Below are 72,089 nucleotides of genomic sequence, written 5' to 3'. Positions count from 1 at the left end.
ATGGTGAGGGGGTGAGGGGGTGAGGATGGTGAGGGGGTGAGGATGGTGAGGATGGTGAGGGGGTGAGGGGGTGAGGGGGTGAGGATGGTGAGGGGGGTGAGGATGGTGAGGATGGTGAGGGGGTGAGGGGGGTGAGGATGGTGAGGGGGTGAGGATGGTGAGGATGGTGAGGGGGTGAGGGGGTGAGGGGGGTGAGGGGGTGAGGGGGTGAGGATGGTGAGGATGGTGAGGGGGTGAGGGGAGGATGGTGAGGGGTGAGGATGGTGAGGGGGTGAGGATGGTGAGGATGGTGAGGGGGTGAGGGGGTGAGGATGGTGAGGATGGTGAGGATGGTGAGGGTGAGTGAGGATGGTGAGGGGTGAGGGGTGAGGATGGTGAGGGGGTGAGGATGGTGAGGGGGTGAGGGGGTGAGGATGGTGAGGGGGTGAGGGGGTGAGGGGTGAGGGGTGAGGATGGTGAGGGGGTGAGGGGTGAGGGGGTGAGGATGGTGAGGGGGTGAGGGGTGAGGGGGTGAGGATGGTGAGGATGGTGAGGGGGTGAGGGGGGGTGAGGGGGTGAGGATGGTGAGGATGGTGAGGATGGTGAGGGGGTGAGGATGGTGAGGGGGTGAGGATGGTGAGGATGGTGAGGGGGTGAGGATGGTGAGGGGGTGAGGATGGTGAGGATGGTGAGGATGGTGAGGATGGTGAGGGGGTGAGGGGGTGAGGATGGTGAGGATGTGAGGGGGTGAGGGGGTGAGGATGGTGAGGGGGTGAGGAGGTGAGGATGGTGAGGTGGTGAGGGGGTGAGGGGGTGAGGGGGTGAGGATGGTGAGGATGGTGAGGATGGTGAGGATGGTGAGGATGGTGAGGGGGTGAGGATGGTGAGGGGGTGAGGGGGTGAGGATGGTGAGGGGGTGAGGGTGGTGAGGTGGGTGAGGATGGTGAGGGGGTGAGGATGGTGAGGGGGTGAGGGGTGGGGGTGAGGATGGTGAGGGGGTGAGGATGGTGAGGGGGTGAGGATGGTGAGGATGGTGAGGGGGTGAGGGGGTGAGGATGGTGAGGGGGTGAGGGGGTGAGGATGGTGAGGGGGTGAGGGGGTGAGGGTGGTGAGGAGGGTGAGGATGGTGAGGGGGTGAGGATGGTGAGGGTGGTGAGGATGGTGAGGATGGTGAGGGTGGTGAGGATGGTGAGGGGGTGAGGGGGTGAGGATGGTGAGGGGGTGAGGGGGTGAGGGGGTGAGGATGGTGAGGGGGTGAGGATGGTGAGGATGGTGAGGGGTGAGGATGGTGAGGGGGTGAGGGGGTGAGGGGTGAGGGGGTGAGGGGGTGAGGATGGTGAGGATGGTGAGGGGGTGAGGATGGTGAGGGGGTGAGGGGGTGAGGGGGGTGAGGTGGTGAGGATGGTGAGGGGGTGAGGATGGTGAGGGGGTGAGGATGGTGAGGATGGTGAGGGGGTGAGGGGTGATGGTGAGGATGGTGAGGGGGTGAGGTGGTGAGGGGTGAGGGGGTGAGGATGGTGAGGGGGGGTGAGGGGGTGAGGATGGTGAGGGGGTGAGGGGGTGAGGATGGTGAGGGGGTGAGGATGGTGAGGATGGTGAGGGGGTGAGGATGGTGAGGTGGTGAGGATGGTGAGGGATGGTGAGGGGGTGAGGATGGTGAGGGGGTGAGGGGGTGAGGGGGGTGAGGATGGTGAGGGGGTGAGGATGGTGAGGGGGTGAGGGAGGTGAGGAGGGTGTGAGGAGGTGAGGGGTGAGGATGGTGAGGGGGTGAGGATGGTGAGGATGGTGAGGGGGTGGAGGATGGTGAGGATGGTGAGGATGGTGAGGGGGTGAGGGGGTGAGGATGGTGAGGGGGTGAGGATGGTGAGGGGGTGAGGGGGGTGAGGATGGTGAGGGGATGGTGAGGGGGTGAGGATGGTGAGGGGGTGAGGGGGTGAGGATGGTGAGGGGGTGAGGATGGTGAGGGGGTGAGGATGGTGAGGATGGTGAGGGGGTGAGGATGGTGAGGGGGTGAGGGGGTGAGGGGGTGAGGATGGTGAGGGGGTGAGGATGGTGAGGGGGTGAGGGATGGTGAGGATGGTGAGGATGGTGAGGGGTGAGGGGGTGAGGGGGTGAGGGGGTGAGGATGGTGAGGGGGTGAGGGGGTGAGGGGGTGAGGATGGTGAGGATGGTGAGGATGGTGAGGGGGTGAGGATGGTGAGGATGGTGAGGGGTGAGGATGGTGAGGGGGTGAGGGGGTGAGGGGGTGAGGATGGTGAGGGGTGAGGGGGTGAGGGGGTGAGGATGGTGAGGATGGTGAGGATGGTGAGGGGTGAGGGGGTGAGGGGGTGAGGATGGTGAGGGGGTGAGGATGGTGAGGATGGTGAGGGGGTGAGGATGGTGAGGATGGTGAGGGGGTGAGGATGGTGAGGGGTGAGGGGGTGAGGATGGTGAGGGGGTGAGGGGGTGAGGGGGTGAGGATGGTGAGGATGGTGAGGGGGTGAGGGGGTGAGGATGGTGAGGGGGTGAGGGGGGTGAGGATGGTGAGGGGGTGAGGATGGTGAGGGGGTGAGGATGGTGAGGGGGTGAGGATGGTGAGGGGGTGAGGATGGTGAGGATGGTGAGGATGGTGAGGATGGTGAGGGGGTGAGGATGGTGAGGGGGTGAGGGGGTGAGGGGGTGAGGATGGTGAGGATGGTGAGGGGGTGAGGGGGTGAGGATGGTGAGGGGGTGAGGGGTGAGGATGGTGAGGATGGTGAGGATGGTGAGGGGGTGAGGGGGTGAGGATGGTGAGGGGGTGAGGCTGGTGAGGGGGTGAGGGGGTGAGGATGGGTGAGGGGGTGAGGATGGTGAGGGGGTGAGGATGGTGAGGGGTGAGGATGGTGAGGATGGTGAGGGGGTGAGGATGGTGAGGGGGTGAGGGGGTGAGGATGGTGAGGGGGTGAGGGGGTGAGGGGGTGAGGATGGTGAGGATGGTGAGGGGTGAGGGGGTGAGGATGGTGAGGGGGTGAGGGGGTGAGGATGTGAGGGGGTGAGGATGGTGAGGATGGTGAGGGGGTGAGGGGGTGAGGATGGTGAGGATGGTGAGGATGGTGAGGGGGTGAGGGGGGTGAGGGGGTGAGGGGGTGAGGGGTGAGGATGGTGAGGGGGTGAGGATGGTGAGGATGGTGAGGATGGTGAGGGGTGAGGGGGTGAGGGGGTGAGGGGGTGAGGGGGTGAGGATGGTGAGGGGTGAGGATGGTGAGGATGGTGAGGGGGTGAGGATGGTGAGGGGGTGAGGATGGTGAGGGGTGAGGATGGTGAGGATGGTGAGGATGGTGAGGGGGTGAGGATGGTGAGGGGGTGAGGGGGTGAGGATGGTGAGGGGGTGAGGATGGTGAGGGGGTGAGGGGGTGAGGGGGGTGAGGGGTGAGGATGGTGAGGGGGTGAGGGGGTGAGGGGGTGAGGGGGTGAGGATGGTGAGGATGGTGAGGTGGTGAGGATGGTGAGGGGGTGAGGGGGTGAGGATGGTGAGGATGGTGAGGATGGTGAGGGGGTGAGGATGGTGAGGATGGTGAGGGGGTGAGGGGGTGAGGATGGTGAGGGGGTGAGGGGTGAGGATGGTGAGGGGGTGAGGATGGTGAGGGGGTGAGGGATGGTGAGGGGGTGAGGGATGGTGAGGATGGTGAGGATGGTGAGGGGGTGAGGATGGTGAGGGGGTGAGGGGGTGAGGGGGTGAGGATGGTGAGGATGGTGAGGGGTGAGGGGGAGGATGGTGAGGGGGTGAGGGGGTGAGGGGGTGAGGATGGTGAGGGGTGAGGGGGTGAGGGGTGAGGGGTGAGGGGGTGAGGATGGTGAGGGGAGTGAGGGGGTGAGGGGGTGAGGGGGTGAGGATGGTGAGGGGGTGAGGGGTGAGGGGGTGAGGGGGTGAGGGGGTGAGGGGGTGAGGGGGTGAGGGGGTGAGGATGGTGAGGGGGTGAGGGAGGTGAGGATGGGTGAGGATGGTGAGGGGGTGAGGATGGTGAGGGGGTGAGGGGGTGAGGATGGTGAGGGGGTGAGGGGTGAGGATGGTGAGGGGGGTGAGGGGGTGAGGATGGTGTGAGGGGGTGAGGGGTGAGGATGGTGAGGATGGTGAGGATGGTGAGGGGGTGAGGGGTGTGAGGATGGTGAGGAGGTGAGGGGGTGAGGGGAGTGGTGAGGGGGTGAGGGGGTGAGGATGGTGAGGGGGTGAGGGGGTGAGGATGGTGAGGGGGTGAGGGATGGTCAGGATGGTGAGGGGGTGAGGGGGTGAGGGGTGAGGGGGTGAGGATGGTGAGGATGGTGAGGGGGTGAGGATGGTGAGGGGGTGAGGGGTGGAGGGGGTGAGGGGGTGAGGGGGTGAGGGGGTGAGGGGGTGAGGGGGTGAGGGGGGTGAGGGGGTGAGGATGGTGAGGAAGGTGAGGGGGTGAGGATGGTGAGGATGGTGAGGATGGTGAGGGGGTGAGGATGGTGAGGATGGTGAGGATGGTGAGGGGGTGAGGATGGTGAGGGGGTGAGGGGTGAGGGGGTGAGGGGGTGAGGGGGTGAGGATGGTGAGGGGGTGAGGGGGTGAGGGGGTGAGGGGGTGAGGATGGTGAGGATGGTGAGGGGGTGAGGATGGTGAGGATGGTGAGGATGGTGAGGGGGTGAGGGGGTGAGGGGGTGAGGGGTGAGGGGGTGAGGATGGTGAGGGTGGTGAGGGGGTGAGGGGGGTGAGGGGGTGAGGATGGTGAGGATGGTGAGGGGGTGAGGATGGTGAGGGGGTGAGGATGGTGAGGATGGTGAGGATGGTGAGGGGGTGAGGATGGTGAGGGGGTGAGGATGGTGAGGATGGTGAGGATGGTGAGGGGGTGAGGGGGTGAGGATGGTGAGGGGGTGAGGATGGTGAGGATGGTGAGGATGGTGAGGATGGTGAGGATGGTGAGGGGGTGAGGGGGTGAGGATGGTGAGGGGGTGAGGGGGTGAGGATGGTGAGGGGTGAGGATGGTGAGGGGGTGAGGATGGTGAGGGGGTGAGGATGGTGAGGATGGTGAGGATGGTGAGGGGGTGAGGGGGTGAGGATGGTGAGGGGGTGAGGGGGTGAGGGGGTGAGGATGGTGAGGGGGTGAGGGGGTGAGGGGGTGAGGGGGTGAGGGGGTGAGGATGTTGAGGGGGTGAGGGGTGTGAGGGGGTGAGGGGGTGAGGATGGTGAGGGGGTGAGGGGTGAGGGGTGAGGAAGGTGAGGGTGAGGGGGTGAGAGGGGTGAGGGGGTGAGGGGGTGAGGATGGTGAGGGGGTGAGGGGTGAGGATGTGAGGATGGTGAGGGGGTGAGGATGGTGAGGGGGTGAGGGGGTGAGGGGGTGAGGATGGTGAGGATGGTGAGGATGGTGAGGATGGTGAGGATGGTGAGGGGGTGAGGGGGTGAGGATGGTGAGGATGGTGAGGGGGTGAGGGGTGAGGATGGTGAGGGGGTGAGGATGGTGAGGGGGTGAGGATGGTGAGGGGGTGAGGGGGTGAGGGGGTGAGGATGGTGAGGATGGTGAGGATGGTGAGGATGGTGAGGGGGTGAGGATGGTGAGGGGGTGAGGGGGTGAGGATGGTGAGGGGGTGAGGGGGTGAGGATGGTGAGGGGGTGAGGATGGTGAGGATGGTGAGGATGGTGAGGGGGTGAGGGGGGTGAGGATGGTGAGGGGGTGAGGGGGGTGAGGATGGTGAGGGGGTGAGGGGGTGAGGATGGTGAGGATGGTGAGGATGGTGAGGATGGTGAGGATGGTGAGGGGGTGAGGGGGTGAGGATGGTGAGGATGGTGAGGGGGTTGAGGGGGTGAGGATGGTGAGGGGGTGAGGATGGTGAGGGGGTGAGGATGGTGAGGGGGTGAGGGGGTGAGGGGGTGAGGATGGTGAGGATGGTGAGGATGGTGAGGATGGTGAGGGGGTGAGGATGGTGAGGGGGTGAGGGGGTGAGGATGGTGAGGGGGTGAGGGGGTGAGGATGGTGAGGGGGGTGAGGATGGTGAGGGGGTGAGGGGGTGAGGATGGTGAGGGGGTGAGGGGGTGAGGATGGTGAGGGGGTGATGGGGGTCGAGGATGGTGAGGGGTGAGGATGGTCAGGATGGTGAGGGGGTGAGGGGGTGAGGGGGTGAGGGGGTGAGGATGGTGAGGATGGTGAGGGGGTGAGGATGGTGAGGGGGTGAGGGGGTGAGGGGGTGAGGGGGGTGAGGGGGTGAGGGGGTGAGGGGGTGAGGGGGTGAGGGGGTGAGGCTGGTGAGGATGGTGAGGGGGTGAGGATGGTGAGGATGGTGAGGATGGTGAGGGGGTGAGGATGTGAGGATGGTGAGGATGGTGAGGATGGTGAGTGGGGTGAGGATGGTGAGGGGGTGAGGATGGTGAGGGGGTGAGGGAGGTGAGGATGGTGAGGGGGTGAGGATGGTGAGGATGGTGAGGATGGTGAGGGGCGTGAGGATGGTGAGGATGGTGAGGATGGTGAGGGGGTGAGGATGGTGAGGGTGTGAGGATGGTGAGGGGGTGAGGATGGTGAGGGGGTGAGGATGGTGAGGATGGTGAGGGGGTGAGGATGGTGAGGGGGTGAGGATGGTGAGGATGGTGAGGGGGTGAGGATGGTGAGGGGCGTGAGGATGGTGAGGGGGTGAGGATGGTGAGGGGGAGAGGGGGTGAGGGGGTGAGGATGGTGAGGGGGTGAGGGGGTGAGGGGGTGAGGATGGTGAGGGGGTGAGGGGGTGAGGGGGTGAGGGGGTGAGGATGGTGAGGGGGGTGAGGGGGTGAGGATGGTGAGGATGGTGAGGATGGTGAAGGGGGGGGTGAGGATGGTGAGGATGGTGAGGATGGTGAGGGGGTGAGGATGGTGAGGATGGTGAGGATGGTGAGGATGGTGAGGGGTGAGGATGGTGAGGGGGTGAGGATGGTGAGGGGGTGAGGGGGTGAGGATGGTTGAGGCGGTGAGGATGGTGAGGATGGTGAGGATGGTGAGGGGGTGAGGATGGTGAGGATGGTGAGGATGGTGAGGGGGTGAGGATGGTGAGGGGGTGAGGATGGTGAGGGGGTGAGGATGGTGAGGGGGTGAGGATGGTGAGGATGGTGAGGGGGTGAGGATGGTGAGGGGGTGAGGATGGTGAGGATGGTGAGGGGGTGAGGATGGTGAGGGGGTGAGGATGGTGAGGGGCGTGAGGATGGTGAGGATGGTGAGGGGGTGAGGGGGTGAGGGGGTGAGGATGGTGAGGGGGTGAGGGGGTGAGGGGGTGAGGGGTGTGAGGATGGTGAGGGGGTGAGGGGGTGAGGATGGTGAGGATGGTGAGGATGGTGAGGGGGTGAGGATGGTGAGGATGGTGAGGGGGTGAGGGGGGTGAGGATGGTGAGGGGGTGAGGATGGTGAGGGGGTGAGGGGGTGAGGGGGTGAGGGGGGTGAGGGGGTGAGGAATGGTGAGGGGGTGAGGGGGTGAGGATGGTGAGGATGGTGAGGATGGTGAGGATGTGAGGGGGTGAGGGGGTGAGGGGGTGAGGATGGTGAGGGGGTGAGGGGGGTGAGGGGGTGAGGGGGTGAGGGGGTGAGGATGGTGAGGGGGTGAGCGGGGTGAGGATGGTGAGGGGAGTGAGGATGGTGAGGATGGTGAGGATGGTGAGGGGGTGAGGGGGGTGAGGGGGTGAGGGGGTGAGGGGGTGAGGATGGTGAGGGGGTGAGGGGGTGAGGATGGTGAGGGGGTGAGGATGGTGAGGATGGTGAGGGGGTGAGGGGGTGAGGATGGTGAGGGGGTGAGGGGGTGAGGGGGTGAGGGGGTGAGGATGGTGAGGGGGTGAGGATGGTGAGGATGGTGAGGGGGTGAGGGGGTGAGGATGGTGAGGGGGTGAGGATGGTGAGGGGGTGAGGGGGTGAGGGGGTGAGGATGGTGAGGGGGTGAGGGGGTGAGGATGGTGAGGATGGTGAGGGGGTGAGGATGGTGAGGGGGGTGAGGGGGTGAGGGGGTGAGGATGGTGAGGATGGTGAGGGGCGTGAGGATGGTGAGGGGGTGAGGGGGTGAGGGGGTGAGGATGGTGAGGGGGTGAGGGGGTGAGGATGGTGAGGGGGTGAGGGGGGTGAGGATGGTGAGGATGGTGAGGATGGTGAGGATGGTGAGGATGGTGAGGATGGTGAGGGGTGAGGGGGTGAGGGGGTGAGGGGGTAGAGGATCTGGTGAGGATGGTGAGGATGGTGAGGGGGTGAGGGGGTGAGGGGGTGAGGATGGTGAGGATGGTGAGGATGGTGAGGGGTGAGGGGGTGAGGATTGTAGGATGGTGAGGATGGTGAGGGGTGAGGATGGTGAGGATGGTGAGGGGGTGAGGGGGTGAGGGGGTGAGGATGGTGAGGATGGTGAGGGGAGTGAGGATGGTGAGGGGGTGAGGGGGTGAGGGGGTGAGGGGTGAGGATGGTGAGGGGGTGAGGGGGTGAGGGGGTGAGGGGGGTGAGGGGGTGAGGATGGTGAGGGGGTGAGGGGTGTGAGGATGGTGAGGATGGTGAGGATGGTGAGGATGGTGAGGGGGTGAGGATGGTGAGGATGGTGAGGGGGTGAGGGGGTGAGGGGGTGAGGATGGTGAGGGGGTGAGGGGGTGAGGATGGTGAGGGGGTGAGGGGAGTGAGGATGGTGAGGATGGTGAGGATGGTGAGGGGGTGAGGGGGTGAGGATGGTGAGGGAGGGGGGGTGAGGGGGTGAGGATGGTGAGGGGGTGAGGGGGTGAGGATGGTGAGGATGGTGAGGGGGTGAGGGGTGAGGACTGGTGAGGATGTGAGGGGGTGAGGGGGTGAGGGGGTGAGGGGGTGAGGGAATCTTTGTATTCTTATTTTTAAGTCATGGACTTTATATCCGTCAAAATGTTTTATAACGGCCAGAAAAGTCAAAGAAAAGTCTCTTTCTGGGCGTGACGTCACGGCTTTGTCCGTGCATTCATGGATGTTTTATATTAATATATATTATATAATTATATTATATTAATACATTAATAATATATGTAATAATATACATTAAATTCATATATTATATTAATACATATTATATTAATACATATTATATTAATGCATTAATAATATACATGTAATAATATATTATATTAATATATATTATGTAATTATATTATATTAATACTATTCTGTCCTCGCAGTTCGTTTCAGCTTGTACAACTAGACAGATCGCTAACATTCTGAAGAAAAGGAGAGGCTGAAAGAAATGATTTAGTTTGAGGATTTCTTCTCTTTTGGTCTTCAGTTTTATTTCTTGTATTTCTCTCAGTTCAGTCAGTTAGTTTTGTAAGACTGCAAACAAACAAAGATAAACATTATTACAAATAATGTCTGTTATATCTGGATGCTTTTCACACAAACATTAACATAGTAAAATGGAAACGAACATAAGCAGTAATAACATTAATGTTACTTTTTCTAACGCTATTACTTAAAGGAGCTTGAGGCCGGATTGAGGCAGGATTTATGAAAAAAATCCGTATACGTTTTAAAGCGACACTACGTAACTTTTCCACCTTAATATCATATTTCCAGAGTCATTGTGATGGTACATCAACTTCCAACAATAATAATAATAATAATACATTTTATTTATATAGCGCTTTTCTGGGCACTCAAAGACGCTTTACATTAAAACAAAACACATAATACAAATTACAATTACACAGGACAGTACAAAAGGACACAACATGAGACAGGACATTAATCACACATTAAAAGCAGTTCTGTAAAGGTGAGTTTTGAGGTGGGATTTGAATGCTGGGAGGTCAGTACAGTCACGGATGTTTTTGGGGAGGGAGTTCCAGAGGGTGGCTGCAGCGATGGAGAAGGCCCTGTCGCCCCAGGTCCGGTGCTTGGTTCTGACAGGAAGGGACAGGAGGTTGGCGTCAGAGGAGCGGAGGCTGCGGGAGGGAGTGTAGCGGTGGAGCAGGTCGGTGAGGTAGCAGGGGGCCTGGTTGTGGAGGGCTTTGTGGGTGAGGAGAAGGATTTTGAAGTGGATCCGTTGAGAGATGGGGAGCCAGTGGAGCTTCTGGAGGACTGGGGTGATGTGATCTCTGGAGCGGGTGTGGGTGAGCAGGCGGGCGGCAGAGTTTTGAATGTATTGGAGTTTATTGAGGACCTTGGAAGTTGAACCGTAGAGGATGCTATTGCAGTAGTCGAGTCTTGAGGTGATGAAGGCGTGGATCAAGGTTTCAGCGGTAGAGAAGGAGAGTGATGGACGGAGACGGGCAATATTTTTGAGGTGGAAGAAAGCAGTCCTTGTGATGTGGTTGACATGGTGTTGGAAGGAGAGGTTGTTGTCCAGGAGGACAGGTTTAATGACACCTCTGTCATGATCTGAGGGGGTCTGTATTGCTTTCACTGGCACTATGTAACTTTGAGGAGCATGGTAGGAACCCTGCCACACTAAAAAACTACAAATTTTACGACTTTGACTGCTTTACGGCACATACGTCACTTCCCCCTCCTTCCCGATTCGTAGTCGAGACAAAAATGGGCGGGGCTTGGAGCGCAGAGGCTGAGCTCAGCAGAAGCTGGTGTTGAGCTAAACGAGGAGCTGGTATCATGGCCGAAGCAGCGAAAAAAACGAAGAAAATAAAAGTTTTAACGGAGCGGAGGAGGCGAAAAAAGAAAGCGGGAGAGTAACAAGCTAAATGCCCGGTGGAGAATAAACATTGGCCCGGCGTTCACTCGCTACAAGCCCTTGTAGCGCCGTCGTCTTGGACGAGATGGTTGGAGGATGTAAAGACGTTCATCACCTCCAGGTATGCACTTTTGTCAACACCTATGTCAGTGTGTTTTACAAAAACAATTATCCTGAAACTACTACAGCTGCTGTAAGTGTCGTATCAAATGTCAATATCTATGTAAACCTTTTGACTCTTCAGGTCTGTATATACAGATACTTATACACTGATGGTAAAAGCAACACATTTGTAGATATAGTAAAATATAGCCAGAAAAATGAAATATATAGGCAAAGTATACACTTCCAGATGAAAAAAAATACAATATAAACACCATATAATCATAAAAAATAAATCTACTTTGTTGGAATTATATTAAAATAATAACAAGAGTAGTAAAAGAAACCTTATGGTGTTTATAATGTGTCGTTTTATCTTGTGAGTGTATAAATATATACATTTCTCTAATTTTTCTATAGCTATACATAACTTGCTTTTACTTTCTGCATAATTACAGTGACTTCAACAAAGAAAAAAATTCAAACTTGTGATCAACAAAATATGTTGAATGATTTATAGGTCAGTAATTATCAGAAAGACATAATGCTTTTGTATCTTTATTCTCACACTCTGCAGGACTACATCAGATCTGGAAAACCTCCAGAATCACATCCTCATGCAGGGAAGGTTCTCCTACACTCCAGCAGTGAATCATCAGGGAAGGTTCTCCTACTCCAGCAGTGAATCATCAGGGAAGGTTCTCCTACTCCAGCAGTGAATCGCACGCGGACTCTCCCAGCACGAAACATGGATGGACACAAGATGCTACTGCTACTATAGTCATTGTATTTATTTACAGTAACTTCTTACACTGTTTCATAGTTCAGTTTTTATTATCAGTTCATTATTTTTAGTTTATTTTTCTACTACTCTATTTACACTTGTTTACTTTATTCACAGTAATTTATCCTGTCATACAGTTGTTCATTACTGCTACTGTGATACAGATTACTTATTGTTTATAATAAGTATGTATGGGATAACTGCTGTCACTATGCAAATGACAAAGTTCAAGAATGTTCTATTTTCTGAAAGGTGTGTAAATAAAAGTATGTCTTGTTTTGCACAAATGTCTTTATTTTAAACACACAAAGACAACTGTACAGGAAAAAATGGAACAAAAAAAAAAAAAAACAATATCAAAATATTTGCAGTAATCCTCATAAAGGTTCCATTCTAGAGAAGACAGGGAGCCCTGAAACCAGTGTACTGTCCCATTGGGTCTGGAAAGGTGTCTCTTATTTTCCAAACATGCTGCCAGAGCACAAACTGGCGATATGTATATATATGCATATATATATATGATATGCTGCGTGTCGGTTCTGTCTTTGTGGGGGTTCAAACTCTGATGAGGTAGAGGTAAAGGTGTTCTCACGAACAGCAGATTCCTGATAAAACAAGAGACAGAATTGTTATGATACAAATGTAAATGTAGAATTCTATGATCAATAAGAATCAAAATTAGAATGTTTTCACATACTGGGGATTCGTCTTGGGTTTTGGTAATTCTAAAATTACTGACAATATCAACAACAGACAGAGAAATAATAGTGATCATAAAAATGTGTAATTCGCAATGAGGAAGCTTTATAAAATAATAATACAATTGAATAGAATTACAGCACTAGAGGAAATAATGCAATGCGAAGAAAATGTATAGAAATTTTCTAGTATTTTTCCTGAGAGCTGTAAAATTGTGCAGGGCTGATCTGCAAAATATAAGGAATGGGCATTCAGTTATTCACAGGTTATAAAGTATTTTTTTATTTTGTCAGTAAGTATGTTGGACTACTAATTTATGACGAAGTCCCTCTAAAAACCCTGAAAGGAAAAAGGTGCAGAGCGTATGAGTTTGTAGGGCGCATTATCTCGCTGAAACAACTTAATAAAACCAAGTTGAACTTAGTGTTTTTCAACATCGTCATATTATATTGTTTAGCCAAAAATAGATACATTACCTCTTCATTATCCATCCTGCAAACGACCGCTGAAAACAGAAAAGTATTTTTGAAAGTCCGTCCCGTCTTCTCTCATCAAAACAAATGCAGCGGCGGGGACGGGGGTTTTCCGGCAGTACGCGCTGGTGCTCATGGGAAATGGAGTGTTCTTTCTGGTAAAGCACTACCGATTTTTGTCCAAAGGAGGCGCCAAACTCAACAAAGCTGAAAGTTCCGTTGTGCTGCTTTAAGTTTTCTAGTAATAATGTCAGATGAAGCGTTCCAAACCCAAAAGAATGAGCCCTCTAGTGTATCTCTCCTTTGCCTTGAACAGGCTGTTGCTGCAAAATGTGCTGCAATTCGGTCCCGAATTTCCCACGCTGGGCTGCGGATGTGACGTCACATGACGCTGCATGAACATTCTCCCCGTTCTCCTGTGCCGGCTTCACTGTTGGCTGCAGTACCCCCAACGGCCCAAAGTGGTGAAGGGTGGCGCTAGAGAGTCTCTTTCTTAAAAGGAGCCTCATGCTCCTTTAACAATTAAACTATTACTGATTAAACAGATCAATAAAGCTAAATGGGCTGTTTCAGACTAACTGGCGCCCTCTGGTGGACAAATAAAAACACTGCGCTGTCACGATAAAACAATAAAGGAGACAAACTACGTTAAGAAATAACAACCAAACTTGAACGGTAAGTAAGTGTGTACACTACAAATCACAGTATACTTAACAATAAAACATGTCATTACTTACAGACAAAGATTTACCAAACTCCGTTTGAGAAACTTGTAACTGTTTTCATGCTGCGTTTTCCAGCCCCGTTGCCATGGTAACCGTTAGCATCGCCATGGTAACCGTTAACGTCGCCATGGTAACCGTTAGCGTCGCCATGGTAACTCTTAACATCGCCATGGTAACCGTTAGCGTCACCATGGTAACCGTTAGCGTCGCCATGGTAACCGTTAACGTCGCCATGGTAACCGTTAGCGTCGCCATGGTAACCGTTAGCGTCGCCATGGTAACCGTTAGCGTCGCCATGGTAACCGTTAGCGTCGCCATGGTAACCGTTAGCGTCGCCATGGTAACCGTTAGCGTCGCCATGGTAACCGTTAACGTTGCCATGGTGACTGTTAACGTCTCCGGAGCTGCGGATCTGTCTCAGAAAACGGTCAGACTAGGAACGTTACTAGTTCACCGCAGGAAGGAACAAATACATTAATAATATATGTAATACTATACATGTAATACTATACATTAATTCATATATTATATTAATATATATTATATAATTATATTATATTAATACATTAATAATATATGTAATAATATACATTAATTCATATATTATATTAATACATATTATTCATGGGTTTCAGTCACGTGACATGTTTTGTTGTCAGCGCCATCTCGAGGACCGACCGAGGACCTTTCCGTCGCGCAGCCAATATGACGTCTCACCTAATAACTCACTTAACTCCCGAAGAACAGCAACGGTATCTACAGAAAATTGATACTTTAGGTTTGGATCCGTATCTAATATCTAATCAATTACTGACTCCACTCCAGTCTGCCAAAAACCTGCCAGATTTGTCGTTTGCGGACATATATATCTACCTGGTCCACAATCCTTCTCCATACACCGGCAAAGCTCCAAGCCGTTTCCCAAATCCAACTCAGCCTGGATCATTTCTCCTCTGCTTTTTCCCACATCTCAGTAATGATCTGACATGCTGACATGTTTGCTGCATTTAACACATGGATCTATTATAAAACCACTTTAACACCACACGCCGCTCATTCAAGCTGTTCGCTGTTTGATTGCGTCACCAATGCAGTTATTAATTGTCCCCCCCCCCCCCCCCCCCCCCCTTACAGGACCTTTTCTCTCCCTCCCGTCCGATGTTCTGGGACCTATATAATAATAGGATATTATTTATTTCTGCCACTTTATTGAGGTTTTTGTGGTGAAATGAGGAGGAATCATAGAGATAACTTCTCATGTCAACTAACTGGATCAGCCGTTCCTCATCATGACTGTTTCCTGCAGCGCTTTCAACCGGCTTTCAACACGAGTGACAGGAAGAAAATAAAAGAACATTTAAACATCACAATATCCCACGGCCCACTTAAAGCACTGATAAAAGGTCAATCCCGTTTTTTTAGACTTATTATTGTCGCATCCCACGGCACAACAGATAGACGGCATGCTGAAAGTCGGTCCTCAAGATGGCGCTGCGAGTACTGTGTGACGTCACATGAAATCTGTGAATATGAATACTCGCGTCATTGCCCCGGGGCATGATGGGAGGTGACTCAACTGAGCATGCTCTATGGGCCCGTTAACACGGAAGTAAACCCGGAAGTCAGGAACTTTTTCAGCGTATGCGCTGAGTGAGCAAAATGCATTGAAATGAACGGCGGCCATTTTCCTGTCCGGTATCCAGTTATTTAATACATCCATGGGTAAAACCGACAACAACGAGAGGGACCTGACTGCAGGCAAGATGGCCGACAAGGACGCGGCCATACTTCCATCCATACTGGAAGTTGGTCTTCTTCGTGTATATTATTCAAATATGACGGATGTAGTTTACAAGCGGCCAGACCACTGGCAAGATGGCGGAACAGGTGCAGTCAATGTTTTGAGCTCTGTCTCCCTGTCCCATTTGTACACGAACTTTACTATCCAGCTCTGCTTTTATTCCCCCTTTTAACTGAGCATATATTGGATATTAAGTAAACAACGATATTCCGAGAATTCTGCACCACAATGTCAACGAAAAAGAATAATACTACTTCAGCCCGCGCTAGCACGCCTGCCGACGCCGGACATGACTACGCTGCTAAGATGGAAACTTCCACAGTGAACACCAAAAGAAAAGACCCCTTCTCGCCACTCAAGAACCCACCAGCAACTAAAAAAGCGGATACAGGGGCAGAAAACGGTAATGAAGCTTTGAATGTTGTCTTGGAAGCTATAAAACAGCTAACTGAAAAAGTGGATACACTCGGGTCCCAGATGCAACAAAACTCCGTAATGCTATCTAGCATAGCCACAGCAGTCGAGTTTAATGCGGCAGAGATCAAAGACTGTAAAACTCAGCTTCAAACCACTGGTCGAGTAGTGTCGGCGCTACAGAAAGACAACGCTGAGCTAATGGAGCGAGTCCTGGAGATTGAACGGTACAAGCGCCGCTGGAATCTTCGGATCCGAGGAATAAAAGAAAAGGATGGAGAAAATACACGTGAACTGGTCGCTAATGTTCTGTTGAAAATCTCCCCGTCATGGTCCCCAAACATTAATCATATTGTGGACTCAGTCCACCGACTCGGCAGACGTGAGGAAAACAAAACAAGGCATGTTATCGTCCAGTTTACCCAGAGGATGCATCGTGACGCGCTGTGGAGGATGAGCAAGGACTCGGCGGTCTGCAGGGAGCTGGGGGTCGGCTTCATGGAGGACCTCTGCAAGGCTGACAGAGAATCGAGAGCAGCACTGTGGCCAAGGATTCAGCAAGCAAGAGCAGCTGGAAAACGAGCGTACTACAGAGGTGGTGCAGGTTATATCGACGGACAAAAAATTACTTAAAACTACTCATCTCATAAGGTTTTCAGTGATAATCCATGTGATATTTATGTTAAAAGGCACTTTTAATGTGTTTACAAGCTGGATAGTCAAGTTATGACTGTTGAATTTGAAGGGACGCTGCCTGTTGTGGGGTTTTTTTCACCTCTCTTTAAGTTAAATTTACATTTTTACTAGCGTTTGCTAGTCTTTGTTCAAAATGAATGTTCAGTTTTCATGTATTTCTCTCAATGCTAGGGGCTTAAGAGATAACACTAAAAGAAAATCTATTTTTTTATTTTGTAAGGGCGAAAAGGCTAATTTTATTTTGTTACAAGAAACACACTCTACGTTAGAAGATGAAACATTTTGGAGAAATCAATGGGGCGACAAGATTATCTTTGATCATGGCTCCAAAAAATCAGCGGGGATAGCCATCTTATTCTGTAACTCTCCTGCTAAATTGGTGACATCTAGAAATAGCAATAGCGGTCATTGGTTAATTGGTGTCCTGAATTTAGATGATCAACACATTATCCTGGTTAATATATATGGTTTTAATAACCTTAATCAGAACAAACAATTGATTTCCGATATTTCCACTGCCATTACAAACCTTAAACAGCTCTTCCCAACAGCCAATGTAATTATAGGTGGTGACTTCAATATGGTTAATGATGAATGCCTTGATAGACATCCTCCCAAATCTCAAAACATTTCTGCTAACCTTGTCCTCTCTGACTTCTGCAGCTCCCATAACCTACTGGATGTATGGCGCCTTAAACATCCCGATTCCAAACAGTATTCATGGTTCAAACCAAATAATTTAGCAAAATCAAGAATTGATTTTTGGTTAATTTGGGACTTGTTGTTGGCCTCCGTATCTGATTGCTCTATTTCTGCTGCTCCTCTCACAGATCACTCTACCATCAAGCTGAATTTGGGACCCCCTGGTATCAATCGGAGGAATAAAGGATACTGGAAATTCAATGCAAGTTTATTAAAATGTCAGTCCTTTCATGATGGTATCAAAACCTTAATCTCAGATGTAATGTGTGATGAGTCAATAATATCTTATGTTTCTAAATGGGAATTCTTAAAATTCAAAATTCGTGAATTTGCTATTCGTTTTGGAAAATCACTTAACAGAAGTAACAAATTATCAGAAATTAATATCATTAAAGAAATAAACTCCTACAGTAACAAAACTTCCCAGACTGATGAAGATAAACAGAAATTACAAATTCTGCAAACTAAGCTCGATGAAATCTATATCAGAAGAGCTGAAGGTGCATATATTAGATCAAGAGCAAAATGGATAGAGGAAGGAGAAAAAAGCACAGCATATTTTTGTCGATTAGAAAAAGGACGACAGGAAAGAAATTCAATCAAAACACTGTTGATTAATGATCAAACTGTCACAGATCCAGCTATAATTGCTAAAGAAATTGTTTCCTTCTATACTAAGTTATACTCCTCGTCTTTCTCTAGAGATGAAGCTGACAACCTTTTTAACCATATTAAAGGTCTCACTCCTACTATAGAGAAAGAGTTTGCAGATTTATGTGATTCCGATATCTCCTCTATTGAACTTGACAGCGCAGTAAACATTTATCTTTGAACAAATCCCCAGGGAGTGATGGTCTTACTGCAAATTTTTATAAACATTTCTGGGATTTATTGAAAGAGCGATTCTCTTTTATGTTAAAAGAAGCAACAGACAATATCACATTTCCCTCTAGTATGAAACAAGGAATAATAACTCTGATTCCAAAACCGGGCAAAAACCCAAGAATATTAGAAAATCTTAGACCGATCACCTTATTAAACAACGACTACAAAATTGTTACCCTTATCTATGCCAACAGATTAAAAAAGCACTTGCATAAAATCATAAGTGACTCCCAATCTGGCTTCGTGAAAGGTAGATCCATTCACAACAACATTCGCTTAATCCTTGATCTTCTAGATTATAATAATTTAATAGAAGATGATGGTTTTATTTTGTTTCTTGATTTCTATAAAGCGTTTGATTCGATTGAGCATCCATTCATTTTTCAGTGTTTAAAATTAATTGGTTTTGGTGATAAATTCAGAAACATCTTTGAATCCCTATATGAAAATTCAAATAGCTGTATATCTTTACCAGAAGGCACATCACCTCGATTCACAATTAAACGAGGAGTAAAACAAGGTTGTCCCATTTTTCCATTTTTCTTCATAATAGCTACAGAAATGCTCTCTATCCTCATCAAAAATTCCAATATTGCACCTTTAGAGGTTCTTGGAATACCTGTAATCATTAGCCAGTTAGCAGATGACACTACCATCTTCATGAAACAATTATCTGAAACCCCTAAAATTTTGCATATTATTGATATTTTCTCCAAAGCCTCAGGGCTGAAATTAAATTTAAACAAATGTGAGCTAATGCCAATCCACCATTGTCACTTATCAGAGGCATACAACATCCCTATAAAATCTGCTGTGAAATATCTTGGCATTTTTATCTCTAAAGATTCAGCAGAAAGTGAAAATAAAAATGTCTGGAGGGTAATTAATGAATCCCAAACCAAGCTCAACTCCTGGTTATTAAGAGACATCAGTTTACTGGGTCGTATCTTCTTGACAAAAATGGAAAGCCTCTCCAGATGTATTTACCCGGCTTACTCACTATCTATTCCCAATAGTGTAATTAAAAAGATTAACCAGGTTAACTTTAACTATATCTGGAAAAAGAAAATTCATTACATCAGGAAAACCGAACTAACCAAAGAATTCAAAGATGGAGGCCTGCAAGCTATTGATTTTGATTTTATTAATGGCACTCTAAAAATGAACTGGTTGAAATCTTTTCTAAACAATAAGAGCTTTTGGTTTCATATCCCCAGAGTAATTTTTAATAAACTGGGAGGCATTGAACTGTTACTAAGATGCGACTTCGCCGTTCAAAAACTTCCAATCAGATTATCCAGTTTTCACCAGCAGGTACTTTTGTATTGGAAACTATTGTATAATCATAACTTTACCCCCCACAATAGTCTAATATGGAACAATCGCTATATCACAGTCAGAAACAAGTCGTTGTACAACAAGAACTGGATGGAAAAGGATATTTGGTCTGTCCTTCACTTAGTTGACAGTGGTGGTGATTTGTTATCATATGAGAACTTTTGCCTTAAATATGACCTAGGCTGCAACCGTACGACATTTAAATCTATTACCAAGGCCATCCCCAAATCTATTTTGATTTTAATAAAGGGTATTGTAACTAACCCTGCTCCTATTAGCCCTCTTTTTCCACAACTTTTGGTTGGTGGCTGTGACTTTAACGACGGTAAAATTCCAAACAAATCAATTAGAAATATGTTTAATTTCATTTCATACCCTTTGGTATCCTATAGAAATTCAATCTTACAATTTTACCCCAAACATAAATATCATCACCATGTTACGAACAAAATATTTAAAATTTCCAATCGCTCCCAAAGCAAAAGAACTCCATTTTAAAACCTTAAATGGTGTATATCCATCCAGTGATCTGTTGCGACAACGATTTGGTATTGATACTAATAACTGTATGTTCTGTGATGGATGTGAAACTACTGATCATTTATTTTTTGATTGTATGTATTCTAAAACCCTTTGGCAGGATATACATGACTGGCTTCACCCAAAGGTTTTTGACCTGCAGGACTTTTCACGTGCAGCTATTATTTTTGGACTTTCAATGGACAATAACATCGATGATTTCCTTATCAATAATATTATAATTCTGGGTAAATTCCACATCCACAAATCTAAGTATATGAAGGTGAAACCTCGTTTTTGTATATTCCACAACGAATTCCTCCATTTTTTTTAAAGCCCTTAAACTCATGTCAAAAAGAAATGCAATACAACTTTTGAACACAATTGAAGAATATAATTTATTGGATAAGCCCTAGCCCTAGTTATTTTACTTTTTTTTATTTTATTTCTTTTCCTTATGTTCTCTCTTTATGCACCTTTTCCCTGATACATGTTGGAAAAAAAATGTGATGCCTTGTTGTTTGTATATGAATATATTTTCAATAAAGTAAAAAAAAAAAAAAAAAGTTTACAAGCGGCCATAAAACGAATGGAGTTCCGTTATGGATGGAAGGATGGATGGAAGTACGGATGGAAGTACGGATGGAAGGATGGATGGAAGTATGGATGGAAGTATGGATGGAAGTATGGCCGCGCCCTCGTCGGCCATCTTGCCTGCAGTCAGATACTCAGACAAAGATTTACCAAGCTCTGTTTGAGAGAAACTTGTAACTGTTTTCATGCTGCGTTTTCCAGCCCCGTCGCCATGGTAACCGTTAACTTCGCCGGAGCTGCGGGTCTGTCTCAGAAAACGGTCAGACTAGGAACGTTACTAGTTCACCGCAGGGAGGAACAAATACATAATAATATATGTAATACTATACATGTAATACTATACATTAATTAATATATTATATTAATATATATTATGTAATTATATTATATTAATACATTAATAATATATGTAATAATATACATGAATTAATATATTATATTCATATATATTATGTAATTATATTATATTAATACATTAATAATATATGTAATACTATACATGTAATAATATACATTAATTAATATATTATATTAATACATTATATTCATATATATTATGTAATTATATTATATTAATACATTAATAATATATGTAATACTATACATGTAATAATATACATTAATTTATATATTATATTAATACATATCATATTAATATTCGCGTCATTGCCCGGGGGCATGATGGGAGGTGACTCAACTGCACATGCTCTATGGGCCCGTTAACACGGAAGTAAACCCGGAAGTCAGGAACTTTTTCAGCGTATGCGCTGAGTGAGCAAAATGCATTGAAATGAACGGCGGCCATTTTCCTGTCCGGTATCCAGGTTAAATAATACATCCAGGCTGGCCCCCTGCCGGGTGGGGGTCGTTGGCCTGAAGGGTGAGGGCCTCCTGGCCGCGTGTCCGGCCCGGACCGGGTGGCCGGGGATTGCCTGGGTCGCGGTCCGCCGCCGCGGGGTCCCTGGCTGCTTCTTCCCGCACCATGGGGGCCCCGCCCGCGGGCCCCCTCGGCCGCCGCCGGGGAGGGGGGGGGGGGCCTCGCAGGCGGTGGGTTGCCTCCCTCCTACTTCTCCCCTCTGTGGGGTTGCCGGTGGCCTGGGTTCCGGGGTCTTCCGTGTCGGCCTCTGGTCTCGCGGGTGGCGGGGTTGCTCCCCCCCCTCCCCCACTATAGATACACTTCAGGTGGAGCTTTGTTTGGTTTATTACACACACACACACACACACACACACACACACACACACACACACACACACACACACACACACACACACACACACACACACACACACACACATAGACATACACACTGGCTTGTTCACCTGCATGCTGGCTCTCTAGTTTTTGGGTTTAGGTAGCGGTAGCGGTAGCTTAGCTCAGACTGCGATCAGATCTCAAGATTTAGGTTGATTGCTGTTATTGTTTTGGTTGGCTCCGTGCCGGTTTCGTGCTTTGTTTGTGGTTTTTTTGTTGCAGATTTCCAGTGCTTGACGTGTGTCTCCGTGTGTTCCTGCTTCCTGGATTGGCAGTGGATGTCGTCACCCCCCCCCCCCAAAAAAAAAAAAAAAAAAACACTGGGTTTGTATGTGTATATTTATGTATGTGTACGCATATGTGTGCGTATATATATGTATATATTACATATAGTAATAATGCACATATATACACTTTTGGTTTCTACCGTCATGGTATCAATCATTAATATGTGTGCAGACAAGGGAAGAAAAAAAATAAAAAATAAAAAAATAAAAAATAAATAAATAATACATCCATGGGTAAAACCGACAAAAACGAGAGGGACCTGACTGCAGGCAAGATGGCTGACAAGGACGCGGCCATACTTCCATCCATACAGGAAGTTGGTCTTCTTCGTGTATATTATTCAAATATGACGGATGTAGTTTACAAGCGGCCATAAAACGAACGTATGGATGGAAGTATGGATGGAAGTATGGATGGAAGTATGGATGGACGTATGGATGGACGTATGGATGGACGTATGGATGGACGTATGGATGGACGTATGGCCGCGCCCTTGTCGGCCATCTTGCCTGCAGTCAGGTACTCTTGACAAAAACGGGTCAAATCGTCCAAAGCTGCAGTTTCTGCCGTTCAAAAGCAGGAACTACAAATAAATAAATAAAATAAATAAAAATGAAGACTGTTTTTCTTTTTATGGTATTTCTTTATTGGCAGATTGTTTACATCACGTGACAGTGTTTTCCCGCCATCGGCGGCGTCGTCAGAAGCTAAAAGAACACGCGGGGCCTCGTCCCGTCATCACGTCACGTGATCGTTGACACGTTTGTTCAAACACTCGGAGAAAAACATCTAAAAAACAACTTCTAAGAGGAAAACAACCAAAAGATAAAGTCGGTTACATTTATATTAAAAAAAGTCCGAACGTTGCGTGTTTGTAGTGACGAGGAGCAGACCATAAAAACAAACATCGTAGTCTTTTTCTACCAAAACTCAAATATTTATCATCATTAATGTGCAAAGAAGCTCGTTTTCTACTTTAAATTGTGTATATATGTATATATATATATATATATATATATATATATATATATATATATATATATGACGTGTGTATGGAGGATTTTTAGTGCCAAAATTAGATAAATACATCATTCATTCATTAAAATTGGAATTAAATATGTCATTAATTCATTAAAATATCATTAATTTTGATGTGCAGGGAATCCGCCCACTGAGTTTGACATTTCATGATTCACACGCAACACAAGATCATTAATTAAATGTGTCATTAATTAATTAAATACTGAAATAATTAAATATATGTTTTTACTTCAAATGAATTGTATTTTAATTAATTACATATTTAATTCCAATTTTAATTGACACATTTAATTAATTAATTAATGTCATATTTCATTCCCATTTTAATTAATTAATGACACATTTAATTAATGATGTATTTATTTAATTTTGGCACAAAAAATCCTCCATATGTGTGAAGCTCCACCCATCGCGGCAGCGGCGGATTGATGCTAATATGTGTGTGTGAGTGCGTGTGTGTGTGTGTGTGTGTGTGTGTGTGTGTGTGTGAGTGTGTGTGTGTGCATGTGTGTGTGTGTGTGTGCGTGCGTGCGTGTGTGTGCGTGCGTGTGTGTGCGTGAGTGTGTGTGTGTGTGTGTGTGTGTGTGTGTGTGTGTGTGTGTGTGTGCGTGCGTGCGTGTGTGTGCGTGTGTGTGTGTGTGTGCGTGTGTGTATGTGTGTGTGTGTGTGCGTGCGTGTGCGTGCGTGCGTGCGTGCGTGTGTGTGTGCGTGTGTGTATGTGTGTGTGTGTGTGTGTGTGTGTGTGTGCGTGTGTGTGCGTGCGTGCGTGCGTGTGTGTGTGCGTGTGTGTGCGTGTGTGTATGTGTGTGTGTGTGTGTGTGTGTGTGTGTGTGTGTGTGTGTGTGTGCGTGCGTGCGTGCGTGCGTGTGTGTGTGTGTGTGTGCGTGTGTGTGTGTGTGTATGTGTGTGTGTGTGTGTGTGTGTGCGTGTGTGTGTGTGTGTGTGTATATGTGTGTGTGTGTGTGTGTGCGTGTGTGTGTGTGTGTATGTGTGTGTGTGTGTGTGTGTGTGCGTGTGTGTGTGTGTGTGTGTATATGTGTGTGTGTGTGTGTGTGCGGTTGCCGGACCGGTTGGACTCGGTTGGTTCCATCCAATCACAGCAAGCCTTCTCAAACTGGGCCGTGTTAGCGCCCCCTGGCGAGCGGCGGCGCTGCGGGGACAACGCGAATACCCACAATCCCCGGCTGCTACGACCGCGGCGACGCCCGGTTTACGGTTAACAACAAAGCTGTGAGAAGTTCAAAAAACTATTCTCGCAAAAAAAAACGCCAAAAAAGATTAAAAACGACTAAAACGAGGCGGCGCGGCGTCCGCGCCTCAGACAGGAAGTGACATCCTGACCTCTTTCACGAGCAGGGATCAATCACTCAATCAATCAATCAATCGGTGGATTAACGGGCGGCGGGGCGGCCGCTACAGACGGCTACACCCTTTCAAAATAAGAGACCTTGGAGCAGAAATGAAGGTGGAATCGGAGGCGTGATGTCACACAGGAAGTCCCCTGGTGGCGGTGGAGGTGAGGTCCCCCCCCCTCCTGGCCCCGCCCCCCCCCCCAGCACCCCAGGGTGCCCTCCGCCCCCCTCAGCACCCGAAGGTCTCCTGCGAGGCATACACCATGTACAGGAAGCCGTCCTCGTCTCTCTCCTGCTCGTAGATCTGGGAGATGGAGCTGGAGACGGAGACCAGACTGTGCTGGTTCACCAGCAGGAAGAACGCCTGGGTGGGGGTGAGCTGCAGCCGCCGCCTGGGGGTCAAAGGTCAGATCAGAGGTCAGGGGTCAGATATGGGGGGTTGAGCTGCAGTGTTAGCGTCGCTACATTGGCTACCTGTAAAATTCAGAATCCAATTTAAAATTGTATTACTTGCATATAAAGCCCAAAACGGCTCAGCTCCGCAGTATTTACAAGACCTGATAGTGCCTTATGTTCCTGGCAGAGCTCTCCGCTCTCAGGGTGCAGGTTTACTCGTAGTTCCTAGAGTATCTAAATGTAGATTTGGAGGGCGGGCGTTCTGCTATCAGGCACCACTACTATGGAACCAACTTCCAATCTGGGTTAAGGAGGCTGACACCACCTCCACCTTTAAAACTAAACTTAAAACCTTTCTGTTTAGTAAAGCCTATAGTTAGTGTTTAGTAAACCTCTAGCTGGTGTTGGTAAATCTCTAGGTAGTGTAAACTCTAGTGTGTTAGAGTCAGTAGTCATAGTTGCAGCTATAGAACAAGACTATAATAGTTAGTCTCAAATATAGCTTGGTGGTGGATATGCTGCTATAGGCCTATGCTGCAGGGGGGACCGACATGATCCGCTGGGCGGTGCCTCTCACCCTTCTTCTCCTCTCCTCTTCCCTTCCTCTCTTCTCCATTTCCATTTTTATTTATTATAAATATCTCATTGCTATCGTTTTTGTCCATCGCTCCTGTAGTTTCTTGTGCAGGTCCCCCTTTTTTCTCTTTTGTGCATGTTTGCAGGCCGGAGCCTCGGGAGCTGCGTTCTGGCCTGTGTTCCCGCCCCCCCCCATCCCCGGTCATCCCGCTGCTGCTTCCACCTGCCTACGTGGATGTCTGCTGTTGCTGCTGACGATCAGGGGGTCAGAGGTCAGAGGTCAGAGGTCAGGGGTCTCACCTGATGATCTTGACCAGCTCACTCATGTTGACGTGATCCGGAACCAGGAACTTGGTTTTGTCCAGAACCGGCAGCTGCTTCTCCCCCTTGTACCTCTCAATGATCACCTGGAGAGAGAAGGGGGGTCAGCTGGACCTGGTCCTGGTCCTGGTCCTGGACCTGGTCCTGGTCCTGGTCCTAACCTGAATCCTGGTCCTGGTCTGGAGTCTAATCCTGACTAGCGCTGCAACGATTCGTCGACGTTGTTGACAAAACTCGATAATCAAAATTGTCTCCAGACGTGTTTTTCCAACGGAGTGAGACGTCAATTCAATACAATCTCTGCCCAGAGTCGCGCAGCGCGATAGCGTCAGCGCGATAGCGTCAGCACGATAGCGTTGCAGCGCGATAGCGTGAGCACGATAGCGCCGCAGCGCGATAGCGTCAGCGCGATAGCGTCAGCACGATAGCGTTGCAGCGCGATAGCGTGAGCACGATAGCGTCGCAGCGCGATAGCGTCAGCGCGATAGCGTCAGCACGATAGCGTTGCAGCGCGATAGCGTGAGCACGATAGCGTCGCAGCGCGATAGCGTCTCAGCACGATAGCGTCTCTGCTAGCAGTGGCGTCTCAGTGCAGCGCGATAGCGTCTCAGCACGATAGCGTCTCTGCTAGCAGTGGCGTCTCAGTGCAGCGCGATAGCGTCTCAGCAGCTGCGAGTAACAAAACTTCAAAAGTTTGGGAGCATTTTAGCCTTGGATACGACGAATAAAAAGACTTGCAAGGTTTGCAAAGCCGACGTTGCTTTCACAGAAGCACGTCGGTAATGCATTTGAAGAGAAAGCACGTCGGAGTGTTGAACGAGACGGACTCGCCTTGGTAAGATATTAAACATATTTTGGCTTTAAAAGAGCTTTAACGTTATGCCTAATTATATAATTAAATGCATGTAGTCCGAAGAAGTTGAATAAAATATCTACTTTTCATTGAATTCGTCATCTTTCTTGTGTTTATTATCATTTGCCACATAATTAAAGCAACCTTATACTAAATAAAAAATAAATTACTAATTATCCGATCAGTCGACTAATGGTTTCAACAGTCGGTGACTAGTCGACTATTAAAATAGTGGTTAGTTGCAGCCCTAGTCGTATCGGTACTAGAAATCAGCAAGTACACAGATTAAAATACTTACGGGGATCTTGTTGGGGTGCTGCTCCCGGATCTGCTGCACCTCCTTGCACCGGTCAGCTGTGGAGACAAACACGTCAACAACAACAATAACACCACCAGGGTTCCTGGCTACAGAAACGGTTCCTGCTTCGCCGTTTAGCTTCGTCAGACTTCACCAGAGCTGATCTGAACTACAGCGCTGCCTCCAGGGATCCGACCAATCAGGAGCCACGAGAGCTTCTGCTCATTTTACAGGACCAATAAGCCCCGCCCCCTGGTGTCGGTTTACAGCGTGACATCAGCACGTCTGCCCCGCCCCCTGGTGTCAGGTTACAGCGTGACATCAGCCCGTCTGCCCCGCCCCCTGGTGTCTCCGCCCCCTGGTGTCCCTTTGAGAAAAAAGTTGAAATGTCAAGGAAAAAGTCGAGAAAAAAGTCAAAATTTTGTGAATAAAGTTGAAATGTTGAGAAAAAATACGAAATTTCGACTTTATTCTTGAAATTTTGACTTTTTTCGCGAAGTGTCAGTTCGAGAAAAAATTTGAAATGTCTAGATTAATGTTGAAGTACAATTTCGAGAAAAATGATGAAATGTCAAGGAAAGTGACGAAATGTCGAGAAAAAGTCGCAATGTCGAGGAAAAAGTCAAAATTTTGTGAATAAAGTTGAAATGTTGAGAAAAAAAGGCGAAATTTCGACTTTATTCACGAAATTTCGACTTTGTTCTTGAAATTTTGACTTTTTTCGTGAAGTGCACAATAAAAAAATGACGTCAGCCCGTCTGCCCCGCCCCCTGGTGTCTCCGCCCCCTGGTGTCTCCGCCCCCTGGTGTCTCCGCCCCCTGGTGTCTCCGCCCCCTCGTGTCTCCGCCCCCTCGTGTCTCCGCCCCCTGGTGGTGTCTCCGCCCCCTGGTGACTCCGCCCCCTGGTGTCTCCGCCCCCTGGTGTCAGTTCGAGAAAAAAGTCGAAATGTCTAGATTAATGTTGAAGTACAATTTCGAGAAAAATTACGAAATGTCGAGGAAAAAGTCGCAATGTCGAGAAAAAGTCGAAATTTCGAGGAAAAAGTCGAAATGTCGAGGAAAAAGTCGAAGTGTCGAGAAAAAAGTCGAAATGTCGAGAAAAAAGTCGAAATGTCTAGATTAATGTTGAAGTACAATTTCGAGAAAAATGACGAAATGTCGAGAAAAAAGTTGAAATGTCGAGAAAAAAGACGCAATGTCGCGTAAAATGTCGAAATGTCGAGAAAAAAGTCGAAATGTCGAGAAAAAAGTCGAAATGTTGAGAAAAAAGGCAAAATTTCGACTTTACTCACGAAATTTCGACTTTATTCTTGAAATGTCTACTTTTTTCTCGAAGTGCACAATAAAAAAAAATGACGTCGGCCCCGCCCCCTGTTGTCTCCGCCCCCTGCTGGCTCCGCCCCCTGGTGTCGGGTTACACCGTGACGTCAGCAGGTGTGCTGGATAATGTCCTCACATGTTGTTTTTTTCCTGCACAAACACCAAACTACGGGCTCAACAGCAGGTAGTTTCCCGGCCCAGAACCCGCCCGAACCCTAACCCTCCCTGGAGACGGTTGTCATCGTTTACGGGCCGGTATTTAGCAGGAAAAACACGGTTAAATGGCTCCTGGTGGAGGTTTCTGCAGCAGAGGCTTCACTGCTCACCGAAGGTCCTGCGCTGCTTGAAGGGCCTGTCGGAGGGCATGTCTGGTCCTGGTCCTGGTCTGGTCTGGTCCTGGTCTAGTCCTGGTCCTGGTTCTGGTCTAGTGCTGGTTCTAGTTCTGGTTCTAGTTCTAGTTCTGGTTCTGGTTTTGATCTGGCTCGGGCGTCTCGGACAAAACAAAGCAGTGAACTAAGCCGAGGTTGTGACGTCACCGTTTAAAGGGGCCGCCGCTACATAGACATGAATCCGTACACGCATGCGCAGACGCTCCATGGAGCTGCTGCGATACGTCAACGACGCCGCCATATTTGATGTGGCAAGACTGCGCTGTAAACTAATACAAGTGAATGGACGTATTTTCATAAAGCACCTTTCTACAAAGAAATGTACGTTTTACGTCTCATTTATTCATTCACACACGCACTAATATACTTGGGAAACAGTTAGGCAACAAATATAATATATTTAATTTTCTCAGATGGCAGAAATAAGAACTTTATTGATCCCACATAGGAGTAATTCATGTTATATCAGCTACAGAGAACAAGGTAGTGCCGAAAAACTATATATATCCCCCTCACAAAAATAATAAAAAAATAGAGAAACATATTTTCTCATCAACAAAACAAATTTTAAATGTTCAAATAACAAAATAACATATTTGAACCATTTTTCATACAATAAAATAACTGCAAAAATCTGAAAAATGGTTCAAATATGTTATTTTGTTACTTGAAAAATGTAAAATATGTTTATGTAAAATATGCAAGCATTTCAACTTTAATTCACGAAATTGTGATAGTGAAAAAAAAATCTTCCTCATCTAAAATATTATTTTTATTTTTCTCCTGCCTGGCCCTGATACCTTTCCGTACGTTTTAGAGTTTGTATTTTTATTTTTATTCATTTTTTTATTTTTAAAAGAGCGAATGATAATAAAAACGTTAAATGAAGTTGTTAATCTGTCAGTTTTATGTGAATAAATGTTTTATCTGGGTCCCCCCTCCAGGACCAGGGACCCTTAACTCGGTGGTATTTTGGAGTTTTTATTTTTATTTTTATTCCATTTTAATTTTTTTTGTTATTTATTTATATTTTATTAATATTTTTTTTGTTATTTATATATAAATACATTATATTACATTATATATGTATGTATTTATTTATTTGTTTTTTATTCCACGCCCTTAAAATAACATACATACATATATATACATACATACATATATATACATATATACATACATATATATATATATATATATATATATATATATATATATATATATATATATATATATATATATATATATATATATATATATATATATATATATATATATGTATTTCCGCCCACCTCCTCCTCCCTCTCTGCTTCTGTCCATCCTCCCTCCCCGTGTTTTGTTCTGGGCATTACTTGTTTTTATTAGATTATAGTGTTTTTTAAAGTGTTTCCTTTCCAAAAAAAAAACAAAAAAAAAACTCAGTTCTTGGTGGTATTTCCTTTTGAAGTTTGTATTTTTATTCATTTTTTATTTTTTAAACAGAAATTGTGAATAAAACCGTTACACGACGTCGCGTATCTGTTTCATGTTGATAAACCGAGAAAAAACAAAACATTGGAACGTCATGACGTCATGACGCAGCAGCGACGTCGCTACGTCCCTACGTCCTACGTCCCTACGTCACCACGTCGCCGCCTCCGTCGGGCACCAGCAGCATTCCTATTGTCCAAGATGGCGGCGGCGGTGCAGCCTCTCCGCTGCTGCTGATGTTCCCGCAGCCGTTTCCGTTGGTTTTCCGGCGCGTTGCTCTTGAGCCGCGGCAGCAGCAGCAGCACCCGCACCCCCAGCACCCCCAGCAGCCCCAGCAGCCCCAGCATGAAGCGGCAGCCCAGCCCGCCCAGGGCCAGTAAGCGGCCGCGGGACGGCGCGTCCCGGCGGGAGCCGCGCAGCGGCCGCGAGGAGCGCGCCGCCGAGCGCGCGGCCGCGGAGCTGCACCACAGGCACGAGCTCGGCCTGCTGGGGCGGCTGCCGCCGCTGCGCGGCCCCGCGGCCGGGGGGGCCGGCAGGGCCGAGCCCACGGCCCCCCCGGCCGCGGGGCCGCGCCTGGAGTACAAGACGCTGCTGATCAGCAACGTGGGCGCGCAGGTGAGTGATCGATTCTCTAATACTGCAATATGTCCACTAGGGGGAGTGATTGATACTCCAGTACTCCAATATGTGAGTGTAGGTGAGTGATCCATACTTCCAATACTCCAGTACTGCAATATGTCCACTAGGGGGAGTGATCAATACTCCGATATGTTCCAATATGTCCACTAAGGGGAGTTATCAATACTCCAATACTCCGATATGTGAGTGATCAATACTCCAATACTCCGATATGTGAGTGTAGGTGAGTGATCGATAGGGGTGGGTATTGGGAAGGACCTCACGATACGATACGCATCACGATACTTGAGCCACGATACGATACACATTGCGATATCCCGATTATTATATTCTACATAGTTCACCGAAAAATGTAAAAATGCATTACACATCTTAAAATCAGAGTTGTATAAATGTACATCAGATGATAGTGATGGATCTTAAAATCAGAGTTGTATAAATGTACATCAGATGATAGTGATGGATCTTAAAATCCCAGTTGCACGTTCATCAGATTATAGTGACAATTCATGGGACAAACTGAGTCAAAACAATGTTTTATTATAACTATACAAGCTAAAGTTACAACATATTTGTATATGTTTTTCATATTATTTACATCATATGAAATTAACATTAAATTTAGTATGAGGTTGCTTTAATTATGTGGTAAATGATAATAAACACAAGAAAGATGGAACTAAAACCAAGGACAGGCACAGTGATCAGTCAGTATAGATATAAATCCATAAATAAATAAACCTCTGGCCATTATTTTTCATTTTTTAAGGACAGGCAATTGTGTTATATAAAAAATAAATTATAAAATGAAATAAAACGTGAAATAAAACCTGAGCTCAGTGCAGGGCCCTCCCGGGGTTGGTAGAGAGTGACAATGCCCAGGACTGTCACTTAGGAGCACTGGGTGATAGGATGGGAGAAAGATCGGGGATAAAAAATATTTAAAAAAAATATCGATATTGAATCAGCTGGAAAAGTATTGCGATATATTGCCATATCGATATTTTTGCCCACCCCTAGTGATCAATACTCCAGTACTGCAGTATGTGAGTGATCAATACTCCGATATGTGAGTGATCAATACTCCAGTACTCCGATATGTGAGTGATCAATACTCCAATATGTGAGTGATCAATACTCCAGTACTCCGATATGTGAGTGATCAATACTCCAATACTGCAATATGTGAGTGATCAATACTCCAATATGTGAGTGATCAATACTCCGATATGTGAGTGATCAATACTCCAGTACTCCGATATGTGAGTGATCAATACTCCAATATGTGAGTGATCAATACTCCAGTACTCCGATATGTGAGTGATCAATACTCCAATACTGCAATATGTGAGTGATCAATACTCCAATATGTGAGTGATCAATACTCCGATATGTGAGTGATCAATACTCCAGTACTCCGATATGTGAGTGATCAATACTCCAATATGTGAGTGATCAATACTCCAATATGTGAGTGATCAATACTCCAATACTGCAATATGTGAGTGATCAATACTCCAATATGTGAGTGATCAATACTCCAGTACTCCAATATGTGAGTGATCAATACTCCAGTACTCCGATATGTGAGTGATCAATACTCCAATATGTGAGTGATCAATACTCCAGTACTCCGATATGTGAGTGATCAATACTCCAATACTGCAATTTGTGAGTGATCAATACTCCAATATGTGAGTGATCAATACTCCAATACTGCAATATGTGAGTGATCAATACTCCGATATGTGAGTGATCAATACTCCAGTACTCCGATATGTGAGTGATCAATACTCCAATATGTGAGTGATCAATACTCCAATACTGCAATATGTGAGTGATCAATACTCCAATATGTGAGTGATCAATACTCCAGTACTCCAATATGTGAGTGATCAATACTCCAATACTGCAATATGTGAGTGATCAATACTCCAATATGTGAGTGATCAATACTCCGATATGTGAGTGATCAATACTCCAGTACTCCAATATGTGAGTGATCAATACTCCGATATGTGAGTGATCAATACTCCAGTACTCCAATATGTGAGTGATCAATACTCCAGTACTCCAATATGTGAGTGATCAATACTCCAGTACTCTAATATGTGAGTGATCAATACTCCAGTACTGCAATATGTGAGTGATCAATACTCCAATATGTGAGTGATCAATACTCCAATACTCCAATATGTGAGTGTATGTGAGTGATCAATACTCTAGTACTCCAATATGTGAGTGATCAATACTCTAGTACTGTAATATGTGAGTGATCAATACTCCAGTACTCCAATATGTGAGTGATCAATACTCCAGTACTCCAATATGTGAGTGATCAATACTCCGATATGTGAGTGATCAATACTCCAGTACTCCAATATGTGAGTGATCAATACTCCAATATGTGAGTGATCAATACTCCAATATGTGAGTGATCAATACTCCAATATGTGAGTGATCAATACTCCAATATGTGAGTGATCAATACTCCAATATGTGAGTGATCAATACTCCAATACTCCAATATGTGAGTGTAGGTGAGTGATCAATACTCCAGTACTCCAGTATGTGAGTGATCAATACTCCAGTACTCCAATATGTGAGTGATCAATACTCCAATATGTGAGTGATCAATACTCTAGTACTGTAATATGTGAGTGATCAATACTCCAATACTCCAATATGTGAGTGATCAATACTCCAATATGTGAGTGATCAATACTCCAATACTCCGATATGTGAGTGATCAATACTCCAGTACTCCCATATGTGAGTGATCAATACTCCAGTACTCCAATACGTGAGTGTAGGTGAGTGATCAATACTCCAATACTCTAATATGTGAGTGTAGGTGAGTGATCAATACTCCAGTACTCCAGTATGTGAGTGATCAATACTCCAGTACTCCAATATGTGAGTGATCAATACTCCAATATGTGAGTGATCAATACTCTAGTACTGTAATATGTGAGTGATCAATACTCCAGTACTCCCATATGTGAGTGATCAATACTCCAATATGTGAGTGATCAATACTCCAATACTCCGATATGTGAGTGATCAATACTCCAGTACTCCCATATGTGAGTGATCAATACTCCAATATGTGAGTGATCAATACTCCAATACTCCGATATGTGAGTGATCAATACTCCAGTACTCCCATATGTGAGTGATCAATACTCCAGTACTCCAATACGTGAGTGTAGGTGAGTGATCAATACTCCAGTACTACCATATGTGAGTGATCAATACTCCAGTACTCCAATACGTGAGTGTAGGTGAGTGATCAATACTCCAGTACTACCATATGTCCACTAGGGGGAATCAAACACAGCGGATAGAAACACTAAATTAAAGCTGCACAGCAGCTCAATACCGAGTCTGATGACACCACCCACATGTCTTTATCAACCTGTTCAAAAGTCAATACAGAGTCTGATGACTCCACCCACATGTCTTTATCACAACCTGTTCAAAAGTCAATACAGAGTCCGATGACACCACCCACATGTCTTTATCAACCTGTTCAAAAGTCAATACAGAGTCTGATGACTCCACCCACATGTCTTTATCACAACCTGTTCAAAAGTCAATACCGAGTCTGATGACTCCACCCACATGTCTTTATCAACCCGTTCAAAAGTTACTGCAGAAAGAAGGAACTATCAAAGATGGACCAATTAGATGAAGGGGGGGCGCTTTTTGGCATCTATCGTTGCCACGGTAACGCTTTTGACTGAGAACACATGCATAGCGTATAAAATCACAAAATGAAGGCTGCAAGCAGCAATGAATGGGCCCTCGCAATTTTCACCAATAAAGGTCAAGGACTCAAAACCGAGTCCGATGACACCACCGACATGTGTTTATCACAACCCGTTCAAAAGTTATATCAGAAAGTAGGAACTATCAAATATGGACCAATCAGATGAAGGTGGGTGTGCTTTTTGGCATCTATCTTACTGAGAAAAGTAATGCGTGTAGTCGCAGGATGGAGACGCACATTTTGATGTATAACACACCTGGGTGCACGTTACGGTTCGGGCCGTATTAAATGGCAGAAGAAATGGCATAAATTGCGCCAAAATTACACAATTAATTCAAAATGCGCCTGGAGTACAAGACGCTGCTGATCAGCAACGTGGGCGCGCAGGTGAGTGGAGGCAATACTTTAATGTCCACTAGGGGAAATCAAACACATGCATAGCGTGTAAAAACACTACATTTAAAGCTGCAATCAGCGATGAACGGGCGTGCAAATTTGACACCACCCACGACTCTTTATGTCAAACCATTCAAAAGTTATAGCAGAAAGTAGGAACTATCAAATATGGACCAATCAGAAAGAGAGGCGGGGCTAATTCAGGCCAATGAAGTTCAGGGAGTCAAAACTAAGGCTGCTTTCAGACCTGTGGCCCGTTTGCTTTGTTCCAATTCAGGGGATAAATCGATACAGTTGTTTCGTTTCTCGTTTGTGGGGTTTGTGTTCACAACCGTCTGTACCGGTTCAAAGCTGTTAACAAATGCCATGAACCAGCTGTTCTCTGATTGGTCAGAAATCAAGGGAGGAGTTTCCTCTTCCGCACCCCGGGATAAACAATACGCCCCTTTCACAGAGAGGGCGCAAAGGGCAGACGCCGCCGGCTTTCCCATTCATTTATGTGCGACCGGCACAAGACAGGACCGCTCTGCGGGTGAGAGGGCGCCTGCCGCGGCTCTACGGGTGAGAGGGCGCCTGCCGCGGCGTCTGCGCTGCAAACCCTACCCGAATTGAACATTGTTTAATTCCTCCGTGACGCGCTGGGACGACATCTCGGCACGTCCAATAGGAGAGAAGGGGGTGGAGGCTTCACCGACTCTTCTCTCTGCGCCGCGGTCGCACATACACATGAATGGAGTTGTGTCGGTTGCTGTGTCGATTATGTTCTCACTACAAATAAAAAAAAACAACCACTCCATGTCTGGAATGGAAGCTTGTTTTGTGCCGCTTCCGAGCGCGATTGCTGTGTTCAGATAAACAAAACGATCCGATCTTTAGGGGGAAACGCTCCCTGTTCCGGAACAACTGCTCCAAACGGGACAGAGGTGAAAGCTCCCTGAGTCCGATGACACCACCCACGAGTCTTTATATCAAACCATTCAAAAGTTATGGCAGAAAGTAGGAACTATCAATTATGGACCAATCAGATGAAGGGGGGGTGGGCTTTTTGGCTTTTTGGACAGGTACTCTTAGTGCTGGGCGGTATGACCAAAAATTTATATCACCGTATTTTTCAAAATTATATCGGTTTCACGGTATATCACGGTATTTTTTTTTTCATGCACAACTGGGTGTTAACCACATTTTCTAATTATTTGGAAAGGAATTGCTGCAGTAAATTGTCTTAGAATGTTCTATTTTACTGTCAAATCAAATCAAATAAATTTGATTTAGGCTTTTCAAAGAAAAAAATCTTTCACAAAATTACAAGGTAGAAAATATTTATTGAACATAAAAAACTGAACATGTTTTAATTTCCAGCATTATGTTGTTTTGGTTCCACCTCCTGGTGAATGTTGGTAAAATTCTTATGTGGTTACTTTTTGGTTGGCCAACTATTTATGTTTGTGGTGCAACCGTTACGGAGCGTCTATTTCCTTATTTTACAAAACCGTTATTAATTGTTTGTTTTTTTTCCTACTTATTCCACCGAACACCCAAAGTGGGTTTATTTTGCCATTTTCAGCCGAACAATTTCTGTTACTGAACAATCGGTGCATCACTGCTGCTAAACAGTCCCCTCACTAACAGTGTCCAGCGGCGCTAGCGTAGCGCTACGTTCCCAACGTTGTGTAGCTACTGTACAAACTCACCGCTATTACGGTATATGAAACATTCATATCATAAGAAAAATAAACACCGGTATTCGGTATGAACCGGTATACCGCCCAGCACTAGGTAGTTTATTTAACAAGGATTTAATATTTAATAAACGATTGCTCTTCCGTCTCCAGGTGTCGGACGAGGACGTCGAGGACGCTCTTTTCCACGAGTTCAAGAAGTTCGGCGACGTGAGCGTGAAGCTGTCGCACACGCACGAGCACGGGCGCGTGGCCTACGTCAACTTCCGGCACCCGGAGGACGCCAAGGAGGCGCGGCACGCCAAGGCGTCGCGGCTGGTGCTGGGGGGGCCCCTGGGGGGGCCCCTGAAGGTGGAGCCCATGTACGTGAGGAGACGCAGCGCCACGCCGCCCCCCGAGACGGGCTACCTGCCCCTGCCGCCGCCCTACCCGTACCGGCAGCGCTCGCTGTCGCCGGAGGCCCCGCTGCGGGCCCCGCGGGGGGACCTGCGGGACCCCCGGGACCTGAGGGAGCTCAGGGACCTCCGGGACCTGCGGGACCTCCGGGACCTGCGGGCGCGGCACTACGCCCTGGAGTCCCTGACCCGGGACCGGGACCGGCTGCTGGACTACTACGGCATGCTGGACGAGCGGGGCCGGCCCTACGGGCTGGCGGCGGCGGCCCCGGCGCTAGCGCCGCCCGCCGAGGACCTGAAGCCCGAGGACGACCAGCGCGCGACCAGCAACCTCTTCATCGGCAACCTGGACGGCGGCGTGACGGAGGCGGAGCTGCGGCGCGGCTTCGACAAGTACGGCGCCATCGAGGACGTGGTGATCAAGCGGCCGGCGCGCGGCCAGGGCGGCGCCTACGCCTTCGTCAAGTTCCAGAACCTGGACATGGCGCACCGCGCCAAGGTGGCCATGCAGGGCCGGCCCATCTCGGGCGGCAGCGGCGGCAACCCCGTCAAGATCGGCTACGGCAAGGCCAACCCCACCACGCGGCTGTGGGTGGGCGGGCTCGGCCCCGGCAACTCGCTGGCCGCGCTGGCGCGCGAGTTCGACCGCTTCGGCAGCATCCGCAGCGTGGACTACGTGAAGGGCGACAGCTTCGCCTACGTGCAGTACGAGTCGCTGGACGCCGCGCAGGCCGCCTGCACGCAGATGCGCGGCTTCCCGCTGGGGGGGCCGGAGCGCCGGCTGCGCGTGGACTTCGCTAAAGTGGAGGAGGCGCCGCCGCTGCCGCCGGCGCGGGGCTTCCCCGCCGGCTACCAGCCCCCCGCTGCCGCCGCCGCGCTGGGCTACGAGCTTTTGGGCGAGACGTACGGCCGCCACCGCAGTCGCTCGCCGCCGCCGGCGCCCCACGCCCTGCTAGCGCTGCGGGACTTCTCCGGCAGCCCGCCCCCCCAGCGGCGGCCCCCCGAGGCGTTCGGCCGGCGGGGCCTCGGGGGGCGGAGCCGCAGCCGGAGCCGCGAGCGCTGGCTGAAAGAGCGCGAGGAGAGGCGGAGCCGGAGACGGAGCCGCAGCCGGAGCCCGGCGTCCCCCGACCGGGACAAGGACCGGGGCCGGTCCCGGCTGCGGGGGGGGCCGGGCTCCCCGGACGCCAGCCCGGACCGGGCCCGGGTCCGGGCCCCCGACTCCACCACGGAGCCGCGGGACCACACCCCGGAGCCCCGCCCCCCTGAGGACGAGGCCCCGCCCCCGCGCCACCACGGCAAGCGGTCGTCGGAGCACCTGAACAACCACCAGCGTAGCAGCGGCGGCGCTAGCGGTGGTGTTAGCAGCTCGCCCCCGCCGCCCAGCGACACCGCCCCCGCCCCCGCCTCGCTGTCGGAGTTCGCGGCGGCGGCGCTAGGTCGCACCTGGCGCGGCTTCTTCGCGCTGAAGAACAGCAGCTTCCCCACGGACCTGTACCTGCTGGACGGCGGCGCCGCCTTCTTCGCCGCCGTCATGCGTGACAGCCGCAGCCAGAACCAGAACCAGCTGAAGATCGCCCAGCGGCTGCGCATGGACCAGACCCGTCTGGACGAGGTGGCGCGCCGCATCAAGCTGGGCCGGCCCGACGGCTGCTTCTCCATCCTGCTGGCGCTGCAGGGCCCGCTGGACCGCGGCGCCGCGCCGCCGCAGCCCGGCCTGCAGGTGCGGCTGCTGCGCCACCTGGTCACCTACCTGCGCAACAAGGAGGCGGCCGGCGTGGTCAGCCTGCCCGCCGCCAAGGAGGGCGGGCCCGGCGCCATGCTGTACGCCTTCCCGCCCGGAACCTTCTCCCAGCAGTTCCTGACGGCGGCCCGGAGGACGGTGGGGAATCTGGACGAGGAGCACATGGTGGTCGTGATCGTCAACGACACTAACTGACCCGGGACCCGGACACACTACGTTCCTTCCTCCGCCGGGTCAGAACCGGGTCAGAACTCTCTGCTGCAGCGGAACTCGACACTAACTGTTTTTAAGCTTCTAACTTTATTCGTTTTTATCTTCTGTGACTCCACCGGATGTTTGTTTTGTACCGCCCACTTTTACCACCCAGGGCTGGAAGTAGCCGCCGCCGCGCGACCATGACGTTAGCACGCCGCCACCGTGACGCCACCGCGATGTTAGCGCGACGTTAGCGTGCTGCCAACGCGACGTTAGCGCGATGTTAGCGCCACACTAGCACGCCGCCACCGTGACGTTAGCGCGCCGGACTGCGATGTTAGCGCGATGTCAGCGCGCCGTTAGCACGACATTAGCATGTCGCCGACGCAACGTTAGCACGCCGCGACTGCGATGTTATGCGCGATGTCAGCGCGCCGTTAGCACGACATTAGCATGTTGCCAACGCGACGTTAGCGCGCTGCGACTGCGATGTTAGCACGATGTCAGCGCGTCGCCACCGCGACATTAGTGCAACATTAGCACGCCGCCACCGCAATGTTAGCGCGCCATCACCGTGACGTTAGCGCGCCGCGACTGCGATGTTAGCGCGACATTAGCACGCTTCCACCGCGATGTTAGCGCGACATTAGCGCGCCACCACCGCGATGTTAGCGCGACATTAGCGCACCACCAACGTGACGTTAGCGCGCCGCCACCGCGACGTTAGCGCACCGCCGCTCAACGCTACGTTCTCGCCTCGGCGGAATAACGAGCCTCAATGGCAACGCGAGGAAAGATTGTTTTTAATAACGAAATCATGACTTTTTACTTTGAGACGTTCAAACGTTAGAAAATCAACTAAACTCAAAAGAAAAAGAAGTCAGATTTAAAAAAAAAAAAAAAAAAAACGACTTTAAAAAACTTTCATGACTTAACTATTTTTTATTTGCTAATTCTTTTAGTCGGACGAGAATATTGTCTGAAAAACATTTTTTAAATAGATTTAAATAATAGAATTTAATAATTAAATTATAAAGTTGTGGACAAAATGAACTTTATTAATTTATGAATTTGTGCTGAAAGTCTGGTTTTCCACCAGGACCTACTGACCTCGTTTCTGTTCTGTCCCCGGATCAGAATCAGAGCTCGGAGCGAAGCAGCCGTGACGACACAAACGACAAATAATTAATAATTCTTTAATTCTTAATTAATTTCTTTAATTAATTAATTAAAGAATTAAAGCGCTAGCGCTGCTACCGGTTCTGTGGCTCGTATTCAATATGAAATTAAAACAAAGCGGGAGAAGAAGCTTCTGATGTCACATCCTGATCAGACGTCTGACTCCAACCCCCCGACCAATCGGTGGCCTGGAGTGTGATGACATCACAGCCCGACTCAGCCGTTAGAACCTCTGCAGAATAGATACAATATATAATAACAATAACAATAATAATAATAATAATAATAATAATAAATAATAGTTACAGAAAAGTATCAACTCCGACCCCTGGTGGAAAAGAACCACAAACGGCGGCGGCACCGAGCGGTTCAGCGGAGACGGATCGACACCCCCACGTTTACACGGGAAGTTTAATTCCTCTTTAATTCAGAATTAAAATTAAATCCCATTTAAAATCAGTAAAAATGACCATGTAAACACCTAATTCCAAATGAAAATGGCCATTCTGAATTACACTTAATTCTGAAGTAAGTGTCTGGTTTATTCTGATTTTAAATCTGAATAGAATAATTCCAGATCATGTAAACACTCATTCCTCTTTAAATTAATCCCGGTCTTTCTTTCTGCTCGTTCCATCCCCGTCTGTCTCCATGATCTTATATTCCACTGGGCTGGTTTTCCTAACAAAGTTTCCAGATGCAGCAGCAGTAAACGCTGGTCAAGAGCAGAGACATTTATTTAAGAAATAGAAATAATTAAAAGAACAGATGGAAACAGGAAACATCAAAATGGTGAGCTTTTCAAAGTTGTAGCGGCTAAGTTAGTTTTTCTTCCGGTAGTTTAACTTCCGGTCCCCCCCCTATCCAATCAGAACCTTCCCAACCCCCAGACCTGGAGAGGAATTGGAGAAAGACCATCAAACGTGTTTCCATGGAAACCTCAATTCAGAATTACTATTTCCATGTAAACTCCAAGGAAAATAATTTAATTCGGAATTATTAATTCCGAATTAAAAAACATCATGTAACCGTGGCCAGTGGTTCCTGATCAGCCGGCGGGAAAGTTGTCCGGAGCCGTTACCGTAGCGGCGGCGCAGAGCCGTTACCGTAGCGGCGCGTAGAGCCGTTACCGTAGCGGCGCGTAGAGCCGTTACCGTAGCGGCGGCGCAGAGCCGTTACCGTAGCGACGCCGTAGAGCTGTTACCGTAGCGGCGGCGCAGAGCCGTTACCGTAGCGACGCCGTAGAGCTGTTACCGTAGCGGCGGCGCAGAGCCGTTACCGTAGCGGCGGCGCAGAGCCGTTACCGTAGCGGCGGCGCAGAGCCGTTACCGTAGCGGCGGCGCAGAGCCGTTACCGTAGCGGCGGCGCAGAGCCGTTACCGTAGCGGAGCCGTTACCGTAGCGGAGCCGTTACCGTAGCGGCGGCGCAGAGCCGTTAGCGTAGCGGCGGCGCAGAGCCGTTACCGTAGCGACGCCGTAGAGCCGTTACCGTAGCGACGCCGTAGAGCCGTTACCGTAGCGACGCCGTAGAGCCGTTACCGTAGCGACGGCGCAGAGCCGTTACCGTAGCGGCGGCGCAGAGCCGTTACCGATCTCAACCTCTCCTTCTTTGGTTTGTAATTTCCCGCCGCGTCTTCCAGCTCGTCGGCTCCTCGTCCGTCTGGAAAAACCGAAGCCAAAAGTCAGAAGTTCGGAGTTTTATCCCAGATTCTTTGATTTTAAAAAAAACGTAAAATCAGTTTCACGATGCGGAGCCTTGTTTTTATGCTGATCCGTTCTCGACCCGCCGCGGCGCTGAAGTCGCCCACGTTCGGCGGCGGCTGCCGACTTCCTGCCCCTGGCCCCGCCCCCAGCCCTGGCCCCGCCCCCAGCCCTGGCCCCGGCCCTGGCCCAGCCCTGGCCCCGCCCCCAGCCCTGGCCCCGCCCCCAGCCCTGGCCCCGCCCCCAGCCCTGGCCCCGGCCCTGGCCCAGCCCTGGCCCCGCCCCCAGCCCTGGCCCCGCCCCCAGCCCTGGCCCCGCCCCCACTGGTGTTCCAGGTCCGACCATTCCAGCTCCGTCTGTCCCGGTCTGTTCCGGTTTGTCCCGGTGTTGCATGCACGGGGGGGGGAGTGTCATGTTTTGTTCAGGACTTTTTAACTTTGTTCCAGAAGATTGTTCTGGTTGTTCTGGCTCCGTTTTCTATGATGTCTGTCTGATCCAGCGGTCCGTCCGTCCTCCATCCATCCGTCGTGGACCCGTTGTTCCCGGTTCCCGGTTTGATTCCTGGTGGGACCGGAGCCGAGCCGAACCTGAAACACTCCGACACCAAAAACTCTGTTTTGTTGGGACGAAAAAAGAAGAAAAAAGAGAAATGTAGGACAGAGAAGCATTTACAAATAAAGTAAGATGTTTACAGACGTGAGTCGGAGTTGTGATTGAGACGCCCAGGAGTCCGTTACCACGGTAACGGACTCCTGGCTGAGATATCCCCCTGTCACCTGGTCCTCAGGAGTCCGTCACCACGGTAACCGGGTCCTCAGGAGTCCGTCACCACGGTAACCGGGTCCTCAGGAGTCCGTCACCACGGTAACCGGGTCCTCAGGAGTCCGTTACCATGGTAACCGGGTCCTCAGGAGTCCGTTGCCACGGTAACCGGCTCGTTGAGACGCCCAGGAGTCTGTTACCACGGTAACCAGGTCCTCAGGAGTCCGTTACCACGGTAACCGGGTCCTCAGGAGTCCGTTACCACGGTAACCGGGTCCTCAGGAGTCCGTTACCACGGTAACCGGGTCCTCAGGAGTCCGTTACCACGGTAACCGGGTCCCCGGGAGTCTGTTACCACGGTAACCGGGTCCTCAGGAGTCCGTTACCACGGTAACCGGGTCCCCGGGAGTCCGTTACCACGGTAACCGGGTCCTCAGGAGTCCGTTACCGTGGTAACCGGGTCCTCAGGAGTCCGTTACCGTGGTAACCGGGTCCTGGGGAGTCCGTTACCACGGTAACCGGGTCCTCAGGAGTCCGTTACCACGGTAACCGGGTCCTCAGGAGTCCGTTACAGGGTTCCTACGGGGGCTTGAATTTCATTGTTGTGTTTTTAAGGCCTGAAAAGTGCTTGAAATTTAGTTTAAGTGTTTGAAATTATAACTGTGTCTTTCACCAAACTGGGATCAGACTGTATAGTTTAGTTACAAGGAGAAATAAAATCAGCAAGATGAAACGTGACTAGATGTTTACAGCGCTATGCAATGTACATAATAGTGATTAAAATCAGAAAAAACTATTCTGAGTGTATATATATATATGTAAGATATTTTACCCCAGCGATTAAGGTGCTTGAAGATTTTGAAAATGATCCTTGAAAAGTGCTTGAATTTGACCTGGAAAAATGTGTAGGTACCCTGCTGTTACCACGGTAACCGACTCCTGCCTGAGATGCCCGGGAGTCCGTTACCACGGTAACCAGCTCCCAGGGAGTCTGTTACCACGGTAACCAGCTCCCAGGGAGTCTGTTACCACGGTAACCAGCTCCCAGGGAGTCCGTTACCACGGTAACCAGCTCCCAGGGACTCCGTTACCACGGTAACCGGCTCCCAGGGAGTCCGTTACCACGGTAACCAGCTCCCAGGGAGTCCGTTACCACGGTAACTAGCTCCCAGGGAGTCCGTTACCACGGTAACCAGCTCCCAGGGACTCCGTTACCACGGTAACCAGCTCCCAGGGAGTCCGTTACCACGGTAACCAGCTCCCAGGGACTCCGTTACCACGGTAACTAGCTCCCAGGGAGTCTGTTACCACGGTAACCAGCTCCCAGGGAGTCTGTTACCACAGTAACTAGCTCCCAGGGAGTCCGTTACCACGGTAACCAGCTCCCAGGGAGTCCGTTACCACGGTAACTAGCTCCCAGGGAGTCCGTTACCACGGTAACTAGCTCCCAGGGAGTCCGTTACCACGGTAACCAGCTCCCAGGGAGTCCGTTACCACGGTAACTAGCTCCCAGGGAGTCCGTTACCGCGGTAACCAGCTCCCAGGGAGTCTGTTACCACGGTAACCAGCTCCCAGGGAGTCCGTTACCACGGTAACCAGCTCCCAGGGACTCCGTTACCACGGTAACCGGCTCCCAGGGAGTCCGTTACCACGGTAACCAGCTCCCAGGGAGTCCGTTACCACGGTAACTAGCTCCCAGGGAGTCCGTTACCACGGTAACCAGCTCCCAGGGACTCCGTTACCACGGTAACCGGCTCCCAGGGAGTCCGTTACCACGGTAACCAGCTCCCAGGGAGTCTGTTACCACGGTAACCGGCTCCCAGGGAGTCTGTTGCCACGGTAACCGGCTCCTGGCTGAGATGCCAGGGAGTCTGTTACCACGGTAACTAGCTCCCAGGGAGTCCGTTACCACGGTAACCAGCTCCCAGGGAGTCCGTTACCACGGTAACCAGCTCCCAGGGAGTCCGTTACCACGGTAACCAGCTCCCAGGGAGTCCGTTACCACGGTAACTAGCTCCCAGGGAGTCCGTTACCACGGTAACCAGCTCCCAGGGAGTCTGTTACCACGGTAACCAGCTCCCAGGGAGTCCGTTACCACGGTAACTAGCTCCCAGGGAGTCCGTTACCACGGTAACCAGCTCCCAGGGACTCCGTTACCACGGTAACCGGCTCCCAGGCAGTCTGTTACCACGGTAACCAGCTCCCAGGGAGTCTGTTACCACGGTAACCGGCTCCCAGGGAGTCTGTTGCCACGGTAACCGGCTCCTGGCTGAGATGCCAGGGACTCTGTTACCACGGTAACCGTCCCCCAGGGAGTCTGGCTGAGAGCAGCTTCTGTTCTCTTCGGGGAATTCCTGAAGAATTATTTTTAAATCTGTGAATAAAAGTTGAAACACTAATTAGATTTTAGTCGGAGCTGCAGTCTCGTCCCTGCGGGATCTAATCCCTAATCCCCGCGCTGCAGAAACAGCTGCTGGAAATAAGAATAATATCCATAAATCTAGTCAAAATATCTCAGCCGATGATGAGGGAGAAAGATTCTCTTGACTAAAACTCCAGGGAAATAGTCTGAAAACTCTTCTTTTTTCTTGAAACAAAGCTTTTTACCTCATAGGAGTTTAATTCAGCCTTTAGTTCAATGTTTTTATAACCTGAATTATTGTGACGCATCAGAACTCAATCTACGACGGAGTATTAGGGCCAAATTTAGACAAGATTTTTTTGGAAATTACGAGAATAAAGTCGTAATATTACGAGAATAAAGTCGTAACATTACGAGAATAAAGTCGTAACATTACGAGAATAAAGTCGTAACATTACGAGAATAAAGTCGTAACATTACGAGAATAAAGTCGTAACATTACGAGAATAAAGTCGTAACATTACGAGAATAAAGTCGTAACATTATGAGAATAAAGTCGTAACATCACGAGAATAAAGTCGTAACAATAAGAGAATAAAGTCGTAACATTACGAGAATAAAGTCGTAACATTACGAGAAAGTCGTAACATTACGAGAATAAAGTCGTAACATTACGAGAATAAAGTCGTAACATTACCAGAATAAAGTCGTAACATTACGAGAATAAAGTCGCAACATTACGAGGATAAAGTCGTAACATTACGAGAATAAAGTCGTAATATTACGAGAATAAAGTCGTAACATTACCAGAATAAAGTCGTAACATTACGAGAATAAAGTCGCAATATTACGAGGATAAAGTCGTAACATTACAAGAATGAAGTCGTAACATTACGAGAATAAAGTCGTAACATTACGAGAATAAAGTCGTAACATTACGAGAATAAAGTCGTAACATTACGAGAATAAAGTCGTAACATTACGAGAATAAAGTCGTAACATTACGAGAATAAAGTCGTAACATTACGAGAATAAAGTCGTAACATTACGAGAATAAAGTCGTAACATTACGAGAATAAAGTCGCAACATTACGAGAATAAAGTCGCAACATTACGAGAATAAAGTCGCAACATTACGAGAATAAAGTCGTAACATTACGAGGATAAAGTCGTAACATTACGAGAATAAAGTCGTAACATTACGAGAATAAAGTCGTAACATTACGAGAATAAAGTCGTAACATTACGAGAATAAAGTCGTAACAATAAGAGAATAAAGTCGTAACATTACGAGGATAAAGTCGTAACATTACGAGGATAAAGTCGTAACATCACGAGAATAAAGTCGTAACAATAAGAGAATAAAGTCGTAACATTACGAGAATAAAGTCGTAACAATAAGAGAATAAAGTCGTAACATTACGAGAATAAAGTCGTAACATTAAGAGAATAAAGTCGTAACATTACGAGAATAAAGTCGTAACATTACGAGAATAAAGTCGTAACATTACGAGAATAAAGTCGTAACATTACGAGAATAAAGTCGTAACATTACGAGAATAAAGTCGTAACATTACGAGAATAAAGTCGTAACATTACGAGAATAAAGTCGCAACATTACGAGAATAAAGTCGCAACATTACGAGAATAAAGTCGCAACATTACGAGAATAAAGTCGTAACATTACGAGGATAAAGTCGTAACATTACGAGAATAAAGTCGTAACATTACGAGAATAAAGTCGTAACATTACGAGAATAAAGTCGTAACATTACGAGAATAAAGTCGTAACATTACGAGAATAAAGTCGTAACAATAAGAGAATAAAGTCGTAACATTACGAGAATAAAGTCGTAACATTACGAGGATAAAGTCGTAACATTACGAGGATAAAGTCGTAACAATACGAGAATAAAGTCGTAACAATACGAGAATAAAGTCGTAACAATAAGAGAATAAAGTCGTAACAATAAGAGAATAAAGTCGTAACATTACGAGGATAAAGTCGTAACAATAAGAGAATAAAGTCGTAACATTACGAGAATAAAGTCGTAACATTACGAGGATAAAGTCGTAACATTACGAGGATAAAGTCGTAACAATACGAGAATAAAGTCGTAACAATACGAGAATAAAGTCGTAACATTACGAGAATAAAGTCGTAACATTACGAGGATAAAGTCGTAACAATAAGAGGATAAAGTCGTAACATTACGAGGATAAAGTCGTAACATTACGAGGATAAAGTCGTAACATTACGAGGATAAAGTCGTAACATTACGAGGATAAAGTCGTAACATTACGAGAATAAAGTCGTAACAATAAGAGAATAAAGTCGTAACATTACGAGGATAAAGTCGTAACATTACGAGGATAAAGTCGTAACATTACGAGGATAAAGTCGTAACAATACGAGACTAAAGTCGTAACATTACGAGAATAAAGTCGTAACATTACGATAATAAAGTCGTAACAATACGAGACTAAAGTCGTAACAATACGAGACTAAAGTCGTAACAATACGAGACTAAAGTCGTAACATTACGAGAATAAAGTCGTAACATTACGAGAATAAAGTCGTAACATTACGAGAATAAAGTCGTAACATTACGAGAATAAAGTCGCAACATTACGAGAATAAAGTCGCAACATTACGAGAATAAAGTCGCAACATTACGAGAATAAAGTCGCAACATTACGAGAATAAAGTCGCAACATTACGAGAATAAAGTCGCAACATTACGAGAATAAAGTCGTAACATTACGAGAATAAAGTCGTAACATTACGAGAATAAAGTCGCAACATTACGAGAATAAAGTCGCAACATTACGAGAATAAAGTCGCAACATTACGAGAATAAAGTCGCAACATTACGAGAATAAAGTCGCAACATTACGAGAATAAAGTCGCAACATTACGAGAATAAAGTCGCAACATTACGAGAATAAAGTCGCAACATTACGAGAATAAAGTCGCAACATTACGAGAATAAAGTCGCAACATTACGAGAATAAAGTCGCAACATTACGAGAATAAAGTCGCAACAATACGAGAATAAAGTCGCAACATTACGAGAATAAAGTCGCAACAATAAGAGAATAAAGTCGTAACATTACGAGAATAAAGTCGCAACAATACGAGAATTCTATTCAGTTTATTTGAGAAGGGACAGTGTATATTCATATACATTTAGAATTAAAAATGCAAATGCACCCAATTTTAGCTACAGAGCTGGTTTCCATTGGCAGTCCCCCGGCTAAAAATATAAAAGACGAGAATAAAGTCGTAACATTACGAGAATAAAGTCGTAACATTACGAGAATAAAGTCGTAACATTACGAGAATAAAGTCGTAACATTACGAGAATAAAGTCGTAACAATACGAGAATAAAGTCGTAACTTTACGAGGATAAAGTCGTAACATTACGAGAATAAAGTCGTAACAATACGAGAATAAAGTCGTAACAATAAGAGAATAAAGTCGTAACATTACGAGAATAAAGTCGTAACATTACGAGAATAAAGTCGTAACAATACGAGGATAAAGTCGTAACAATACGAGAATAAAGTCGTAACATTACGAGAATAAAGTCGTAACAATACGAGAATAAAGTCGTAACATTACGAGGATAAAGTCGTAACATTACGAGAATAAAGTCGTAACATTACGAGGATAAAGTCGTAACAATACGAGAATAAAGTCGTAACAATAAGAGAATAAAGTCGTAACAATAAGAGAATAAAGTCGCAACATTACGAGAATAAAGTCGCAACATTACGAGAATAAAGTCGCAACAATAAGAGAATAAAGTCGTAATATTACGAGAATAAAGTCGCAACAATAAGAGAATAAAGTCGTAATATTACGAGAATAAAGTCGTAACAATAAGAGAATAAAGTCGTAATATTACGAGAATAAAGTCGCAACATTACGAGAATAAAGTCGTAACAATACGAGAATAAAGTCGTAACGTTACGAGAATAAAGTCGCAACAATCAGAGAATAAAGTCGTAACGTTACGAGAATAAAGTCGTAACGTTACGAGAATAAAGTCGTAACGTTGCGAGAATAAAGTCGCAACGTTACGAGAATAAAGTCGTAACGTTACGAGAATAAAGTCGTAACGTTACGAGAATAAAGTCGTAACGTTACGAGAATAAAGTCGTAACGTTACGAGAATAAAGTCGTAACGTTACGAGAATAAAGTCGTAACGTTACGAGAATAAAGTCGTAACGTTACGAGAATAAAGTCGTAACGTTACGAGAATAAAGTTGTAACAATAAGAGAGTCGTTACAATAAGAGAATAAAGTCGTAACGTTACGAGAATAAAGTCGTTACGTTACGAGAATAAAGTCGTAACGTTACGAGAATAAAGTCGTAACGTTACGAGAATAAAGTCGTAACGTTACGAGAATAAAGTCGCAACGTTACGAGAATAAAGTCGCAACGTTACGAGAATAAAGTCGCAACGTTACGAGAATAAAGTCGCAACGTTACGAGAATAAAGTCGCAACGTTACGAGAATAAAGTCGCAACGTTACGAGAATAAAGTCGTAACGTTACGAGAATAAAGTCGTAACGTTACGAGAATAAAGTCGTAACGTTACGAGAATAAAGTCGTAACGTTACGAGAATAAAGTCGTAACGTTACGAGAATAAAGTCGTAACGTTACGAGAATAAAGTCGTAACGTTACGAGAATAAAGTTGTAACAATAAGAGAGTCGTTACAATAAGAGAATAAAGTCGTAACATTACGAGAATAAAGTCGCAACATAACGAGAATAAAGTCGCAACATAACGAGGATAAAGTCGCAACATTACGAGGATAAAGTCGCAACATTACGAGGATAAAGTCGCAACATTACGAGGATAAAGTCGCAACATTACGAGAATAAAGTCGTAACATTACGAGAATAAAGTCGTAATGTGAGTGAAATAAAGTCGACCCACGTAGTTGGTCCTCGTCGTATTTAATGGTGTTTACAGATGTTTACTCACACTTTGCTTTGTCTGGACGACACACCAGCATTCTTTTGATGTGATGCCATCTGGTGTAGAACGGTGTTGTTACATAGCCTGTGTAACGGTTACCGAAGGTAAGTATATAGATTATGTTTATTGAACCAGTATCAGTAAGGTCTAGGAACGACTGAAGAGCCTGAAAACCTGTGTCAGCACAATTACCACACACACACACACACACACACACACACTAAAACACACACACACACACACACACACACACACACACACACACACACACACACACACACACACACACACACACACACAACGGAATGATTTGAATTCAATGTATTGTTCACAAAATAATAAAGATGAGTTTACCCCTGCCTACCTAAGCCGGCTTCTTAGGCCGCGTTCAGACTGCAGGCAAATATCCGATTTTTAGCCCATCCAGATTGAAACTGGATGACTCTTTTGAAGTCTGAACAGTCCCAAACCGCATGAGATCCGATTTTTGCAAACCAGATGGAAACCACCTCCGGGAGGTAGTTTCATATCCGATCATTATCTCATTTGGGCAGATGCGTGTCAGTCTGAACATCCAAACACTCAGATCGGATATGACTGTCCCAGACGCTCCAAACCACCCGCCCATTTCCAGTTGTGGAGCTACTCATCCTTTCACAGAGAGCATGTACAATCTCTGATGTCACGTCAAAAACTATTATTTGTAGTTTGAGTGTTGCAAATTCACATTACAAATCATGTTTTAATAGCAGAAAAAAAGACTGCATTTCCACGTACGGTGCGGGTCGCCGCGTACCCTACGCCGTAGGCTCTGCGTTGGTGTAACGCAGAACCATAAATCAGCCTTCAGTCGCGCTGTGAGCCTGAAGCTGCAGCCCGTCAGCTCATCAGGAGGAGGTTAAAGGTTACAGAGCGGCTGCCAGTTATTCATTGCAGGTTCGTTTTGTTAACTCTGAGCTTTGTTGGTTGGTTTGTTAGTTTGCTGGTGGTTTTGTTCTGAACACTTCTCTCTGTTTCTCATTTTGCTGGGACGTCGGTTCCTCCGCCGAGACAACTTTTGCTGTATGCGTTCATTGTTATGTCTAAAAATGATGCGCAGTGCCGACCCAATCAGAAACGGTACAGATATTTTGGGATTTTTTTATATTTTTAAAAAAATTACATGACTTCACACAATACACGCGCTGGGTGACGCCTCCGCTCTGACGTCGTTGCTACGGCAACCTGTCAGATCAGTCATGATGTGGCCCAGTCTGAACAGAGCCAGATCCGATTTGGACACTTGCTAAAAACAGTGTGGACAGTCAGCCCTGAAAATATACGGATATGAGAAGGAATCAGATATGAATCAGATTTGCCTGCAGTCTGAACGCGGCCTTTGTTGTGCACAAATGCACAATAAATGGGCCCATAAAAATAAATTAAATAAAATAGAGGTTCCTTCAAAATAAAGAGTTCAATGTCCAATGCGTACTGCTCCTTTAGGGAAAGAAGCAATTCAATTCAATTCAATTCAATTTTATTTATATAGCGTCTAATACAACAGAGTTGTCTCTAGACGCTTTCCAGAGACCCAGAACATAAACCCCCGAGCAATTATTACATAAACAATGGCAGGTAAAAACTCCCCTAGTGGGAGAAAAACCTTAAGCCAAACAGTGGTAAGAAAAACTCCCCTTTAGGAGGAAGAAACCTGGACCAGGACCAGGCTCATCAGGGGGGACCCTCCTGCCGAGGGCCAGACTGGGGGTCAGGGACGTCAACAGCACAGCAGGCAGGTGGAAGCAGCAACGGGATGACCGGGGGTGGGGACCGCAGGCCAGCACACAGCTCCCGAAGCTCCGGCCCAATCAGCAAGTCCCAGGTTGGGTGCAGGGTCAGGAAAAGGTTGAGAAGGGGCAGGGCCAGGGAGAGGAGTCTTGAGGGACGAACATTCTCCCCCGCCCAAAAGGGGCCGTTACCCTGACCCCCTCACTCCCACACTGCAGATTCCGGTGTCCGGCAAAGGATGCTGCAACATGGACAAAAGAGAGAAAAGGGAGGAGAAGGGGGGGCCAGCACAAGAAACCACAGGAGCGACTCTGACACACTAAAGTTTACACTACCTAGAGATTTACCAACACCAGCTAGAGGTTTACTAAACACTAACTATAGGCTTTACTAAACAGAAAGGTTTTAAGTTTAGTTTTAAAGGTGGAGGTGGTGTCAGCCTCCTTAACCCAGATTGGAAGTTGGTTCCATAGTAGTGGTGCCTGATAGCAGAACGCCCGCCCTCCAAATCTACATTTAGATACTCTAGGAACTACGAGTAAACCTGCACTCTGAGAACGGAGAGCTCTGACAGGAACATAAGGCACTATCAGGTCTTGCAAATAATGCGGAGCTAAGCCGTTTTGGGCTTTATACGCAAGTAATAAAATTTTAAATTGAATTCTGAATTTTACGGGTAACCAATGGAGCGACGCCAACACTGGAGAGACGTGGTCTCTCCTGCTAATTCCTGTCAGTACTCGTGCTGCTGCATTTTGGATCAGCTGGAGCCTATTCAGCAAATTACTTGGACATCCTGCTAACAACACATTACAGTAATCTAGTCTAGAAGATACAAACGCATGAACTAGTTTTTCTGCATCACTCTGCGAGAGGATTTTCCTAATCTTTGCAATATTACGGAGATGGAAAAAGGCTATTTTACAAACCTGATTGACATATGGTTTAAACGACAAATCCTGATCGAAAATAACACCAAGGTTTCTCACAGTTGCACTGGAAGCCATCGCAACACCATCTAATCCCTTCCTAAGATGCTCTGGACCAAGAATGATAACCTCTGTTTTATCTGAATTTAGAAGCAGGAAATTTCTGGACATCCAGTCCTTGATGTCCCTAAGACATGCCTGAAGTTTAACTAACGGTTCTGTTTCATCCGGCTTCATAGACAAATAGAGCTGCGTATCATCAGCATAACAATGACAGTGTATGCCGTGATTCTGGATTATACTTCCCAATGGCTGCATGTATAAACTGAACAAGATTGGCCCTAGCACTGAACCCTGCGGAACACCATAACAGACCCTTGACTGTTCTGAAGAAACCTCTGATTTGATTTGATTTGTTTATTTGCACAACATTAAAAAAAACGGTACAAAAGTTTAAATGAACATAAAAAAAGCATGAAAATATGTGCAGGTGAGAAAGGAAGCCCTAAATGGGCTTATTCAAAGTTCTCACCAGGAAAAAATACATTGTATTGAAATAATAGCAAGAACAAAAAAAACAACAAAAAAAAACAGCGTTCAAAAAATGGATATAAACAGACAATTTCTCGGTGTGCACGTGCAGAAGTGAGTCCACATTAAGTGGAAGCACTTCTAGACGCTTGGTCAATAAGGCTGGTCTTCAATCTCTGTTTAAAACTATTAATAGACAGTGAAGATTTAGCGATAAGTATATGAGAGTTCCAGAGTGAGGCACCTCTGTCTTTGATGGAGAACTGACTGCTATTGGTACGACTGAATGAAGAATGGGGATCCTCAAATTGTCTGGTATTATAGTTATGAATCTGCGAATTGGTCTTAAAAAAATCTTTGAAAGTACTTGGAAGCATATTTGCAAGATAAGTGCATTTGTAAATGAAAGCACATGATTGGAGTATGTTAATATCATAGATGGATAATACATTTAATTTTTTAAACAAAGGGGCAGATGGGGCCAAATAGGAGGCAGAAGTAGCTATTCTTACAAATTTCTTTTGAGTAATGAGTAGTTTGTGTAGATTTGATGAATATGTACTTGCCCAAACAATGTTGCCATAAATGAGATAAGGATAAATTAAACTGTAATAAAGAGTAACGAGACAAGCCTGATGGACCAAACCTCTGATTCTTCTGATGATACCAAGGGATCTAGAGATTTTGTTAGTTACAGAATGTATATGCTCTTTCCAGGACAAATTCTCATCCACAAAGACACCTAGAAATTTGGTGGATGAAACCTGATTGATTGCAATACCACCAATAGAAATCTTAGCTTTTTGCGGACAATATTTTTTGTTTTTACTTGCAAATACAATAAAATTTGATTTATTAACATTTAACGACAACTTTTTTACAAGGAACCATTTTGAAAGCATTGCTATACCAGAATTAGCTTGCTCAATAAGTGAATCAAAATTTCTGTGAGTTAGTATCAAATTGGTATCATCAGCAAATAAGATTGGTGTAAAGGATGAAGATACAGTAGCCAGGTCATTTACATAAATGAGAAATAAAAGGGGTCCTTGTATTGATCCCTGAGGGACTCCACATGAAATCTTAACATTGGAAGAAAAACAACCGTTGGCATGCACATGTTGTTCACGGTTATGAACATAACTAGACAACCATTTCAAAGTAATATCATGGATATTACTTTGTTATATTATTAATATCATCATCCCATTATTTTGTGCCAGTAATATTGGGTTTCATAAGTTTGTGTACTTGATTTGTTCGCCTCCTTAAACCCCTTTTTGTTCATGTACCTCATGTACATGAACAAACTGGAACCTGTCAGATAGGTATGATTTAAACCAACATAGAGCTGTCCCTTTAATCCCAACAACATGCTCTAACCTGTGCAGTAAAATGCCATGATCTATAGTGTCAAAAGCAAAGGTCTTGTTGTGTATGAGTGCGTGTTCTTTGATGTCTGTGTTCGAACTACCCGGGTAGATTTTGAGTGTTAGTCTTATCTGTCTGTTAATGAAAAAGGAATGGACGATGCTGTGCTCTGCAGATGGATCCTGCGGCTGGCCACACCGCGTTGCTGGTTCCTCCACAGTCAATCCTCAATTCTAACTGGCTCGCCACTGAACATTAAACATAGTAAAACCAAACACGCACACGTGAGCTGATTTCCAGCTGCTAACTCTGACTAAAGCTGCCGTTTGTTTTGCTGTCGTGTTATTATGTGGAAACACGAGCTACGTCACCGCTAGAGCTGATGATAATAATAATAATAATAATAATAATAATAATAATAATAATAATGATAATAATAATAATAATGATAATAATAATAATGATAATAATAATAATAATAATAATAATAATGATAATAATAATAATAATAATAATAATAATAATAATAATAATAATAATGACTTCATCGCTGCTGCTCCTGAGAGACCAGGAAAACTCCCATTACAGTATTTATAAACCGAATCATTTCAAAGGTAAAACACTAACGATGGCCACGGTTACATGATGTTTTTTAATTCTGATTTAATTATTCTGAATTAAATAATTCAGAATTAAACTATTTTCCTTGGAGTTTCCATGGAAAATAGTAATTCTGAATTGAGGTTTCCATGGAAACCACGTTTGATGGTCTTTCCTCTTAAAGCAGCACAATGTAACTTCAGCTTTTGTTGAGTTTGGCGGCTCCTTTGGACAAAATCGGTAGTGCTTTATCAGAAAGAACACTACATTTCCCATGATGCACCAGCGGTAAAGTGGTAGTGCTTTACCAGAAAGAACTACATTTCCCATGATGCACCAGCGGTACTGCTGGAAAACTCCCGTCCCCGTCGCTGCATTTGTTTTGATGAGAGAAGACGGGACGGACTTTCAAAACGACTTTTCTGTTTTCAGCGGTCGTTTGCAGGATGGATAGTGAAGAGGTAATGTATCTATTTTAGGATAAACAATATAATATGACGATGTTGAAAATCACTAAGTTCAACTTGGTTTTATTAGTGAAGTCCCCCCCCCCGTCCTGTTTCAGCAGATAATGAACCCCAAACTACAAACGTTTTTTAGAGGGACTTGGTCATAAATTAGTAGTCCAACATACTTACTGACAAAATAAAAAATACCTTATAACCTGTGAATAAGTGAATGCCCATTCCTTATATTTAGCAGATCAGCCCTGCACAATTTTACAGTTCTCAGTAAAAATACTAGAACCATCTCCTCCGATCAAACCTGTATTTTCTTGGGTTTTTCCGCTGCTTGGGCCATGATACCCATAGATATAATCTATATTTATATATATCTATGATGATACCCATAGATATAATCTATATTTATATATATCTATGATGATACCCATAGATATAATCTATATTTACATATATCTATGATGACACCCATAGATATAATCTATATTTACATATATCTATGATGATACCCATAGATATAATCTATATTTACATATATCTATGATGATATAATCTATATTTATATATATCTATGATGATATAATCTATATTTATATATATCTATGATGATACCCATAGATATAATCTATATTTACATATATCTATGATGATATAATCTATATTTATATATATCTATGATGACACCCATAGATATAATCTATATTTACATATATCTATGATGATACTAGGGGTGTAACAATATATCGTGCCACGAAATTTCGTGATACAAAAATGTCACAATATCCCAGGTAAAAAAGTAATATACTTTAATGTACTAAAAATGTACTTAATTTTCTGAAAGTACATTTCCAGCACATTTGGACTTAATGTGTTAAAATAAAGTAAACCAAAAATATATTATAAATGTATTAATTACAAATGTATTATTCCCTCAGTAGTACTTAAGTTTACTTAGATAAAGTACACTACTTTGTACTAATACTTAAATTCATATTAAGTATATTCATATAAAATATACTAACATTGAAATATATATAAGTGTTTGATTAGTATATTCCTTTATTATGTACTTTGAATGCTTTAAATATAAGTTTAATTTTAGTATATTTGCATCTACTTTTATTAAGTGCACTTTTAGCAACCTTTTTATAAGTTTACTTTTATAACATTTTTTTTCATATCATTGTTAGCATAGCAGTGTTAAAGTGCACTTAAAATAAGTGTATTAATAATTGAAAACTACTTCAGCGGTAAATTAGTGTATTCTTCATAAGTACACTATAAACCAGAACAAATTCATCAGTATTTAGCCATTTCTTTTAGTGTGCTTAGATCAGTTTAAAAGCATGTACAATAACAGTTAATTTCTTTAGCTCACCCTTTCTCTTCAACCTTTTAAAATATTGTATTTTACTAGCAAAATGCAACATTTCTGTTATGTAATTATACCTTTTCTAATTGAAAAAATATCCTTACATTTCTATTTCAATTTTAAAATGTCAGCAATTAGTGTTACAAAGTACATTTGGATTACTTCAACACCACGTTGTTTTTTTGCAATACTTAAAAATCCATCCATCTATTCTTCAAATGTAATGGTGAATTGTGAATAAACATGAACAGCAACAACATAGAGCACCTTTCAATTGACCATATGCTTTTATATAATGCAGTAGTCACCAGTATTTCTAATAAAAAAAAACAGTACAACCTTGTGTATTTCTTATCATCACATGGAAAGTACATATTCCAAAGCTTGGATTGTTTCACTTACATTTTACAGCAATCAAAAAACACATAACATAACTGAAAAATTAAGTCTTTGATTTTGCATGAAAACAGTTTGTTAAAGTTCAACATTTTGAGGCCAGGTACAGTGCCTTGAAAAAGTATTCACCCCTATGATTTTGTTTGTATTTTGTTATACCACAACTGTTGGACTATTACTATTACCATTTTTGTTTTAAGGCACACCAAGAATACACACTGATATGTAATCTCTATTTCTTACAATTTGGCAGTGGTTTTAGCTATTTTTCTCAAACCTCCCCAGTAACAATTTAATCTCTCTCTACATTATTCGGTAGAGGAATAACATACTCTTTGTCTCTTGATTGGACCAAAACACATTTCCTGTGGAACAGGTCAGTGGGCACCGCATAAACATTCCTAGATTCTGACACCTCAGACATAAAAGTGGAAGCAATGTTCAGTTGACTATCCTTGCAGAGCTGTCCACCAGTCTTCAAAAGCTCCTTTACCAATATACAGTGCAATGATAAATCACCTGCTCTGAATACTGACATGCAAAGAATTCTACATAATCTTCCATCCTGTAACTCTACTGTTGAGTTGATCCTTTTTTTTAGACTTCTGTTACTGCTGGAATGATACAGTATGCCTTTTATGATGAAACGGTGATAACAAACACAGTGTTCGACTATAACACCTAGCAAGTCTTTGATAGCAAGTTTTTCTAATGCTGACAGTTTGCCATGACAGGGATTACCAAAAACCCTGACATTTTCATTCAGGCTAGATGAATTAGAACTTGATACATTGCTGTTTAGGAGATGTGAAAAAATGCATTTCACCCCTTCATTAGCACCTATCATGTACTTTTCGGCTTTTTGTGTTAGACTCCTCCAGCAAAGAAATCTTTTAACTATTTGCTCTGGAACATGTGTTGTCCCATTGAAGTACTGTAACAAAGTGCCATTAAATGATTCAAAGGAAAAGGTTGATGTGGCCCACAGAGGGCCCCAGTTCCTAACACTTGCCGCAAGGTGTGTCAGAAGATGGACATTAAATGTCATATTTGCTGCACCATATAACTTCTCAAACTGCAGTGAGAACTTCTTGAGAGCTCTTTCAGCTACTTCAATATCACAGCGTTTCACCTTTTCTCCCAAAAGAATGTGCATTGCAAACACAAACAGAAAAAGGTGGTTCCAGAACTTCTTCAGTAAAACCCCATTCAGTAAAGGCAGGGCATAGAATAACAGGAATGACCTCCACTCTGATGCTTTCCAATATTTTCTGTCTGCCACAGATCGTGGTACTCTTGTTATCTCAACTGGGGGTTGAATTGCAATGAGCTCTTTGTCAATGTGGTCTGATTTTGTTCCTATGTAACACTCTTTGTCATGATTTCTTGAGTCAAACCACAGTTTTGCTAGTTGTCTTGTCACACCAAGGCAGACACAATGCTGATACTCTGGAACAAATCCATTTATCATTTGAAACTTTGTGAGTTTCATTAATGGTGAAGGTCCTTTTACTCCCATTACAGGACTTTCTGGTGTTGCAGCCATTGCATGATCAAAATGCTTAGCTTCAGTTCTAAGATTTGGTTTTGGGCCTTTGTTTGTGTAAGGACCACCACCAACATGGTAACAAAAATCACATCCATAAAAGCCATTAAACTGTTTGGTGTTTCTTAGAAGTGGGCGAGCAACTGAATCTGAACTGCATATCAGAGCATACACTTTGGAAACATGTTGTACATTTGCAGAGTCCTTCCATTTAATGCCATTTTGTTCTAAAATTTGCAGTTCATCAACAAATGGCTTCAAAAATGTTAAGATGTTTGGCTTCTTCTCGCCAAACCATAGACAAGGAAGACAGATATTTGCCTTGCGTTCTTTAGGTTCAAGTTCTATAACCTGGCACTGAATGGGCCAAATTTGATACTTTGAACTTCTGAAAACTGGAATTCCATCACAGTTCCAAATTAAAGATACGTCATCCTCACCTAATTCACCTGATTCTTTAAGTTTCTGGTACTCTTCTCCACACTGTATATCTGAAATGACATCTGCACATTGCCAGTCTTTTTTCAAACTTTGGTTTCGTTCAAGCAATGTTTTGATCTGTGAAGCCAAACTAAGCACTAGAAAGAAACACCCACTTTTGAGACAGCTCTCTGAATCAGTTACTGCATTACAAGCACCACACTGTAGTTCACTGGTATTATTTACCCCTAAGTAGTTTTCACATGCTGGACAGTAAAAATGGGGGACATAATGTCCATATTGTCCATAAGCTTTGTGGAAAAGGTATGTGGTTACTGGTACCATTCCAGGGAAATGTTCATTGAAAATCTTCAGTAGATGTTCCAGTGACACACCTGTCACATTGTGCCTTAGTACATAAGACATCAGTAAGATTAAACTTTGTCCCTTTGTCAGTGGAGCACCAGGATACGCTGGATCATCTCCATCCAACAAAAATGTCTCTACCTGTGAAGACATAAAAAAAGAAAAGATAGAAAACTGTTACATTGATCAGCATTAAAGGAGATTGCTTAGAGATTTACAGAGAAACATACTGTACAATAATAAATGCTAATAACCTGTTGGTTTGGTGTCTCTTGCTGATCAGGTGGAGTAGCAGGCACATTGCATCCTGGTTGCTTCTCTAACATGTCCTGGCCAAATATAAATGGAAGCATAAACATTTTCATTTACTTTGTGGTTTTATAGTTTTGACATAAACAACAATACTAGTGCTCCAAAAGGTAAGTGGTAACTACTACAAGTCATCTGGTAGTTTTTACATTTAGAGAATTTACCATGTTTCCTTCTGGGGCAGAGAGTTATGCAAATGGAATACACACTAGCTTCGTATAAAAATGCTGTGGGGAAAGGATGAATGTACTGCCTATATTCAGTAAATATACAAAATCACTGGCCTCTTTTAAAAGTAAATTAAAAACATATCTTTTTTCACAAGCTTTTAGCTAGTTTGTTGGAATCAGTACTATAATTTTAATTTTAATATCTTTTAATTTCCATCATCTCTTTTATCATGTTTTATGTTTTTGTGTTTTATGTGTTTTATTGTACTTTTTATGTGTTTTTATGTGTGTTAGCACATTGAGTTTATGCTTGTCATATGAAATGTGCTATATAAATAAATCTGATTTGATTTGATTTGATTTGAAAATGTGTAACTCCTTGCCCAAACCTAGAAAACAAATGAACTCTATTAACAAATCAGAAACAAGAATAATGAAAAGCACTAATCCTTGGATGCAAGACAGGACATCTGTTTCTATCAAGACAGTGAGTTCAAACATTAAGCCAAAACTGCATAATAATGCTTAATAAAAAACAAAATTGTTGGATTGGCGGAATAAAACACCAGAGTTAAGTCAAATCAAGCAAGTTAAGCCACATCTTCATAATATGTGCAGTGAAAATCCAACAGATGGATAATATCCAGGAAAATGGTGACTACAGCTTCACAAACTGTAGAACTGTATTAATTAAGGGAAGGTATATGTCACAGCCATCAAGTGCCAATGTAGGTCAGTCACCTGTTAGAAACTTTGTTAGCCTCATGTAGAACTACTAATTTGCTTGAATTACAATGTAAATTAAACATGAATGAATAATGCAATCATACTTTGGAATAGTTATATGTAGTTATAATTCTGTAACCAAATGAGACCTTGCTGGTGTTCACTTTCAATACATGTTTATTATCGGTAGCCTATATTACTATTTTAACACGTCGGTTTAAAAAAATAAAAACTACTCTATTTACATTTTCTGTATTGATTAAAGGGGTTGTTTTTAGCATACAAATGAAACTAGTAACTTGTAACTATAGTACCTGTGCTTCTGGTCCGATTTGCATATCTTGTTGATCCCCACAAAATTGAGAAGTGCAGTGTGAGTAGGTGGAGGGTGGCAATTCCATCACTGGGTGGGTCTTTCTGGAGACTCCCTCTCCGGCAGGCTGCATAATAATGAAGATATAATTCATGGAAATTCTCAAGTGAAATATTAATGACAATAATACATGTTTGTGTCTCATTTTAAGAAAATACACTGTAGGGGCTAGGACAATCATTATTTTCATCACGTCTAATTTAATTGAAATGACAATTATGCAGAAACTATACATATAGTATAACACAGCAATTAATATCAACAATTTCAATTGTTGATATTTTAATACCTCTGATGAATCTCTGTTTGGTCTGTCCTGAAGCAGGTGCTCTCTTATTGGACTGACAAGATGCTTTCCTCTCAAACATTCTAAAGATGAGTGACCGCTTGATCCTTCTGCAACAAGGCCCTTATCGGGAACATTCTGATCATGAGAAAAACACATAGATTTATTTAACTATCACACTGTAAACATTTAGGGTATAATAAACATCACAAATACAATTCTGGATGAATGAAAGCTTTAGAGGAAAGTAAAATGTATTTTGCGAACCCTTTAATTTTATTTCAGAATGGAGGCATAAAACATAATGATCACTGTTTTTACCTGTTTGTTCGTTGTGGGAGTGTCTCCTGGATATTCCTCCAGAGAAGATGTTTGTTCACCGTTATTTGAAAGCGGAATCTGGGGAGTGCAGTTGCAACGTCAACTTGCATGTAACACTATCTGCAATTCATATTGTTGCGAACGAAAAAAAGGGTCTACCTTTTTCAAGACCTCTCTATTGTTAGTTGTACAGGATGCATGACTGAGGTATTTCTTGTAATTTCCTCTGCAGTTTAAAGTATTCTGCAATGAACAAGACAGTCCTTGCGTTTAAAATTAAGAATAATTATTCTTATTCTATAATCACTGCTGTTGTTGATAATAAAATAAAAGTGAAAGCTCAAATACCTCTTTCTCATTTGTTATCCGTCTGTATTTGGTTGCCTTTGAAAGTTGGCTTGATTCATTCAGCAGATATTCTTTGTAATGTCTTTTGGGTGCCATGTCTGCGGGCGGTTTTACTGTTTTTCTCAAAGCCCGGTAAAGTGCAGAGTCGCGCGCAGGGTCCTGGATAAAACGTCATCGTAACATTACTTATCAGTTTAAAACTGATACAGAGCCTATTGCAATACAGTATGTGCGCATGCGTGCATGGACATTACGGTCTACGCAAATACTTTTTTTTATTTAATTACTCTTTTTTTTTTTTTTTTGTAAGAACGTAGAGTCTGCGTCTGACAGACTTTTACAATTTTCAATTTCAAAATTGAAAATTTGCATGTGGTGGACATTTTTCACATTTTTCAAATTGACCCTGAAGTACTCGCGGCTGCGCAGCCGCTGATTGGTTTCCCCCGAATGCAACCTGCTTGAATGAAGCTGAAGGAAACGGACGTCGTCGTAGTTAATTTACAATGGCGCAATTCAAGTTCGGGATGTTTTATTTTAGGGACAAGACAATTCACGTCGAAAGTACTGACATTGTGACACCTCAGTACAGACAGCAGCTCGTTCAGGTATTAAAACGGCCGGACCTGTCGAGTGAAGACGGATGGATACAGGTGTGCTGGCCGACCAGGAAAGCACCTAAAAACAAGGAGGCCGCAAAACCGCTCCTACTCGGAGGTTTGTACTGCTCGTGCATGGTGTGAAGTATTTTATGAATGAATATTATTTCTACAATGTCTAAACAAGTTAATAGGCAAAGTTATCATTCACATGCTGCATTAGCTAATAACTAACTAGCTAGCTGTTGGCTGCAGCTAATGCGTCAATTAGTGTGAACATTTGTGAGCATGCTGTGTGGAGCATGTTTAGCAAAAGTTTTGTGTGGTGCTAACCATAAATGGACAATTGCCACAATGTAAAGAAAAGAACAAGAACAAAATTGTTTGTACAAATTTGTTCTGCTAGCACTTGCCAGCCACCAAGTGTTAGTGATTATTTGATAAAGAATTTGCCAGTGGCTAATGATTGTTAATGTTAACCTTGTATGTCCTTTAAATTTTTATGTAACTGTGTTTATAAAAAGACTTAAAGTGACTTGTTGTGTATAATATTAGATTGACCGTGGTGCATTTCACGAGACATACAAAATATCTAAAATATTGAGCAAAAGAGGGGAAAAAACATGGTTCTGACAGTTTGTCTGATGTATGGTTGTGGTTACAGACAACTACAAGGAGTTGATGGAAAGAAAAGAAGCCTTCCTCAAGGATGAAGACATCTGGCACATGGCAGTTGCAAGGAGAAGGACCTCACCTTGTACCACAACATATGATGGAAGCAAACCAAAGGTTATTTTTGTTGCTTGTGTTGGTAGTTTATTTAGAAAATAAACTTAGATTAAAACACCTGTAGGTTCAAAATGCTGCTCCATTTCTTATCATACTTACCAAAGTCTTGATTCACTGAAATCCCTATTTGTAGGTTGGTTATGCTTTTAATATCTTGTCTCATCTTGTTTATGAAAAATGATATGAAGTGAATGTCACCCACTGAATTATTTTTGTCTGAAACTATAGAACCTTGAGTGATGAATTAATCTGTTTTGAATATACCAAAATGCACTACAGTAGCTAGTAAAACATTTTGTTTCTCCTGCTGGCTGCAAAGATGAAAGAGAAGAAGAGGGTCATGTCATACACATAAAATCCTTAATGAATTCATGACACTGTAATACTATGATGTTTTATAGTTGAAATGTTTTTCTAAAAAATCTCTTCACCAGAAAGCATCTGTGGTATAGTTCATATGTTGTCATATAATAGATTCTTTCTCTTCGGTACAGAAAAAAAGAATTACTGCAACTTCCAGTCTCACTTCAGATGAAGATGAAACACAGATTGACCAATCACAAGTTCTTCAAACAAATGTAAGTATTTACAGGAATAAGGGAATATTGTGGGAGGATAAGACATATGTAGCAGGGCGAGTGCTACGGGGGCCCGACCGACAGGACAGGGAGGTTGATTGGGAACACCTGTGCCCTAATCAACCTGAGTGGCTGCACCTCCACCCTGCCACAACATATTTTTCATTATAAGTTGCTTTAGGTTTGACAGCAGTGCAGTTGCAGAAGTGGATGGTGGCACCCCAGCTGTGTTAGTTTTGAAATACTGACTGTCTAGTAAGTACAAAAAATACTACAAAAAATGACACATTGTATGATATGAAAAGATAAAATTAATTAAATTGAACTTAGGCGTATTGTAAAGGTACAAACTGTATGCGAGTGCTCGGGTTGGGCAATAATACGATCTTGATTCGGGATTGCGATAAAATGTTGTTTAAATATATATATATATATATATATATATATATATTTTTTTTTTTTAAAGTAAAATTTGATGTTATTAAACTTTATTAAGTTTCAATGAATCGCTTGTTTTTTTTTGTTTTTTTTTTTTCAAGTTTCAATCAGGATGCTCCCTTAACTGGCTACGTCAACAAAAACTACATATCGTGATAAATACAGAGATCGATCAATATGGAAAAAATATATCGTGATTGAAGTTTTTGCCATATTTTTCAGCCCTAGTGAGTACTGTTCCTCTGGTGAAATATGGTCTGACAATACCTTAATAAGCTGTGCAGTAGGTTATAGATCCTAAAACTTCTACAAAGATGGATATTTACCCCTCTCTTGCCTTTGCTGTTTAACATTTGACTTTTTCTGCCCTTTGTTTAAGAAGCCGAAGATGACAAGGGCTGCAAGAGACAGAGTCCTTTCCCAACTGAAATCCTCACTGCTGAGAAGAAATCCAACAACCTCCACCCCCTTGACGAGTGAAGACGATACAGACATAGACACCAATGTGGACTTGTTTGACCCACCTCAGGCTTCACGATCAACTGTAAGTATTTACAAAACGCAAGAAATGAAACTAGAATTAGGGCCCTATGGTTTCCGCGATCACGGAATTGAGCAATAAAAACGGAATCTAATTTTTAACATGGAATATCGTGGAAAATGACATAATTTGACTGAAATGCTGCTATCATGGGGAAGAGGAACGTAAACCCAGGGAGAATTTTACCGGAGGGATGCTAATCTGCGTGACGCAGCCCTGAAATTCACCTGCGCCCCCTCCTGCTTTAAAACAATCTGTTAGGGCCCTATAGAATCTTCAATTACTCCTATGTGGTTGTTTGCCTCCACAAACCTGTCAGGTGTGAAATTGTTCCTTCAAAGTATTCACTACATATATGACTATTAACAAACATGGATGGAAACTGCACATTTACTGGTTCGGGGATGCAAACATCTCCATGATGGTAATTCCTGTTTTGCTTCCAGGTGAGTCATACTAACATAGCATTGTTGACATTTTGATTTCTGCAGGACCTCTGCCAAGAGGCAAGTGAAGAAGAGGAGAGTCTACTGATGGATCAATCCAGATCCAGTGTTAACATGCAACAGGAAGTGATGGATGCTCTGAAAGGTATTCATACAAAGAAGAATTGTTTATGTTGTTTATGTCAGTAATTGTATCGATAGGAGTCTTATCTCTCATATATCTGTGACTGTTGTGTTTTTTTTCCTTAATGCAGAAATACCAGCCTTAGTCAAGTGTGTCACAGATCTTATTACAACCATGAAGAGAATGCCACCTTTCATGGACACTGACAGTACAAGTTCTGGTTCTTCCAGTCCTGCTCCAGAAATGGTATGTTTTGCATATACACATTTTGTAAATACTTAATAATGCCTTTTATTACAGGAAACATTTCATCCAAAATTATTGTAAACTACTTGACTGTTAGCAGTTTTGTTTCTGTAGTCTCGAACCACATTTTGCCCCTACTGTATTTGATAGAAACTGTATTTTCCATTTCAGCATGCAGTTCAGAAATTATACTTTAATTCATTGAAGACCACTTGCAGAAATTACAACTTAACTAACATTTGGCATTCTATAGTTCGACTTTGCCTTTTAAGAAATGCATTCCAGCAACGTATTCCTAATGCCATTTCTAATAATTGACTAACTTTATTTCTTTGGCACAGATTCCCGTGGGTAACACGGGGGTGCAGGTCAGCAGAAGCTGTTTCCGAAGACTAAACCGAACAAGAATGTCCCTGTTCACACAGGAATTAGCTGTGCTCATCTTTGGGCGGGATGTGTTGGCATCCTCGACTCTAACAGGAAAATCAGGGCCTACTGGAACAGCAAAAGAGCAGCTACATCCGGAAAAGCTGAGTGCCCTTGTTGGTAAGTATTGGTTAAGTCTATTTTTCCTTATTATCATTTTGTTTTTCTGCCTCCACCCTTGCCTTGGCCATAGCCAGAAGCAACATGTTTCAGGTTTTCCTCGTGTATGTACGCCCCCTTCTTGCTAATGTGATAACTCTGGAAAAGCATGATTTGTAATACCATTTTATTTGTCCTTATCTATTTTACAGATACAGTTATTGCTGAATTTCCAGGAACAACTGTGTCTGATGTGAGAGCAGTGATTCGGAGAAAATGTAACAATGAGAATTTTGTGACCAAAAAGAAACAGTAAGCAGTAACTGATTGTAATAGTTTTTGTTTTGTTTATTTTTTGGTGGACATACATTTTGAGTTTAAACAAACTGTGTCAATGTTTCAAAAGTCAGTTTAATGTTCATTTCTGTCATTCTTACTAGCTTCTCTGCGGTGCACAGCTAGCACATCTAGTCTTTCTTCTGAAGATCAAGCTGTTCAGGTCTCTGTAAAATTTGTTGATAAACTTTTTTTTTTTTTTTTTTTTTTTTGTGAACTTAGTAATAATAAAAATAATTCTCTGGGGTCAAATGATCCAAATTTGAAAAAAAAATGTTACGATGAAGCTGTTTGAAAATGTTTAGATGTACCAAGACTAAACTTTACATCTTTAAGTTGTACTTGATTTATGTACATTTTTCCTGCAATGCCGTGCATGTTAAAAATAAACTTTTTTTCTACTCCAAGTATGTTCTAATTATTTTTTATGTTTACTTAAAAGTCATTCCAAATTCAAATTAATTATGAAAAAATTGTACTTTCTGTGTACTATTGAAGTGTATTTTTAATGAAGTACATCTAGTATACTTCCTGCGCACATAATTAGTGTACTCACAGTGTACTATTTTCGATGTGCTAACAATGTACTTAGTATACTAATGATATATCATCAGTGCTACTTAAGACATACTAAAGTACAACTTGGTGTACTTATCTGTACTATTTTGAGACACCATTAAGATGAACTATAATATACTTAAGTACAACTTTGGAATTTTTATTAAATTTTGTAAATATATTTAAAATGCAATGGCAACACATTATAATTGAATTAGAAATACATTTCCAGTATATTCTAAATGTATTAATAGTAATCTGAAAAGTGGATTAAAGTATACTTTAAATCGAATTAAAGAACATTTTAAATAAGTACAGTATTAGTAGAGAAAATTGTACTTAAGTATGTTTAAGTTGATCTTAATGGTGTCTCAAAATAGTACAGTCAAGTACACTAAGTTGTATTTAAGTATGTCTTAAGTAGCACTAATGATATATCAGTAGTATACTAAGTACGTTTTTAGTACTCGAAAATAACACACTTTGAGTACAATAATTATGTGCTTATGAAGTATACTAAGTGTGCTTAAATTTATTATGCTAAAGTATACTTTTTTTTCGCCTGGGATGTGTCGTGGAGGTGACAAAGTGTATCGCGATATTGGGTTATTAATATTAATCTATTGTGTTGACTAACGCGCATCCGACCGCGACCGCGACCGTGGCCGGACCGCGCGGACCAAAATCTTCCTCCGCCCAGAAGAAACTAGTCCCGTTTTGCGGTCCTGTTTTGAAGTCTGAACCGTTACTTATGTAAGTCTGGTGTAGAGGTAAGCCTTACCTTATTAAATTAAACCCTTTTCTGGTCGTGAGTAGGATAAACACGGGGAAACTTCTGCTGAGTTCCAGTGTACTTCAATGTCCGCTCAACAGCGTAGGATTTTAGAACATCAACGCAGCACCTAGTGCCGTACTGTGGCGTATCACTCCGCCCAATCTAAAACAGACTAATCACTACAGATAAACTGACTAGTGTAATTATAGTCCCTGATTTACAGAATATAAAGAATATATTTATAAAATAATGAGCCCTGAATTAACAAAATAACCTTCTTAACAAAAATAAACCTCCTCTTACACTTATAAGGTGAGCATGAATCATTCTTTTTTATGATGTAAAATTGTATGTATTTATTTACTTGTATTTATTTATTTAATTTTAGTTGTTAAATTTCTGGAAAAGAAAAAAGTCAAATCATACATGAGAGAAACTATTCAGTTTGTGTCTAAATATTTGTACTTGTATGAAACTGAAGATCATAATGCAAACCTGACATTTACTTTTAGTTCAGTTTGTGGAAAATGGTTGGCCTGGTTTCTCTTTAAAACTTAAACAGTTATAAAGCATTACAAACTGTAACAATAGGGCAAACGCACAGCATTATTTTGTATTTTGCGTCTTTCAAATAAAAGACAATTTCCTCATGACTACCTCATTCAAGGTTGTTAAAAAAATACTGCTATATCGTATCGTATCGTTATCGTGACCTCAATATCGTGTATCGTACCGTATCGTGAGATTAGTGTATCGTTACACCCCTAGATGATACCCATAGATATAATCTATATTTACATATATCTATGATGATACCCATAGATATAATCTATATTTATATATATCTATGATGATATAATCTATATTTATATATATCTATGATGATATAATCTATATTTACATATATCTATGATGATACCCATAGATATAATCTATATTTACATATATCTATGATGATATAATCTATATTTATATATATCTATGATGATACCAGCTTCTCCTGAGCTCTGTGCTCCACGCCCGCCCAGCTTTGGTCTGGATGGGTTACCATGGTTACCGTGGTTACCATGGTTACCATGGTTACAGAATAGCCCACACTGAGCTCTGCTCCACGCCCCGCCCAGCTTTGGTCTGGATGGGTTACCATGGTTACCATGGTTACCATGGTTACATAATAACCCACACTGAGCTCTGCTCCACACCCGTCCAGCTTTGTCTCCACTACGAATGCTGAAGGAGGGGGAAGTGACGTATGCCGTAAAGCAGTCAAAGCTGTAAAAATGTGTAGTTTTTTAGTGTGGCAGGGTTCCTACCATGCTCCTCAAAGTTACATAGTAACTAAAGTAACTGTAACATAGTAACTGTATGTAAAGTTACATAGTAACTAAAGTAACTAACATAGTAACTGTATGTAAAGTTACATAGTAACTAAAGTAACTAACATAGTAACTGTATGTAAAGTTACATAGTAACTAAAGTAACTAACATAGTAACTGTATGTAAAGTTACATAGTAACTAAAGTAACTAACATAGTAACTGTATGTAAAGTTACATAGTAACTAAAGTAACTAACATAGTAACTGTATGTAAAGTTACATAGTAACTAAAGTAACTGTAACATAGTAACTGGATGTAAAGTTACATAGTAACTAAAGTAACTAACATAGTAACTGTATGTAAAGTTACATAGTAACTAAAGTAACTAACATAGTAACTGTATGTAAAGTTACATAGTAACTAAAGTAACTAACATAGTAACTGTATGTAAAGTTACATAGTAACTAAAGTAACTAACATAGTAACTGTATGTAAAGTTACATAGTAACTAAAGTAACTAACATAGTAACTGTATGTAAAGTTACATAGTAACTAAAGTAACTAACATAGTAACTGTATGTAAAGTTACATAGTAACTAAAGTAACTAACATAGTAACTGTATGTAAAGTTACATAGTAACTAAAGTAACTGTAACATAGTAACTGTATGTAAAGTTACATAGTAACTAAAGTAACTGTAACATAGTAACTGGATGTAAAGTTACATAGTAACTAAAGTAACTGTAACATAGTAACTGTATGTAAAGTTACATAGTAACTAAAGTAACTAACATAGTAACTGTATGTAAAGTTACATAGTAACTAAAGTAACTAACATAGTAACTGTATGTAAAGTTACATAGTAACTAAAGTAACTAACATAGTAACTGGATGTAAAGTTACATAGTAACTAAAGTAACTGTAACATGGTAACTGTATGTAAAGTTACATAGTAACTAAAGTAACTAACATAGTAACTGTATGTAAAGTTACATAGTAACTAAAGTAACTAACATAGTAACTGTATGTAAAGTTACATAGTAACTAAAGTAACTGTAACATGGTAACTGTATGTAAAGTTACATAGTAACTAAAGTAACTGTAACATAGTAACTGTATGTAAAGTTACATAGTAACTAAAGTAACTAACATAGTAACTGTATGTAAAGTTACATAGTAACTAAAGTAACAGTAACATAGTAACTGTATGTAAAGTTACATAGTAACTAAAGTAACTAACATAGTAACTGTATGTAAAGTTACATAGTAACTAAAGTAACTGTAACATAGTAACTGTATGTAAAGTTACATAGTAACTAAAGTAACTGTAACATGGTAACTGTATGTAAAGTTACATAGTAACTAAAGTAACTGTAACATAGTAACTGTATGTAAAGTTACATAGTAACTAAAGTAACTAACATAGTAACTGTATGTAAAGTTACATAGTAACTAAAGTAACTAACATAGTAACTGTATGTAAAGTTACATAGTAACTAAAGTAACTGTAACATAGTAACTGTATGTAAAGTTACATAGTAACTAAAGTAACTGTAACATAGTAACTGTATGTAAAGTTACATAGTAACTAAAGTAACTAACATAGTAACTGTATGTAAAGTTACATAGTAACTAAAGTAACTAACATAGTAACTGTATGTAAAGTTACATAGTAACTAAAGTAACTAACATAGTAACTGTATGTAAAGTTACATAGTAACTAAAGTAACTGTAACATAGTAACTGTATGTAAAGTTACATAGTAACTAAAGTAACTGTAACATAGTAACTGTATGTAAAGTTACATAGTAACTAAAGTAACTAACATAGTAACTGTATGTAAAGTTACATAGTAACTAAAGTAACTGTAACATGGTAACTGTATGTAAAGTTACATAGTAACTAAAGTAACTGTAACATAGTAACTGTATGTAAAGTTACATAGTAACTAAAGTAACTGTAACATAGTAACTGTATGTAAAGTTACATAGTAACTAAAGTAACTGTAACATAGTAACTGTATGTAAAGTTACATAGTAACTAAAGTAACTGTAACATAGTAACTGTATGTAAAGTTACATAGTAACTAAAGTAACTAACATAGTAACTGTATGTAAAGTTACATAGTAACTAAAGTAACTGTAACATGGTAACTGTATGTAAAGTTACATAGTAACTAAAGTAACTAACATAGTAACTGTATGTAAAGTTACATAGTAACTAAAGTAACTAACATAGTAACTGTATGTAAAGTTACATAGTAACTAAAGTAACTGTAACATGGTAACTGTATGTAAAGTTACATAGTAACTAAAGTAACTGTAACATAGTAACTGTATGTAAAGTTACATAGTAACTAAAGTAACTGTAACATAGTAACTGTATGTAAAGTTACATAGTAACTAAAGTAACTAACATAGTAACTGTATGTAAAGTTACATAGTAACTAAAGTAACTGTAACATAGTAACTGTATGTAAAGTTACATAGTAACTAAAGTAACTAACACAGTAACTGTATGTAAAGTTACATAGTAACTAAAGTAACTGTAACATAGTAACTGTATGTAAAGTTACATAGTAACTAAAGTAACTAACACAGTAACTGTATGTAAAGTTACATAGTAACTAAAGTAACTGTAACATAGTAACTGTATGTAAAGTTACATAGTAACTAAAGTAACTAACATAGTAACTGTATGTAAAGTTACATAGTAACTAAAGTAACTGTAACATAGTAACTGTATGTAAAGTTACATATTAACTAAAGTAACTGTAACATAGTAACTGTATGTAAAGTTACATAGTAACTAAAGTAACTGTAACATAGTAACT

The 72,089-nt window shown here is 43.9% G+C and overlaps 2 protein-coding genes and 1 long non-coding RNA gene across 3 annotated transcripts; 2 read left to right on the top strand and 1 right to left on the bottom strand.

The window, feature by feature from the left end:
* Positions 1-24,474: 24,474 nt before the first annotated feature.
* Positions 24,475-28,572, bottom strand: map1lc3a (microtubule-associated protein 1 light chain 3 alpha). The gene is made up of 4 exons (XM_061728333.1): positions 28,339-28,572; positions 26,694-26,749; positions 25,522-25,628; positions 24,475-24,641 (listed from the first exon to the last, which is right to left on the bottom strand). The coding sequence occupies exons 1-4, from the start codon at positions 28,376-28,378 to the stop codon at positions 24,479-24,481; spliced, it is 366 nt and encodes a 121-aa protein (XP_061584317.1). The 5' UTR covers positions 28,379-28,572; the 3' UTR covers positions 24,475-24,478.
* A 1,484-nt stretch (positions 28,573-30,056) lies between these two features.
* Positions 30,057-39,538, top strand: rbm15b (RNA binding motif protein 15B). Its single transcript, XM_061726566.1, has 2 exons — positions 30,057-30,486; positions 36,511-39,538. The coding sequence occupies exons 1-2, from the start codon at positions 30,217-30,219 to the stop codon at positions 38,686-38,688; spliced, it is 2,448 nt and encodes an 815-aa protein (XP_061582550.1). The 5' UTR covers positions 30,057-30,216; the 3' UTR covers positions 38,689-39,538.
* A 25,333-nt stretch (positions 39,539-64,871) lies between these two features.
* On the top strand, positions 64,872-65,684 carry LOC133449200 (uncharacterized). Its single transcript, XR_009783010.1, has 3 exons — positions 64,872-64,931; positions 65,420-65,519; positions 65,629-65,684. It is a non-coding gene; the product is annotated as an uncharacterized LOC133449200 (long non-coding RNA).
* The last annotated feature ends 6,405 nt before the right edge of the window (positions 65,685-72,089 follow it).

Source organism: Cololabis saira, chromosome 8 (assembly GCF_033807715.1).
Source record: "Cololabis saira isolate AMF1-May2022 chromosome 8, fColSai1.1, whole genome shotgun sequence".
In the NCBI taxonomy this organism is placed as follows: Eukaryota; Metazoa; Chordata; class Actinopteri; order Beloniformes; family Belonidae; genus Cololabis; species Cololabis saira.
The sequence above is the reverse complement of the archived record's forward strand: the minus strand, read 5'-3'. Positions and strand labels throughout refer to the sequence as shown.

Bases quoted from the DNA above. Each gene is read 5' to 3' on its own strand.
- map1lc3a (XM_061728333.1), bottom strand. From the start codon at position 28,378: ATGCCCTCCGACAGGCCCTTCAAGCAGCGCAGGACCTTCG. The intron at 25,629-26,693 runs GTAAGTATTTTA...TTCTCTCTCCAG, and splicing joins AGCACCCCAACAAGATCCCC to GTGATCATTGAGAGGTACAA. The intron at 24,642-25,521 runs GTGAGACCCCTG...TTTGACCCCCAG, and splicing joins GAGCTGGTCAAGATCATCAG to GCGGCGGCTGCAGCTCACCC.
- rbm15b (XM_061726566.1), top strand. From the start codon at position 30,217: ATGAAGCGGCAGCCCAGCCCGCCCAGGGCCAGTAAGCGGCCGCGGGAC. The intron at 30,487-36,510 runs GTGAGTGATCGA...TTCCGTCTCCAG, and splicing joins TCAGCAACGTGGGCGCGCAG to GTGTCGGACGAGGACGTCGA.